Genomic DNA, 70747 nt, shown 5'->3' with positions numbered 1-70747 from the left:
GGAAAAAATAAAGAAACTGAGATTCTGACTCTGTGACAAAACACTTAAGCTCGTTTTCAAAGCTGCCATAATGTGCACAGGTTTATTTTTTTCAAGAAAGACTATTTTTAGACACAGTAAAGGCCCTGACCTGACTGAAGCACTAACTGCAGACCGGTGGAGTGTGCTGCAGAATCCTGCCTGCAGTGACAGATGGTGACAGGGTTGGTAGTTTTGGATTGGCTCCATGGTTTCTACTGGCAAGATCAACCGAACATAGTTTTTTCCCCCTTTTCTTTCTCTTTTTTATAAGTAGCTGATCCAGGTTTGATAACAACGCAGATGGTTAAAGGAGGAAACAACACAGGCTTTCCAGTCCAGACTGCTTGTGATGCTGACATGACGCAGTTGAGATTATAAGAAACTGACCTTTAACTTTTCCTCATCTAAAACCTCAAATTGTAGAAAAATATATGTCTTTTTAGGAGCGTTGAAGATGGATGGCATTGAAAGGCTGATATGTGAGAAAAAAGTGTAATCAAAATATTGGTTATACTACAGGTTGCAGTGTGCTTAAATGACCATGGCAGCTATTCTGGGCCATGATTAGTTATTCACAAGACTCAGGCAGTTCTGCTTAATGATATTAATAAGTAAGACAATATAAATCTTTTAGCTGAGCTTATGCTTTCAGAAGAGCTAAAATGCTTTAGCATTGATCTTTTCCAATATTAAAGAAGATACTATGCCATATATAGTTCAGAGGTACTCAGCGGGGATGGTGCATTTGACCAGACTTGTGCTGTCAAAGCAACAGACAGACTATAAATGAGCAGGTGAAGATAAAGCCTCTGCTGCCACGTTTTCTTTCATAATATGGCGCTTGCTGATTTCTCAATGAAGCTTCAAATGTTATATTTTATAGATTTTTTCTAGTTTCATGTAATGACCATTTCATAAAATGGTAAATTTAAGACACCACAGAAGGGTTCAAATGTGATGAAAAAGATGCCTAAAATGATTCATAATTGATCTTTTAATTAGCTGTAAACTGTTCACTGAGCATACATATGCTTTCTGAAAAACTAGTTCAAATTCTCACTGTTTCATTCACTGACAAATGGCAGTCATCCAGCACACAGCAACCACACACAGGCTCCAGTCCATGGATGAAACATTACACAATAGTAGTAGAGAGGGGTTTTTTTTCTGAATAAACTTTCTTTACTCAGATTTTATCAGCTAACAACCTTCCTGTCATCCAGTTGTTTCTGGATCTTTTAGGTTTTTATGGATTTTTTTTCACATTAGACTTGTGTTTTTACTGGTCCTTTATCATCATCATCATCACCACTGAGTATCCACTCCCATACTCATCTCAAACATCATCACCTTCATAAACTCGCTTTGGTTTTGCTTGTTACCACTGAATCACTTCTTTGTCCTGTTTCAGCAGAGAGACATGTTCTTATGCAACTGAACCGTGGCCATTCAAGAGAGACAGACAGGCAGGCAGACAGGCAGGACACTCCCCCTACATGTCCACTTTTCCTCCAATGCTTTAATGCAGTCTGCATCTCTAACTACTCTCAACCACACACTTTAAAGCTTACTCACAGGATTTACTGCCATACATCTCTGCTCTCCTCTCCATCTCTCTCTCCCTCTCTCTCTCACACACACATACAATCATGACTGGCAGTGTTAAACTCATACAGGAAGTTCACATATATGCGTGCGAGCACGCACACACGCGCCGGCGCACGGGGGACCTAAATGATTCACAGCTCCTTTACATTTCACGGTGGATCTCCTTTCCAGTCTTGAAACCCACAACTAAGATCACAGATCCAGGGGGGAGCACAAATGCAGATGGAGGATTAACTGTAGCATTTGCCACAAAAATCGAGCTTTATTCGTCACGCTGGCGTCATTAGTGTATGTGCATTAATGTTGACGTGCATTCTCCGCCTCGATTGTAGTCAGGAAGCGGTGGCGGGAGAGGGCTTGCCGTGGTTCCGCAGATTTGTGCGCAACGCCATTACAGACCACCCTACTCTGCGTGGTTCATTCATAAATACCGGAGGATCGCCATCTCGCAGTGCTGCCATCATTTCGCAGTCGCAGCGAGCCCCCTCCTCCCAACCCTCTCCCTCTCACCTCCCTTACTCCTCAAAGCAATATGACAACCCCAATACCTTCATATATTTGCCCTCCCTCTCCATCTCCCTCTCCTGCTTACTGCCAATATGGCTGTACGAGGATACAGGCAGTAGTTTGCAACTGACACGACCGAGGTTAGCGAGCAGAAATGTAACTTGTGATACAACAGCGGCGAGATGGATGCAGAAAGTGAGATTTGCTGTCCCGGGTTGGCCGTGAGCAGCAGGAATCGTGTGCGCATAACAGCCAGCCAGCCAGAAGGACCGCGGTTACGCCACTGAATACCAACATCTGATCTCTATGTAAGATGTGGAGGCTGAGGAGCATCTCGATACCTGATCGTGAAGAACGGCTCCGCTTCTGGCTCGTCCTTGGTTCGGAAGGATGAAAGACAAACGCCGAAAGCGTCTTAGAGCATTTTACTCGTTTCATGTAGAGCTCATGTCGTCCGATTCCCAACACCACCACCACAGCAGACTCTCTCTCTCCCTCTCTCTATTTCTTTCTCTGTCAGTCTCTCCCTCTCTCTTTCTCGCACATAGGACGTGGGAGGTGCTATGCTCTCTCCCTTTTCTATCCACACTTGATTTTCTTTCGGTTCATACACTTCCTAGTGGTTGGATGCCAGCAAAATAAGTTATTTTAAAACGTCTTCCTCTTAAAAATATTCTGTGAAGGCTGGATGTGTGGGAATCTGATTAAATGTAATCAACCACCTGCCCCCCAAAATGGAAAGAAATTGCACTGAAATATATGAATAAAGAATATATCACTGCATAGAGATACATATGGATCAATGCATATAATATATTTTTAATAGCTGGAGTGGTCACCAATAGACTCATTGGTGACCACTAAGCAACAAATCATATTTAAGTTAATGGGTGAAATGCAATTTATGGTCAAAAATATAAACCAACAAGGGCCCCATTTCTTTCAAAACGTCTCAGCCAGAGACAAATATATTGTAGCCTTCAGACATCCCCAGGGCCATGGCAGACTTGTGGCATTTCCCGTTGACTTGGGGCCGCATAAATGAAAAACTGCAGACTGCTGAAGTCCTGAGATGGAAATTACAAGATGAAAAATGTCAGACTCGTTGGATTTATTAGGCCAGGGTTTTCATTTAATATTCGGCTGGCATCGACACAAAGAATCCTTAACATAAGCTAACATTTAACATAAGCTATGCAAAGATTACATCCAAATCAGTCCTGTATCACTTAGAGCAAAGGTATGTGAAGCTGGCATATTAAGTCAGTGATGTTATAGAGCTAGCTGTAATGGAATCAAATATATTTAAAGTGACACAGAAAGATTTTAATGAAAAAGAAAATCCTGCGTTCGATGCCGTTTCAGCACCACGGACAGAGACCCCTTTGTGTTTCAGCACCGTGGAGAGCGCCGTGAACGTATGAATGCAGTAGACTGGTGTGTATAATACAAAGCTAACCAGAGCGTGGAGAATGGAAAAATGAATGACGTGATGACAAACACGCATCGATATAACAGTAAGTCTAAATAAATCATCAACCCATGTCAATATCCGCTTGACAGTGTCAGGTAACATCACAGCTAAGTGTGAATAAGCATCTACTTCACGGTAATATAGGTCCAAGGCCAAGTCAGACCAAGCCTTGTTTTGAGCTGTGGTGTCTGTACGTGACGGTCTCGCTGTATGACTCACCAACTCCATCTGCAAGGTCTTGTCTTTGTCCCCCTCTGTCGGTAAGAAGGGGAACTACAGATGCTTTGGGAGAGCGGGGAGAAGCAGATCCATACGTGCGTGGTTCTTTCAAGCAGCATCGATTGGGGAGAGGAGATAATGAGGAAAACACCAGGGAGGAGGAGGAGGTGGTTTAAACAGAAGACAAGACCAAACCAAAAAACTAAAACAAGACTTCAAAACAATCAGACCTGCCTACAAGTGTGTGAAGATGTTGACATTTATGGCACATTTTCATTAGTACTTTCTACCTGTATGCAGCAATGCAAACAGGAGTAAGTTAGTATAGCAGTAAGCGAAAGCTTTAACCTTCTAGTGGAGCTACGTGACAAATAATTCACATTTATGATTTTTTTGCGAAAACACAAAGGTGGTTGAGAAAGATTCGTGAATGTACAACACGTGCTTTGTCTCCTTCCGTTTAGCTCTTCTTCCACTGTCCTAAGCCATTACAGCCCTCACACTCAATAAAAAGCCTTTTCTCAAACCACACAGCAACAAAGTGCAATAACCGGTGTCTGGGTCCCATTTCTGTTAAATCAATAACCCATCGGCTGAGGGACTACACAACAACAAAACACCCAACAGGCACATCTTCACAGGAGCCATTTCCAGATGGGTTCCTTCCTTTCTCCCTGAGGTGGAGTGTGGCCACCGCACTGGCTCCATCCACCATTTCCAAAGAATTATATCCAGCGCACAATCACAAAGGAACTCCCATTCAGAGCTCCTCAAGCGTGAATAAAAAGGAAAACACAAATTATTGCATGGGTGGTTTGGCTATCTGAAAGCTGGTAAATGTACTACAGGGGACAGGTCAAAAGATCAAGTAATAAAAAGACTGTGACAGTGGTATTTTCCCTGCAACAAACCCTAAAATAAAAACATTAAATAACATTTTATGTGACCTCTGATCTGAAATTACACTATAAGTTATTATACACAAATGAGAAACTGGTAAACATGTGTAAATCTTAGGTAGGTATACGCCAGTTTTAAAATTACTGCAGATAAAATTCTATATTAAAAAAAGATATATACTGCTGTAAAGACCAAAATCCTCACCGGGTACAGATCCAGTGGCACAATTTCCTCGATTCACTACCTCTGCTAAAAAAATAAAATAAAATAAAATTCACTGTTGCGTGAATGTTGCAATCCAGAACAAATAAAATCCCATTTGGCACTATGTGAAGTGATTGGAAAAGGGATTCTCAAAGAAACAGATAGTAAAGACAGACGCAGGGGTCCAGTTTTATTGCTTCATCATTACAAGGTGATAAATTAAGACATCAAAAAACATAGAAGTCAAGTTAAAGACTGAGAACCTTCATAACAAGCTTTAAATTCTGCTTTGCACAAACAAAAATAAAGCTTGTAAAAGCAAGAAGACATCAATAACCCAAGTGTTCCAGTTTTGATTGTGAATTTTTAAAAAAAAGAGAGAAAAAAAAGAACACATCTTAGGGTAACCTGCTTTTATAACTATACTGTTATTCAACCTTGGTTTTCTGTCACTAGTGGCTCAGTTAGACAACACTGCCGACATGCCCACAGAGTACTTGAAGGTATAAAACTGTATTTTTCTTTTATGTTAACATATTTTGTCACACTAAAACAAACAAAAAGAAAAGCTCACAAAACAGGTCACAGTTTCACCGATTGCCTTAGCAGTACCAACAGGAGTAAACTGATGTAGAAGTAAAAACGGCTTTATTTATTTTAGAAGTGTGACACTTCCATGATGTGAAGAGAGGATGGAAACCAGTCACCAGAGTGTCATAGAAGGAGGAGTAGGACAATCCAATAGTGAAATCACATATTTCCTGTCACTCAGCTTTCCCATGTTTCTTACTGGTCCTTTTCGTGGTTGAGGGCCCGGTTAACAGCTGATGAAAAATACAGGGAAGGACAAAACAGAACAGAAAAAAAAAACCAATAATATTTTATAGAAAATACATGAAAAATATAAGACTGCTGTATATGAGGATATATTCTGACAGTGTGAAACTGTGTGGTCATGCACAAGTTTGTCTGGTGTATTAATGTGTTGCTGCGATACATGCAGAGTATAAACGTGGCTGTACTTGCATGTACACTGTGAAGGGCTCACCCTCCTTTGTGACGGTCTCAGTTATGTTCTTAGCCTTGGCACTCAGATCGCTGACCATACTCTCCATGGTGGCCTGGTGTTTCAGAAAAAATGGTCTGATCACGCGCTTGTACAGGATTTCGGAGCCGTTCCACGTTACTGGAGCCATACACCATATGAGGAACAAACACTGTAAAAAGAGCAAATTTTCTGTTATAATAAAAGGGAGAGCTATACATTTTATGAATATAATATAATGAAATGATAATGAAGGGTTATACATTTGTTGATTGAAGTTCAATCAACAAATGTATACTGGGATTAAGGTTTTCAATATAAACATAGTGTTTTAATGAAGGTGAGCCAAAATCGTCATAACAATAAGACCACAGTGTTTCATCAGTATGGTGGCTTTTTGTTTCCATGATGTCATATTATTATTGTTATTATTTTTTTTGGTAAAAGCATTTCTGCATAGTGCAGTCTTTATTTAGCAGTTACACAAAATATCCACAAGAGGGTGGTGTTGGCTACTGTAAAAGAAAAGCCATCTGCCCTTATGTAATTCAAGACAGTATGACTATCTATGGCATGACAGTGTGAGCAGACTTGGGCCAGTGTCAGCTGCATACAGTGATAATGTCCAATATAACCACAAAAACCATATTAAAATGTCAGCCTACCTTGCCAGCATAGTAAAAGGGGAACCAGAAGAGGAAGATGTCAGAGAAGAACTCAACAACGCTGAAGAGTCCGTAAACAACCCAGTAGGTGAGCCACTGTGTGTCATCCTCCTTAATATTGCTCTCGATGGCCTTAATACTGAATGGAGAGGAGAACAAGAGACTGATGAGGTCATGACATCCATGGTACATTAACATTAAAAGTCTAAACTCTAAACCTGATAAGATGATATTATGCGAATGTGACAATTAGCAGCACTGTACAACAAGAAATTCACGAAAGGAGAGGGTCAATATTCTGCAAAGCTACATGAACTATAGGGGAAAAAACCCCAAAACATTTAGAGACACTGTCTCAAGTTGCCCTTTCCCAAACACAGAGCTGGAGATGAATTCACTACTGGAAGCAGCTTCATTTAGTCCAGAATGCTGCCAGAAGCAGAAGGTACATACGATGACCACTTGAAAACCACAAATTCAACTATTATCTGTGCTTCTCTCCCATCAGTGCAAATCACTGCACATCACTTTGTATTAGAGAGCTGATAAAGACTGTTTAACTCAAATCAAATCAAATCAAATCACTTTTATTGTCACATCACATGTGCAGGTACATTGGTACAGCACATGTGAGTGAACTCCATCAGACATTTACGTTCTTACATGCAGCTCTGTTAGTTTCTACAAACATTTGTGGCTGTAGTACAGGTGGTCTCATGGGGACATGCATGATGTGATTTGGTAAGCTGAAAGTTGGTCAACAGTATGAATATCAGAATTTATGCCAATATGTACACTGAATGAGTTACTGCCCACCGTATCATCCCACACCAAAATTCTTCTATGTAAAAATAAATTCTTTAGCAAAGTTAGACAAACCTATTTTCCAATGTAGCCTTTTTTAGTAAAGCTTTTTCTTTTCCCGCATTATTGTCTTATTGAGCTTCAGTTACACAAAGAAACAATCCTGTAGGAAAGAAAATCAGATAGAAAAACCTAATTTTACAGCCAGTAAGAAGTAAAGAAATTACAATGCCCCATACATGCTTCAACATAGACACAAGGATGCAAGCAATGCATGTTTACACTGATTTAATCTAACCCAGCCATCAGCGTCGCCTGCAGAACAGCAACCGGTGCCTTATGCGCTGGTCATGAATCAAACATTTCATTTGGGGTTTAAATGTTTGATTTTTGGGTGGGGGGAAATGTTACGATTCGATGTTGTCAGTGTTTTGTTGTAGGCGTGACTGTTATGTGTTTCCTGTTTTACTTTGAAGGTCTGTCTTATCTCAGTGTGTTCAGTTTACGCTTCCTTGTCTCGTCAGTTCTGATTTGCCCCAGCTGTGTTTCCCTCCTGTTGTCCATTCCCTGATTGCTCCCTCTATGTATTTAAGTAAAAAGTAAGTAAGTAAAATTTATTTATATAGCGCTTTTCACAGATAAAAATCACAAAGTGCTTTACGACACAGAAAATGGGAATATAAAAACAATATAACAGTAAATAAAACAATGTAAAACAATAAAACTATAAAAACAGCATAAGAAGAAATTAATCAAATGCTTTTCTAAATAAAAATTTAAGCCCTGTGTTTCAGTTTGTCAAGGTCGCGATCTCCCCCGTGTTGTAAATAGTTGTCGTATATAGATGTAAATAGTTGTCGATACTTTTTCTCACTGCAGCAGCTTAGTAGGCGTGAGAAGCCATTTTTCCTTGAGAGCAGGGAGTGTGGGGGCATTTCTCCTTATTTTTCTTTTTCTTATGTTGCATGCCAGTTTTCCCTGGGCTGGGGTGTAACACTTTTCATAATAACACTGAAAGAATAGGAAATGGTCAGCAATCTCTAAAAGTCTGTTAAATACAAGAGGCAAAATAGACTTTTGTCATGTTCTTTTTTTCATGTAACGGCAGGTAAAGCACTAGTCTTATCAAGGATATTTAATGATTAACAATGCAGCATGCCACTAAAACACATCAGTAACACAGATATAAACTGGTATTATCAGACTGACTACCTTGAAAAAGCCATAATTAGTATTAGTAATAGCAGTCTTGGGTTGGGCTGACATTGAACTTTGGATTCTAAAAGAAGTGTTCATATATTAGAGTGGACATTTTTTTGAACAGATGTCATACATACGAGAAATATGCTGGATAGACAAATCCAATCAGGTTGCAGAGTAGTGAGGCTCCATATCCAAACAGAAGATATATCGCAACAAAACTCAGGAATCCTGCAGAGAGAGAAACACGAGAGGCGGCAGTGAGCTGAGAGCAGACGGCGCGACAGGGAGGGGAGTGTGAGGTTATCCAGTTACTTTACAAACACTTCTAATGTCAAGCTACATTACTGTGTGTCTCACAGCAGGATATGAGGAAAACACAGTACCAGGATCAGGAGGAGCACTGAACACACACCAAACACTGATATTAATGCAGCCAAAACAAGAGTGGATTTTTTTAAAATACATTTCAAAGCTCATTAAGCCACATGAAAGTATAAACTTCAAGCCTACACACCTCAGGCATGATAGACTCCACAACACCACAGGTTTTATGCAACTTAAAATAATATGTTTATGATAGTGTGTAGTATGTGAAACTACAATTCAATCACTATCTTAAAAACATGACTTCCCAATTCAGTGTGTATACTTTGTGTCTAAGGAAACAGACTGACTTTGAGTGGAAATGACTCAAGTTCCTTATTTATTGACTGGCACGAAATTACTCTCTGCCATGCTAAAAAGTAAATACGGTATATGGATAATATAATATGGTCTAGAACACAGCATTAAGGCATGATATAGCCATGAATAAAGATAATAAACATGTAACTGAAAAACCAGAAATACTACAGAACTGCCAACTGGTAACTTTGAATTCAATTAACAAACAGCAGATACACACTACAGTTTAGCATGCAAAGGTTTACCTACCAATTTCTGTCACATACTCAAGATTTTCCCAATAATATTTCTTCAGCTTTTTTAACACTGAGTTTTAAATAACATCTTATCAAAATTTCGTAGGAACTCTATTCATGTAAACCTGAAAAAACAAGCCAAGTGGGGTCACCTCTCATCCCTGTAACATATTTATATGTGCACTTGCAATATTTTTAATCATAAAAATATTTGCTACCACAAAATTGTCAAGAAAACAAACGAGGAATATTGGGACACTGCTTGTAGCCCAGTTACTGCTTACTAAATACATTAATAATACTATATCCCTGCTACGGATCTCTGCGGGGATGAACGGGTGGTAGCTTTCAGAGGCAGGTGGAGTTTCCAGCAATGCAGAGTTGATTAACACACAGAGAGTCAGTATAAAATGTAACTAAGGTGACTCCGTTGCGAGTTGATGTAAAACAGAACAAAAACAAATATTGTGTAATCTCCAAGGTACTGTAGATGTCAGTACTTCAATATACTATTAAAATTTATGCAAAACTCAACTGTTCATTTAAATTCAGCTAATATAAAAGGTCATACATTATCAAAAGCACTAAAAGCATATGATCCTGTTGTAACCATTGCCTGCTCTTTACATCTCATTTGTTTGTCACAGCTCATATACAAATATCTGTGCTGATCCCAGCCTATCCAGCTCACGCCCTGTCTCTCTCTCTCTCCCTAATGAAGACCAAACTGGAAGAACCGGTTGACAGCGAAGACCCCAGGCTAGGTTACAGACAATGGCCAGTGTAAATAAACACACCAGCTGCAGCACAAAGCACTAACAGCATATGGTAATTTTCAAACCAATGTGCCATCAATAAAGAAAATGCTTTTTTTCCCCACTAGATTTTGACAGCTTACATAGAGTCATTACTTCATAACCCTGAAATGTAGTAGTTAAGAAACTGGATAAATAATGAAACCACAACTGTTTGATTTTTATTATAGCAGTAAATAATAGGACAAAGAAACTCATGGATTTCTCTTAGACCATGATTGTGTATCTATATTCATTAACATCTTTGTTGTGGAACAACTGAAAATGTGCACAGAAGTCATTACATAGATGTGTGATCTTGTGATGAATGACTCAAAAGTCTTTTTTACATAATTTTTGAAGGTCAGCTAAAAATCCAGTTTGACTTAATTTCAAATGATGACAAAGACCCATTGTTATGAGTACAGTGGGTGAGGGGTGGAAGTTGACTTTAAAAATGTGACGTTTATGCACAACTACTAACACCCAGTCAACTGGCTGCACACAGCTGACTTGAGGCATCTCTACTCCAGTCAGCACATTAGTATTCACACTTCAGAGTGTTGCAGGAGTCAGCATGAACTTGAGATGTCTCTCAGCTAAACAGCACACAGTTGCAAAGCTTGGTTCTTGAACTAGCTCAGATCAAAGTGAAGTCCAGTACATTAAAGTGAGCAATCAGAAAAGAATTTATTGTACTCAAGTGTTTTTCAGTGTACAACACATTTTTACCCCAAAATGTGGACGTAATATCAAGTAAGCATTATAACGGCACTTACAAATTGGCCAGATGCTAAGCAGATATTTCTGCAAACAGGACAGGGCATGGTATAATTTGGCTGCTCTGTACGGTTCTATTAATTAATTATAGGGTAGAGACAGGTAGAAGTGTTTACATACAGTCCAGAGTATTTGTTTTGCAATTCAGTCTGCTGGAGGGTGTGGGAAAACAAAACAAAACATGGATGTACTTGCATGTAGATCTAAAACAGAAAGACTGACTGACAGCAACTGTCTGTGCAAGCGGTTGTTTTATCAATCTTTTGAGAGCAACTGTGTAACTGGAATCATTCTGAAGTACTTGAGATAGACGGTGTTCAACATCAAGTTGAGTACAAAATCGCCTTACTTATACTACTGGCTTTTTGCACACACACACATATATGTATATATATATATGAAAATATAAGCCCATACAACAACAGCAGGCATGCCCAACATGGTTCTTACTAAGGCTTACTGGCACGTGTTTAATGCTTAACCACTTCCAGTAGAACCCAAAAAAGTCTACAAAAAAAGCTTGTGCTTAATATCTCATTTGATTGCAACGTTTGGCTTTTCTATGCTACACGTGTGTATAGATCTGAAATGTTGCGTCTAATTTTTTTTTTTTTTTACATTAATGAAAAAGTATGACATGTTTTGTTTTGTGTATACACATATATAAAAGCCATAGTTCTTTTGAAGGATCCTTCCCAAAATATGTAGTATTTGTTACATAAAAATAAATCTGCTGATGAAATATTGGTGATAGAGATTTTTAAACCTTCAATTATCAACATTAGTCACCAAATGTACTTTTTTAAAGTCATCTTTGTATTTTTACTTATGTTGGAGTACTGTTTGTTAGAACTTCTTATCTTTGCCTGTATTCAGGTTTTAGTATGTAGTATTCAAACAACGCACTTCACATACAGTACTAAAGATTCTCATCCTTTGCGACCTTGAAATTGGTTATCCTGAAGGCATGCCATTGTTCTGCCATGAACAGACAACCGTTTTTGATCAATTGAGAGTAAAGACAGTGAGTTTGAATGTAGGTCACCCTGGTGTTTCCTGTAGCTGAGTGGCATCCTAAGCACAACCTTGCCTGAGGTGTCTGACATTTATTGACTTTAACTGTGCAAACTGACTACAAAGTAGCGTCAAAACAAAACTGCTAAGGAGTATGGGGCGCTGTTTGCAATAAAGGAGTGGATCTGTTTGCAGCTGTATAACCAGTCACCCTAGAATCTCCCTCCATTTCTGACCCTGGATATTTCAGGACATGATAAAAATACCCCTGAGATCAGCTGGTGGTGGATCTCAAATATTAGAAGCAGTTCATTCAGCAGCAACGCTTCGAAATAGATTTGTGTGTGTACATATAGGTGTGTGTGTGTTTGTACTTTTAAACCAGGTCAAACGCAGTAGTGAAGCATTAGGGCCTGAGCTGGATGAACTTTGGTATTCTTGCATGAGAGAGAAATAAAATGAGCAAGCTAACAGAGAGAGGGAGGATATGAAACATCTACTACTCACGAACACTGCAACCACAACTGTGTGCCAGTTTCCGTTTGAGTGACAGCTTACCAGCTAAAAAGCTAACGTTGGCATACTTGTTTAACACGAATATTGTGCCAAGTATTGGAGGAGAGGGGTAACTCCTAAGCAAAAGTTAATAAACACCTCCAGTGTTTTAAAGTACATTTGTGTAGCTAGCTGTTCGTTTATTCTCGTGAGCTGTTAACATACCCAAGGCGATATACTCTCTCTTCACTCCCGTTTTTTGCTCCAGTGTTGCCAACTGATCAGTCACAAAGTTCTTCTCATGGAGCAGAGTCACGAAGCGCTCCTTAAAGTGACTCATTTTCGGGCCTTCCCGAGCCTGCGACCGAAACAAAACCGTACAGAAGACAAAACAAATGTTACATGACCCCAAATTCGAGGAGTTTACAAGAAAACGGGCGGTTTACTTACTAACCTTTGCTTGATAACTTGCCCAAAAACTTGCCGCTGTGAGGGTGTCCGATGACTCCACCGGGCTGTGGTGGCAGAGGGGAGGGGCCTGGATGTGTCTGACCAATCACAAAGCTCGACTGACAAAAGCTGGCCGCTACAGTTGATGAAATAAACGGTTTGTGCTGCCCACGTTTGAAGAAGCTCAGTCATTTGGAGGTCCAGGAAACATTGCTAGTCTGTTGGGCCGTTAGTGAGTTAATAATCTGTTAAATTATGTGACCCCATCTTTATATTTTCTTTTTCCTATGTATGAAAGTTGCTAATATGTAAGGAATGTTTATTCTCTGAATGTGTAATATATGGTGCATTTTGTTTAAATGTTAATTTTACTAATAAAAAAAAGAAGTCTGTTGAGCCGCTATCATCCTTAAAATGCTTTAATTTCCCCACACATCCACTTCTGCAGTTACACCGGATGAATTTAATATTTGACTTACAAGGCTTGACTGTTTACTAAGTTTTATCAGTGTGTATCTATGCACACTAATAAACAGTGTTGGGAAGGTTACTTTTAAAATGTATTCCACTACAGATTACAAAATACATGCCCCAAAATGTATTTTGTAACGTATTCCGTTACGTTACTCAATGAGAGAAACGTATTCTGAATACTTTGGATTACTTAATATATTATCATGCTTTTTACAACTACATGACTGTACTATTGCTGTGTGATTTATTACTATTACTTAAGGTCCGCGGCTCCGAACCGTAGTAAAGGGACCTCTGGCTAATATGTCAGGTTTGTGTCCGGCTCATAGCTGAAAACTAGCTTTACCTTGTTGTCTGGGTCAACTTTGCTAGCGAGAGACAGAGAGAGGCGTTGAAAGGCTGCTCCAACGGAACTTATTGTTTCGGAGGAAAACACAAACACGGTGTACAGTCGAGTCTTAATAGCTTACTTACAACTGGGCTCGTCAGGCACTCTTTTTGGCTGCAGTGGTTATTATTATATTTACATGGTTCCAGCTCCCGTTTCTGCTCAATGACAGCTCTACTTTTCCACTCTCCTTTTTCTCACAGACACATAACGGGTATGGCAGTCCATTCTCCCTGCAGCACGGACTACACTGCCCACATTCTTTAGGGCTATGCCTGTAGCATTCTGCCTATTAGCTTAGCACAACAACAACAACAACAACAACAACAACAACAACAACAAAAAGGCCTCTCTCACCCAGGAAACACACAGTCGCAGAGAGGGCAAGCGTCACCCTGTAACCATGGTAACCGTAACGCTGCCTCCTGGAACAACAGAACATCACAGCTGTCAAACAAAACCCAAACAGTCCTGACCCGCCACAACATGAAACAGGAAAAATACCGCTGTGTAATCCATTTATTTCAACAAAGTAACTGTATTCTAAATACCACCTTTTTAAACGGTAACTGTAACGGAGTACAGTTACTCATATTTTGTATTTTAAATACGTAACGGCGATACATGTATTCCGTTACTCCCCAACACTGCTAATAAACGTACTAATTCTCGATCGTAGCGGCCTATGACTTTAACTGTTGTTTGGACAGTACACTTGTCCAGGCAGGTAAGAATTTTTAAGAAAAACCTGGGAAATCTGCATGAGGTGTTTACATTTCTATCAGAAAACGTCTCTCTGTTGCTAACCAGAATATACTAAAAAGCTGTATGTATAAAAAGTTCTTGCAATGTAAGAAAGAGTAAGGCCAGTCACTGTCAGTGGTAGCAGTGAAGTTGCCCTTCAACTGAAAGCAAATACAAACACATTTTCTCAGAAGAGGTTTTATTGAAACAAAAAGAAACACATACTCTTGTGTCACCAGTGCACATTAAAGGAATGTTAATTACACATAAGCATATATTACATAGATGTGCACTCTTCAAACAATTTATTAGGTACATCTTGGTAATGCTGGGCTGGACCGCTTTTTGCCTTCAGCATTGCCTTAATTCTTTGTGAATTAGATTCAAAAAGGTGCTGGAAACATTCCTTAGAGATTTTTCTTCATATTGGCATGATAACATCACACAGTTGCGCTCACGTTTTCATTCAAACTTTGACCACGTGGCAAAGGTGCTCTTCTGGACTGAGATCTGGTGATTGGGGAGGTCATTTGAATACAGCCCCCCGCCCAGTCTCCTACTGCGCAATTTCTGTGAAAAATGTAGCCTCAGTTTAAAGTTCTTAGCTGAGAGGAGTGACACCCAGTGTGGTCATCTGACGCTGTAGCCCATCTGCATCAAGGTCTGATGTGTTTTTAGTTCAGAGATGCTCTTTTGCATACCTTGTTTATAACAAGTGGTCACTGTTTCCCTCTCAGCTCGAAGTACTCTGTTGTACCTAATAAAGTGGTTGCTGAATCTTGCTAGCATGACTTTACTGGACTACACAGTAATTGGTGCTATGTTCTCAGTTTGTATATTTTTTTTGTGTGTTTTCTGATGCATATAGTTGCATAATTGTGTCATTTCAAGGTTTTTATTCAGTAATCACAGAGATGAAGTGATGTACTAGCCTTTTGCAAGGATGAGTCAGTTAAAATGCCTTAACGGTTTTTAAAACTGCATTAAGAACAGTAAGAGTGATGCTCCTGATGTGAGAATTACACCAAAGTGATTGAGAACAACTTTAATATCTCAGTGTTGACTCTTGATTCCAGTAGCTTATGACAATAAAAGTTGTATGTAGAGTGTACTTGTCTAGGCAGGTCTTGATTCTTAGGAAAAAGGGTGTTTATGCAACATTGAAATCTTGTGATTTCAATGTTGGCAACCAAGATATATTAAAAACCTGCAATAAGCTGTTGAAGTGAAAGAAAACTTTTAAAAAGCGTTTGAAACTTTTATATAATAAAAACCAGTCGTGTTTTTTATAAAAGAAAATAATTATTGTAACAGTGGAAGTAGCCACTGCCTGCAGCCTCGCAGCTTTACATTTGTGTAACAAAAACCACCTCACCCATGGATTTCTGTGTGTTTACAAGGTGAGTCACAGCAATCTGAGTAGACAAAACCTTACAGCAAACAACCAAAGTACAAAACAAATATTGTTCAGGACATATAACTCAGATCTTTCTAAACTGCTCGTTAATCCAATACAGAGAATGGTCTGAAAAACAGAAAGTGTCAGTGAGCGGTAACGGGTGAAAATACCTTGTTCATCTCATGGTCATTGGAGAATGAGTACCTTGACCTGATAGGAAGGCAACAGCACCTCAAATAGGCATTTGTTACAAACAAGGTATGCAAAAGAAGACCTATGAACGCACATGGCACAGATGGGCTACAGCAGCAGAAGACCTAGCTCTTTATTAAGTCTGCCATTTGCCAGCTAATAAAGTCTGTCGGGCGAGTCCTGCATTTGGGTCCACTGCCTGGCACACAGTACTTCATGATACCTTCAGTCATCACATCTCAGTCGAGTAGAGCAACTTTGGGATGTGACTGAAGAGGAAATTTGAATGAGGAGCTTAAAAATCTGCATTACACTTTTGAGAACTGCTTTAAGTGAGAAACTGTAAAACAGTCATTAGATAATACAAATAACCAGCCAAAAATAATAACAGATTCATTACACACCATTTCAAATACTTCACAAAATGTAAATAAAAGAACAGTTTTCACAAATTGTAACACAGGTCTTTCCGAACTCTGCTTGTTTCAGTTCTACAAAAATAATAAAGATGTGGGGACCAACATATGCCAAGAAAATATCACTCGTATCATTATTGTACATCACTGGCACTGGTTGAACTGTTGATACAAGCCAGTGTGGAACTGTGCTTTCATGTGTGTATGTCAAATTCTGACCAAACTATCCGAATATCACAGGAGAAATCGAGACTTATTATACCAGCAAACATTTTCCAATCCTATTTTGTTTAGTTTTGGTGAATTATAGTTTGTTTCCTGTTCTTACCTGACAGGAGATGCATCCTGTGTGGCCTTCCACTGCTGCAGTCTATCTGGTTCAAGGTTTGAAGGTTCGCTTCCGCATTACTTAGTTGTAATGAATGATTATTTGAATTATTGTTGCTTTCCTATCCTATTCTCCTTTGAACTCTGGTATCAAAAAAACTCCCAAAAAAACATGCAAATAAAGAAAACAAACACATTGATACTGCCTTCCTTGGGCATTTTCTCTTTTTCAGATCATAAGATGATTGTCTGTAAACCCTAGAAATTTCTTTGTGGGAAACAGAACAAACAGCTGGCACAAACAACTGTGTCAAATTCAAAGTCACTTAAATCACCTGATTTAACTGCTGCTCAGTTTGAAGTTCAGCAGATCATCTTGAACATGACTACGTGCCTAAATACAGTGAGTAGCTGCCATCATTGTGTCTTGAGAGATTTGTGTTATGCTGTGGCATCCAGTGTACTTAATAAAATGGCCAGTGCTTTTTTGAATTCTGTTCATATGGGTTTTCATTGCATGTGCAAAAATATAGTCCAACATGGTTACAAAAATTTCATTTGAAATTGCTGTTCCTGATCTTTGTCTCCGTCTTCATCTTCATCATTTCTTTCAAATGGTTTCCATCTATTTCTGGATCCACCTTCAGCTCAGATTTGCCTTTACTCTGAACTCACTCACATTAGTTTCATCACATCAGTAGCAACAAAATGCAACAATTTTAGAGATGTTTGTTCAAGAAATAATGGTTATCAATAATGATTGATAAGCTGTGTTGAAATTCTGCCTTCAGTGGTTATCATTATACATCACAATGGGAAAACTACAAAAAATGTGTTTGGCTGCAAGAGAAGATGTTCAGAGTTTTGCAGAAAAGTTTTACCAACCAGTTTCTTGACTCATTAAATTTGGTTTATAGAATGAGATGTAATACTGGGATTTTGACATGATATTAATGACTAATGGTAATCTAGGAGCCACTGAAAACTCATACATGAACATTTAAAGCTTGGAACACTGTTGTTGCGATACAATCTTGGTCTCTGCAGTGTTTCTAACGTCACAGATGAAGCACCAAGATTAACTGATACACATGATCATGGACATTTACCAAGAGTTGTTGTGAATTTGGATTGTCAGCAGAGGGCAGTCTGCGACTATCTATGGTTGAAAAGACCTTCCTTGGCTTCCTTGGGTAATCTTGCAAAGATAAGAAAGCCACAGGCATGGAAGTGGGAAGTCACATTTCTGCATATTCAGTCCACAGGGATATGCAGAGTTATCTTACACCCCCCTCTCTCAGTTTCACAGGGACAGATGTGCCCAAATGCATTTTGCATGATTTTATGCATCACTGATCTTTGGAGTTTAAGTTCTCCTTTCAATGAGAGTCTGAACTGTTTTCATGCACTCACACTGAAAACTGCATCAAGATGATGTTGATAGCAACTCTGACTCTCGTGTTGGGTTTTCTAATGCAAGGTGAGAATTTCTAAACATTTATTAACTTTTTCATTTAAATTAAATGACCATCAGCGCCACAGGAAGTTCAGATATTGGTGCTGATCTCAGTTGGTACCTTCAGAAACCTGGACAGCCTCCCAAACTTCTTATATATCAAGCATCAACTCGCTCCTCAGGAACTCCGTCTCGATTCAGTGGCAGTAGATCTGGTTCTCAGTACACTTTAACCATCAGTGGGTTTCAGGCTGAAGATGCTGGAGATTATTACTGTATGGGTGTGCATACTGGTGGAGTATGCGCACAGTGATTTAGAGCTGCACAAAAACCTCCTTCAGTCTGAGTGAAGGCTGCAGGTGCAGAGTGCAGTGAAGAGACTGTGATGAGAATAACCGGTCCACTGAACACAACAATAGAGTCATCAAACACATACACAAAATAAAAGTTTATAATAAGAAGTTTTAACATAAAAATGTATATCATTTAATCAAGCCCCGGCTTGGACAGTCTCGGTCGTTGTGTCCTTGGGCAAGACACTTCACCCGTTGCCTACTGGTGGTGGTCAGAGGGCCCGGTGGCGCCAGTGTCCGGCAGCCTCGCCTCTGTCAGTGCGCCCCAGGGTGGCTGTGGCTACATTGTAGCTTGCCATCACCAGTGTGTGAATGTGTGTGTGAATGGGTGGATGACAGGTTGTGTAAAGCGCTTTGGGGTCCTTAGGGACTAGAAAAGCGCTATACAAATACAGGCCATTTACCATTTACCATTTATCTTTTCTAAAACATGGCTGCTGCGATGGATGCATTGATAGAAAAAAATATTACATCCCCATAATTTTCCCCTACCGCTATTGTAAGTATAATATAATGAACATGTTAATCTTTATCTTTAACTCTGTTGCGCAAAAGTATGAGATTCACAATGCAGCATAAGGTTTAATAATTAAACATAAAAGCTCTATTGCAAAACTAACTAAATACAAACACAGTGTTTTATTGTACTTTTATTTCATGCTGTAAGTTACATTCCTTATTATCAGAGATGGGCAGTAACGCGTTACAAGTAACGCGTTACTATAATCCGATTACTTTTTTCAAGTAGCAAGTAAAGTAAGGGATTACTATTGCAAAAACCGTAATTAGATTACCGTTACTTTCCCGTAGGAACGCTGCGTTACTGCAACCGTGATTTTTTGCGAGAATGTCTCATGACAGTGAGTAAGCAAGTGCGACGTTCGTGACAACAGCTGTGTGCAGATCAACAATGGATCATATATGGAATGCAGGAGAGAGTATGAGCATGCAGCGTTTAAAGCGTGGAAGTACTGACCTTACTTTGAGTTTGATTCCATAAAAAGTGACAAAAACATTAGTGTCCGTTGTGTGTGGGAAGAAAACTTCTTTTTACAGCGAAAAAAACCCCTAAACTTCCAAGCAAGCACGTAATGGGAAACTCAGAGAAACTCGCGGATTCTTCCACTGACCGCTGCGGCACACCTGCACCAGGGTAAACCTCCGCCTACCGCAGTCCTGCTTTACAGGTGAAAATAGAGCAAAATGACCGCTGAGTATTTGACTTTATTTATTTTCTGCTGTGTTTTACTTGCATCTATTTGAAAGACTGAGTGTAAACACAAAAAAATATTTTATTTTATGTGCTGGAATGTGCAGAAAATAGGTTTAAATAGGTTTAAAACAAATTTCTTCCAGTCAGAGAATGTTGCATATAATTAAATTTTTGCTTGATGCATAAAGTTAAAAGATTAAAACTGATAAAACAAGTTTTAAAAAGAGACTTTTCCATTTGATTACATTTTGTATGATGGATTATGCAGAAAAAGTAGAATTGGGCTGAAAGATCTATCGCTTTATCACCTCTTCAGGTTGTAAATCGTGTTTTTAAAAAGTAACTAAGTAATTAATTACTTTTGAAAATAAGTAATCAGTAAAGTAACGGGATTACTTTTTGGGGGAGGTAATCAGTAATTAGTTACTGATTACTTTTTTCAAGTAACTTGACCAACACTGCTTATTATAGTGGGCAAGAAGCAGAACATGAATATGAACATTTCTCGAAAGATCAAACATAGTTTTACAGACACACTGGAACAGAGATCTGTAGATTCGAAAACATCATTTGTAGACAGGAAGTGTTGCTGAAGCTCTACTCTGAGCAGTGGTCAGGGTCCAGGGTTTGAGTGACGGGGCTCTGTCCACTCAGACTGGCCTCACAGCTAACTGAGCCCGCCTTCCTCCACTGGTCTGCAGAGAGGCTCAGGGTGCTGCTCCAGCTGTAACGACCATCTGTCCCCAAGACCTCCAGGCTGTTTGACAGCCCTGAAGATGGGCTACAGCTCCCCACCTTCCAGCCCAGCTTCCAACCTGAGGGGAACCCTCCAGTGGCCAGACACACCAGAGTGGCACTGCTTTTCTTCTCCTCCTCTTTAGAAGGAGGGAGGACAGTCAGGGTGGGCCTCAACACACCCACTGGAGGAGACAGCGCAGAGAGAGGAGAGAGTCAAAAAGGTGAAGAAACTTTGAAAGGCAGTTATATGGTAATCTATTCCTATATCTATTGAATAATACTTCAAAGTGAATAACTCATCTCTGTGATAATGTTCCTACATATAAATGAACCAAGCTGAAACACTCATGTGAACAGTCAAATCTTTGTCATCTGTTTCATTCACTTCCTTTAAACTACATTTAAAGTTAATGAGCCATGAACACCAAGATGATCTGCAGTTACTCTAAAAAAATCACTTTTTTAATTTGGCAAAACTACGGATCACATTTTAAATCTAAAAATAAGCAGATATTGAAATAATGAGCTAAAATATTACAGCTGCTCTTCTGCAGTGTTACATTTTTAATTTATTAGTTTATTTTGACTTTTCTAAATATTTTTAAAAAATATAAAGTATGATGAAAATAGATAATTGTTCATTGATTCAATGAATTTAACTGCAGCTTGGAAAGAATACGTTTTTTTCTCATTTTGTGACATCAGCATTTTTTCAATTTAACCTTAATTATTAGCAACATACAAAAATCTAAAGTTCATTAATTAGTATTATTATTAGTATATGTAGTATTATTAATACTACATGTTTTGCAAAGTAAAAGTTTTTGGTACTTACAGTTAACGATGAGTTTGGTTCCTCTGCCAAAAGTGTACCACAGTGATACAAACTCACTAAGTGGCCACACAAAAACCGCCTGCACTCAGAACAAGTATCTAAGCACTTAGAAAATGTCTGCTACCCCAATACTTAATCTAAACGGCTACATTTATGCTAGTTTTAATCTAAAATGCTTTAAAAAGAACAAAATAATTTTCCTACAAATAAAGATAATATCTTGACAATCTACAAACTGGAAATAGAAACAATTACTGTCTTTGTAACAGAGCATCTAACAAAATGCTTCTCAATACTGACTACTAACAAAGCAAATTTAAAGTAAAGTAAAAAAAAAATCACAATTTTCTATACTTTAGATTTCATACTAATCACACTCAAAATAAAACGTATCAATTGCAGCCATGGACACCTTAGTTGCAATCCCAATGTAAATATTTTCTTCAGTTGTTTCACGTTGCCTTCAGTGTGTTGAGAGCAGAGAAATCATTTCCATAGAGAGGAGGCTTTGCATCATCAGCTGATCCTCCAGAGAACTGAGAAGGTTTATAGTCCTGTGACTTCAACACTGCAGGACTCACATCTGTCAGTCAACACAGCAGAAAGCACAACCACCATGACTCTCATCACCATCCTCATCTGGACGCTGACCTGCTGCTGTTTTACAGGTTCATTCACTCAGCAACATTTCAAACATGATGTGCTGCTTTTTCTCTCATTGATTTCTGCTGATAAATGAATGATTTGTTTCTGTCTGCAGGATGCAGCGGTCAGGTGACTGTGACTCAACCTCCAGTACTGACATCTACTCCTGGATCCACTGTCACTCTGACCTGTAGGACCAGCCAAGCTGTTGCTAGCTGTCGTGATGGTCTGTGTATGTACTGGTATCAACAGAAATCTGGACAGACCACAAAGCTCCTAATTCGACATGTGAGCATAAGACATTCAGAAACACCAACTCGATTTAGTGGCAGTGGAAGCAGCTCTGACTTCTCTATGACCATCAGTGGAGTTCAGGCTGAAGATGCAGCAGTTTACTACTGTAAGAGTATCCATGTAATAAACAGTGCTGATGTGTTCACACAGTGATTTGTAGCTGTACAAAAACCTCCCTCAGTCAGACTGCAGAGACACTGAGCTGTTACAGCAGGAACTGACTGCAGCTGCTGAAGAGGAAGAAACTCTGACACAGACCCCTGAACACAGAGCTGGCAGTAACCTCACTAAGTATACATTTCTTATTTAAAGATACATTAAATTAAATATTTGATTCTGATCATCTGAAATATATATATAAATATATATATATATAAAATAAAATTGTTTCTAGATGATACAGTGGTGACAGCTAACAAAGCAACAAATTCATACACAAACACTAGGGGTGGTTTGCTATTCGCTTCACTTATAAGAGGTTTTACACCCACGCTGAGGTTTTAGCACTGATGGTTCTGTAAATATTTAAATAAAATTATATTTTTAATAAGAATAATAGTTATTGTTTGTTAATGTTAGTGTATGATGCATTTGAAAGTAATTTGGGGCTTTTGGCTGGAGGATTAAGATTTAAAAGCAGAGATAAATAGATAAGTAGTAAGTATTTGTTTGCTGTTTGTTCCATCCACTAATCTTACTGCGTGCATTGTCCAAGGATTAAATGCTATTGGACTGGTTAAAGGTAATGTAGGAAGACATTGTTAGAATGCTCAGTGTCAAATTTGGATCTCTTTCCAGGTCAGTGTGGACTAAAAGGATTAGCAGACATCAACAAAAAGCATTAAAACAGCATGCAAACAGCACACTACAACAGACAGCTGGTAGCTCAGAGTACTCAGCTGTATTGATCACTAGTTTCCCGCTGCATAAGACAATACTTTATATTTTTCCTTTAAATTCTTTATATGATCAATCTGGTGTCACTAGCTATAAATTTAATTCTGCTTGAATAACAGTGTAGATTGTAGTGTGTAAACCATGCTAGTGTGAGAGTGGTCATCTTTTCCTTCACAGCCTGCAGGGTTAAAGTTCATGCCTTCAACTACAAACTAATTTGAGCTTCTTTTTGTACCAAGATGGTATTATTTACTAGTTTAAGTGACAAATCATGACATTAAAGCTACCCAGTGTATGTCCAGACCTCATAACTCATAATGAGCTTACCTTTAGCCTCTTTAATAAGCCTGAGTGTCTCTAAAGGAGACTTTGTTCGCATGGGATAGGGATAATCCTTTTAGACACTGCTTTACCAGGAACAAGTCAGCCAACGTTTCCTCCTTCAGACTGGATGAGCTCCTCAGAGTTAAACAGGACCCACATTTCTTCAGGTACACCTGCTCTCCTCTGCCGTGGATCTCGAGAGATACATACCGACAATTCTCACTCATCAAGAGATTCGGATATCTGCTGCCAGCGACGGGGGTGGGGGGGATTTGCTGGGATACAGACTGAGCCTGAATCAGGATGGAATGTCTGCAGAAGTTATTAGAAAATATAGTGTCTCTGAAAGTCAGGGCGTACGTGAAGGACTACTGCAAGAGGAATGGTCTGCTGACACTCTCGGTCTTTGCGGTAGTGACCGGCTGTGTGCTTGGATTTATACTCCGGTCATTCAACCTCTCCACACAGGTATGAATTAATGGATGAATGTATGAATAGAGAGAAAATCAAACTAAGACAAAGTGACTCACTTAGGGTCTAACAGACATTCGTTACATTAGAATGTTGTCCAGAATATGTACAAATTAGTTAGGATAACTCCAGTTAGGATAAAAGGAATAGGCAATGAGTACTCCTGACATGTTGACATGTCTGCACTGAGGCTGTAGATAAGGTCCGTTATGCAATAATGAGAAAGAACACAGACACAGACAATCAGTTCAGAGGTAAGAGGAGAAGATAAGCATAAACAACTGAACAACTGTAAAAATTTTAAATATCAATACTGGATTATATGCAACTTTGTGTATGTGAAATAACCCAGGATTCAATCAGTTTTATGGAGTTTATGAAATGTTATTGGTTTGATTCACCAAAAGAAAGAAAAATTTATCTGTTTCCTTTCAAATACAGTGGTATAAAGAAATAACTTGTCCATTATTTGAGCCTCATAATATAAAATAAACAATAAACACAATTTCCAGATTCAATAAGTTTAGTTTGTTTCCCAGGAGTAGTTGAAAATGAATGAATTAGTCTGTCATTCCATACTGAATTTCTCTCAATGTTTTGTTTTTTTCCAGCCTGTATTTATGATTTTATTTCCATGTGTAGCAATGTCTCATTCAAGGTTACAGACTACAACCATGAAGTCACTGTGATGTAAGACGCTTTTAAACTGAGAAGCTTATGTGTCCAGTGTGGATCCTCAATGTAATCTTGTCTAGTAGCAGGAATGCTCTAAAAGTACATTTTTATTTCCATCCAATGATCAGTGAAAGAATCTGTGAAACACAAGCATAATACTAACTTTCTTTATTATTAAGAATTTAATATTAATCAAAATTACTACATGTGACTTATGCAAGAGCAGAGTTTGGATGTTCTCTCTGCTCAGAGAGTTACTCTGACCTCCTCCCACAGTCCAAAGCCATCCACGTTAGATTAACTAAATTAATTTTAAAACCTAAATGTAATTTATTGGTGATTCTAAGATTGGGTTAAGTCTGGATACGATAGTGTGTGGTTTCCTTTTTTCTGTGTGTTGACCATCTAATGAGGTAGCAACCTGTCCAGTGTCTACCCCTAACCTGACTACACTACACTACAACAGGTGACATATTCTGTACATACTTCTTGTAAATAATGATTTTTTTTAACTGTATTGAGCTCATTGCAGCCCCCCCCCAAAAAAAAAAAAAAAAAAAACAAGTCCAAAGCTTAACTGTTCCTGTCTTTAACAGGCCAAGATGTACTTCTCATTCCCTGGAGAACTGCTGATGAGGATGTTGAAGATGTTGATTCTCCCACTTATCACCTCCAGGTAAACGATAGCTTTGATTTTTAAATCAAATATATATTTGAAGGAAATATTTTTACAGAATTTAGAGGTGTGGAATGTCCTGGTCACAAAGATTAATGGTACAGTCATTCAAGAGCTGAGATGCTGGCTTTGAATTTGGTCTGGGACATGTGTTGGATGTCATATTTCCTATTGCTCCACTTCAGTTTGAACACCACCAGTTAAATGTCACTACATCTATTGAAAATCTGCAGCCTTAGAAAAACAAACAACTAATTCAAATCTACTTCAGTTCCAGTCTTTCGTAAAGCCAACATCCATAATCACACCTCTTCTACTTTCCTATCCAGTCTTATGTCTGGCCTGTCAGCCATGGACACCAAGGCAAGCGGTCGTCTGGGAGTCCTGACCATCACTTATTACCTGTGGACGACCTTCATTGCTGTCATCGTTGGTATCGTGCTGGTTATCATCGTTCACCCAGGGACCGGCTCTGAAAAAGACAGTCACCATTCACATTCAGGGCCTGTTATGACCTCCGCTGATGCTCTGCTGGACCTCATCAGGTTAACATTCACACAGAAACAAAAGATTTCAGTCTTTCATCTATTCACACTACTATTCATAGCAAACCATGCCATATCTGGCGTTCAAACATATCATCTCTACAATGGCACCAGAGATTATCTAACGAATTATAAGATTTTTCACTGAATCAGGACATTTTAAAATGCTGATGCTGCTGGATGAAAGCTAGCAGTTGTGTCAGCAGGATGTGCTTGGCAAAAAAAATAAATAAAAATAAATAAAAATAAAAAATGGCAAATTACTCAGCAGCAATCTGAATCTAAATTGTATATTGTTGCAGTGAACATTAACAGAGATGCAAACTCTGTATATAATTACTTTTTCAGCAAGCTTTCTCTCTTATATATACATATATATATATATATATATATATATATATATATATATATATATATATATATATATATATATATATATATATATATATATATAATTACTTTTTCAGCAAGCTTTCTCTCTTATATATACATATATATATATATATATATATATATATATATATGTGTGTGTGTGTGTGTGTGTTTTAATAGAGCATTTCACAAGATCAGCTCTTAGAGCTCCCGGTAAAGTGATCTCTCTTATATCTGTTTCATATTCCTTAATTAATCTCAAACTAAAATAAATAAATACACAAATAAGTAGAAAACGACTTAATTTGGTATTATTTGGAAAATCATATTTCTCACAAGCAGTACTTTATTAATATGCAGAAAAACCCTCATTCAGGTTTGGTCAATCACAAAATCTCCTCAGATAGGTTAGATTTCCAGAAAGACATGAGAGCTTTGCAGAAATCTGTATTCATCAAAACATTAATTTACATTTGATATTAAACTGTTTCTGGCAACAGTGGAGGGATTTTTAACACAGAATTTAAATGATAAGCTTTAACATCATCCTTTAAAATCCTTGTAGCATTGTTGCAATGTCACTACCCTTGCAGCAGCTTGACTAAGAATAGGGAAAGAGTTAATTGTGACTCTTTAAGCTGACACTTTCTCAGAAGATCCTACTGCAGAGTCACTTTGTTAGATTGAACCTGTACTCCTGTACAGGCTCAGGCTTATTGAAGGGCCATTCATGTCAAAGATCCGCTTATTCTTAAATGAGATTAAACTGGAGAGCTGTGGTGAGGTGCGCATTTCAGTCGTCTTATGTGTTTGGTGCCAGTGTCACTGACGCAGGTTGAATAAAAACAGTCTGATGATGCTGGCTCTACCTGTTCAGCTTCCATCAACCTTAACATGTGAAACTCTCTGTGCTGTTATACTGTGTGAAAACGTAACCTGTGTTTTTCTCACTATTCTTATAAAAACTCATTAAATCTAGGAAACTATTTTACTTTAATGAGTTCGGCCACTGGAGACATTTACGGTATATGATGACATATGAGTACAAGTAGTGGGCTAAATAAATATCCGCTATGTAAAACTTATTATTGTAAGAATAAATGGAAGTATCAAAAGTTAACATACTCCAGAAGCAAGAGAATTGAGAAATGGCAGTACTGTTCAAGCCACTCGAGGTGCTTTTTATATTCTACTGGCTCATTTTAAAGTTGATCTATTTTACAAAATGATGCAAAATATGCAATTTCATTTTTAGTACTAGCAGTTAGATTCACCATCTACAAGAACTTCCTACTGTAAACAAAAGTGAGACTGTGTTTTATTTATAAGGTTTACAGTATAATTGCTGGTTAATCATTGATGTTATTATAACAAAGTCTAAATGTTCAATAACTGAACACCATGACACTTTTTAATTGATGATTTGAGCCTAATTATTTACATACCCATTGCATATTTTTACATTTTAAGCTTCTGAAGATTTCTACTGTGAAAAACTGTATTTGTGCATCCCAATAGTTATACTGAAAAAATACTAACAATTTGTTTTTAATATGTTTTTCACCCTCAAAACCATCACAAACAGTACATACTTTCTTCAAACATAAGATTAAAATATTTAAAAACTCAAAAAAGCTGTCTCACCACACACATTTAGTATCTAGCTTTTCATGCTATTTACCAGTAGATGCATAAATGAGGCCAGTTGTAAAAGAATTATAGAAAATCACCTGCGGCAAGCTTTTTTCTTTTACCCGAGCAATCCAAGCACTTCTCATCCGTGCTTATTTGGTGTCTAACACAACCCATTATTGTTTTTAAGGTCAACAATAAGTGCTGACCATCATTTCAGAATCTGTCACACACAAGTAAATGATCTAGCTGCCATCAGTTGAACTGTATATCATCCTACACATGTGATCATATGGCTTCTTTCTTTTTATTGTACATTGCAGGAACATGATCCCATCAAACCTGATTGAAGCAACTTTTCAGCAGGTGAGTCGACAACATGGAGTTACTGATTGAGAACTGCGCAATATTATTCAAATTTCAAATATTCAAATTTCAAGATGCCCGTAGTAAAAGATCTATATGGTTGTTCTTTCATTTCGTGCCAGTACCGGACAGATTTGGTACCCATTGTACAGAACAATGACGCAAAAGTGTCTCAGGCCAACTATGTATACGTCATGCCCGATTACCACGACCCTCGCCTGGGTCATCCAGTCTTCCTGGAGATCACCCCTGCACCTGACATCAAGTATAAGATTGTCCCAAGTACAAGCAAAGGCATGAATGTATTGGGGATTGTCATCTTCTCAGCTACAATGGGTAAGACAATCACCATTCAACTTTAATGTTTTATATAACAATAACCATGGGATTTTAAAATAAGCCAGCCTATTCAAGCTCATAAATAAGTTACATGCTGACCATGCAAATGCATAGATACATTATTGCATTGGTTATATTACAGGACATAACAACTTTTGCACTGGCAGGCTGTCTCATGCCATCTCTCCACATGTCTCCATTTCAAAAGTGATAAACTAATGACTTTTGATATCAGAAGCAATGTCTCTATTATCAGCATAATGTGCTTAAAGTTTCAAAAGTAAATGTGATGATGCATTGGCCGATGTCATATATGCAGAGAAAGTAAAATTACTTTACACAGTTCAGTTGTATAGTTCTCTCTATAAAGGAAAATAAGTTATGGGAAGTTTAATACAACAGTAAAAAAGAAATAAAAAAGGATGTGTTGAACAAGTAAATTATATCCACTAAGTGCATAATATTGGATCTGAACATCTGAAAGGGCACAAGAAGGTGTGGTTTTAAAAAAATTCTTTATTTTGCAATGTGGCACAAGCAAAAGATTTTGTAGACTAGTTTTAATTTGCAGCAATGCATTGTGGTATTTATGTTTTTTACAACTTTGTCTGAAAAGTACTGAAGTTCTGATCATAATATTGAATACCTGAAGTGGAATTCAAAAGTACAGTATTTTCTAATTGAAATACTGTACTCTCACAGATCATGGAGACTCACTAAAAGGAGCTAAAAATTTGAGATTTATTAGCAATGTCAGCAAAGCAAGAGCTGCTCTGCCTTATAGCTTATTTATATGACTAACCAACTAACTACTATGCAGTTAGTTAAATTTTGTAAAGTCTTTTTTTCTTTATCGGGATAAGAAGGTTGCACCACAACTATTAACAAACAACTGTGCGACTGTGTTATCTGTTCTCAGGTCTGCTGCTGGGGAAAATGGGGGAACGTGGCACACCACTCGTCAATGTGTGCCAGTGCATCAACGAGTGTGTCATGAAGATCATCAATGCTGCTATGTGGTATGGCTGCACTCTCTCTGTCTCCCTGTTTCTTTTTCTGTCACACACACAGATACACGCTACTGTATCACGCACATGCATCCAATAAAAGACAGACTACACAAAGTTCACACAGCAGAGCCAGATTAGATCCAAAAATAGATCTCATGGCGATTCGAGGAAAACTCAGTGGTGTATCTAAAGTGACCTCAAAGCTTCTCATTGGACATGAGTTGACACTTGAAATACAGTTATATGAATGGAGCAAAGAGGACTCTTTCTATGAGGGCCCGGTGGCGCCAGTGTCCGGCAGCCTCGCCTCTGTCAGTGCGCCCCAGGGTGGCTGTGGCTACGATGTAGCTTGCCATCACCAGTGTGTGAATGTGTGTGTGAATGGGTGGATGACTGGATGTGTAAAGCGCTTTGGGGTCCTTAGGGACTAGAAAAGCGCTATACAAATACAGGCCATTTACCATTTACCATTCTATATAAAATTAGTGCTACAAACTCATAGGTAAATACATCAGGCAACTCACAGGCACCATGCATGTACGTCAGAAAAAAACTTGGAGCTTCAAAGACTGATTGTATCCATGTGTACAATATGTGATTTTGAACATGTAAAGTCACGTCTATGAGCTTCAGCCTGCTGCTATAACAGCTGGCACTCTTCTGATGCCTGGCAGCATACAACATGGGATTTACTCCCATTCAGACAGAAGAGCATTAGTGAGGTCAGCAAACTGATGCTGGATCACAGTTGATGTCTCAAATAATCCCAGTGGAGTTGTTTGGGGTTAAGGTCAGGATGGAAATCCTTTCCTGTAGGGACACACACTCAGAAAGAAACAAAAAAACTTTCATATATTTTCAGGAGTCAACGTGGTAAGAAAATGAATGTAATTCATGTTCTATCTTCTCTTCTTTGAAGGTATTTTCCCTTCGGCATTGTGTTCCTGGTGGCAGGAAAGATCCTGGACATGCACGACCCAGCCCATCTGGGGGAGAAGCTGGGCATGTACTTCATCACTGTCCTGTGTGGTCTCTTCGTGCATGGCCTCATCCTGCTGCCTCTCTTTTATTTCTTATTTACCCGCAAAAATCCATTCACCTTCATCAGAGGGCTGCTGCAGGCTCTTGTCATTGCACTAGCTACATCTTCAAGGTAAGAGAAAACAGACATTTTTATGTGTTATATCCAGTGTTGGTCAAGTTACTTGAAAAAAGTAATCAGTAACTAATTACTGATTACTCCCCCAAAAAAGTAATCCCGTTACTTTACTGATTACTTATTTTCAAAAGTAATTAATTACTTAGTTACTTAGTTACTTAGTTACTTTTTAAAAACACGATTTACAACCTGAAGAGGTGATAAAGTGATAGATCTTTCAGCCCAATTCTACTTTTTCTACATAATCCATCATACAAAATGTAATCAAATGGAAAAGTCTTTTTAAAACTTGTTTTATCAGTTTTAATCTTTTAACTTTATGCATCAAGCAAAACATTTAATTATATGCAACATTCTCTGACTTGAATAAATTAGTTTAACATTTAAACCTATTTTCTGCACATTCCAGCACATAAAATAAAATATTTTTTGTGTTTTCACTCACTCTTTCAAACAGATGCAAGTAAAACACAGCAGAAAATAAATAAAGTCAAAGACTCAGCGGTCCTTTTGCTCTATTTTCACCTGTAAAGCAGGAGCAGGGTAGGCGGAGGGTTACCCTGGTGCAGGTGTGCTGCGGTCAGTTGAAGAATCCGCGCGAGTGTCTCTGTGAGTTTCCCATCACGTCGTAGCTACTCGGTGCTTGCTCGGAAGTTTAGGGGTTTTTTTCGCTGTAAAAAGAAGTTTTCTTCCCACGCACGATGGACGCTAATGTTTTTGTCACTTTTTATGGAATCAAACTCAAAGTAAGGTCAGTACTTCCACGCTTTAAACGCTGCACGCTCATACTCTCTCCCGCACTCGATATATGATCCATTGTTGATCTGCACACAGCTGCTGTCACCAACGTCGCACTTGCTTACGTCACTGTCATGAGACATTCTCGCAAAAAAAATCACGGTTTTAGTAACGCAGTAACGCAGCGTTCCTACGGGAAAGTAACGGTAATCTAATTACCGATTTTGCAATAGTAATCCCTTACTTTACTCGTTACTAGAAAAAGTAATCAGATTACAGTAACGCGTTACAAGTAACGCGTTACTGCCCATCTCTGGTTATATCCCACCAATGTAGATCTTTCTACATTTCTAACTAGGACATTTTACCAGTCCTTGGTTCAGATTGAAGTCTGCTGACTAACCTGACATCCTTTTATATCCTCTGATTTCTTTCGTTGCAGCTCAGCCACGCTGCCAATCACTATGAAGTGTCTCCTGGAGAACTGTGGAGTTGACCGGCAAATTGCTCGATTTGTGCTTCCAGTGGGAGCCACTATCAACATGGATGGAACAGCCCTGTATGAAGCAGTGGCAGCCATCTTCATAGCTCAAGTCAACGAGTATGACTTGGACTTTGGCCAGCTGGTCACTATCAGGTGAGAATAAATACTGAGAACAGATGCTCCCCTGAGAAGTTCCTTGTGTTGAAAATCTGTTTCCCTTTTTTTTTTTTTTTCTTTTCTGTTTCCCTAACATCTTTTCCTCTGTCTCATCAGTATAACAGCAACCGCAGCCAGCATTGGAGCAGCTGGGATACCTCAAGCGGGTTTGGTTACAATGGTGATTGTCCTGACCTCTGTGGGTTTACCACCTGCTGACATCTCCTTGATTGTAGCCATTGACTGGGTGCTGTAAGTCCCACAAAAGTTATTATCTTTAAGTAAGTCTTAGTATTTAGCTAAATTGGTCAATTTGTGATGAACTTTTCCCCTCTCATTTCATCAGTGATCGATTCAGGACAATGATCAATGTTCTGGGTGATGCCTTAGCTGCTGGGATTATGGCTCATATATGCAAGAAGGACTTTGATAAATCAGCAACCGCTGCTTCTGCTGCTGTAGCCAATAAAGAACGGGTAAGGACCGTTTCTGTTAGTATATATCAAAGTTCACATAAATGAAAGATTTCAAAAATTCTCCCAAAATCCAATCCTGTATATAGTTAATGAACTAGAAACAAGAGTCTGCAACCTCAGTTTGCAGGTATTTATCCTTAAATAATAACAACAACAATTTGTATAGCACTTTTAAAAACACAGAGTTACAAAGTGCAGTTTAAATAAAGCCACATATTGATGATACGTGTACATGTTTAAACATACATACAGACACATAATCAGCCATACTGACATACATTCATTCCAACATACACACATACATGCAAATAGTTGCAAACTATGGCCAACAATGAAGGGGGAAAGATTAAGCAAACAAAAAAATCGAGTTTTCAGCAATCGTTTGAAAGAAATAACAGAGTCAGCTGATCTGATTGACTGAGAAATCTGGTTCAGTTTGGACGGAATAAACAATGATCACCTCTGGTTTTAAAATCAGAGCCTGGAACAGTTAGGAGACCCCGTTAGACAATTGGAGAGGCCGGCCACATGATAAGGTCTTAGAAGCTCTGGTATATAAGCAGTTCTGCTGAGGACAGAAGGCCCACCCACCTGCTGTTCATCCCTTTGTTTATGAGAGGCAGCCAATTAAGAGAAAGTGAGCTTTAAAGAGCTGGAGAAGCGGCTGGTGCTAAACCACCTGCCCTTCAGTAGAGAAACCTTGGTCCATAAGTACCTAGGTAAGGTACATGCTGTAATTATTTTGAACTACAAATCAAATATAATGTCAAACTTGGCAATGGGAAATGAAAACACATCAGTCCTCCCCAACACCTCCTACCTTTGAACTAACTGTAGACCTACCGCTGTCATCTTCCCTACAGAGAGACACAGTAATCTCCTTTGGCAATCAGAGCGTGGCACTGTCTGATGCTCCGCTGATCACACATCGCTGCGATTATGTGTTTGAAGTGGATGGAGACAACGTGCTGGAGAAACCCGTGCCCTGCTACAACCTCTGTCAAGTCTGAGACACTTTTACACGATGCCTTCTACAGCACGTAGATGCACCTACAAAGGCACTAACGGAGGCTCTAAAAGTTCACTCAAAGCCTGTGCCATGCAGAAACCTGTACTACTTGATACAATGTACAAAACAGCATGTCTCTATTCAGCTTTGCATGTAGAGAGATGTGAGGAGATGCATTTTATTAAATCTTGAATGCCACATTGTCTGAATGCACTTGCAGACAGGAACATACGTCACGATGACATGCATTGGATGGAGATCAGTGTTTATCAGTTCCAGGGGGACAATTAAAATCCACAGTAGACCCGTCATAATGAAACATGACTGCAGTTTTAACTTAAGTCTAGGTTTTGAAATGCCTTAACGTTGCCTCATTTTTGACAATAATGCTGAGACCTTGAAAGACTTGAATGTTATAAGGAGCTAATAGACAAAGAGCAACAGAACAGGGGCTTTCTCTCTGTTAGACAAGGTGTTTATGCATAAATATTAAAGCAAAATTAAGAAATATACCAACATATCCCTAGCAAATGAAAATTATAGCATAATCTGTGTTTTTATACCACTGCTTTTAATTTTGTGTTCATTTCTAATAAAAACCTGCTACATACCAGTGCTGTGAAAGTTTTTATTTTAATAATTAACCTCAGAGACTATTGAGCTTAAGTATATGCAGTGCTCATGATACATGCTGGATTATACTTGGCAAGGTAAAAAGAAAGTATAGCATCTGTCAGTTATAAGGTTTTTACATAATCTGGTCCTTCAGGAGATCTTAAAATTCTTTGAATACAACCTCTGATGAACAACAACATGGCATATTACAGTGTTATTAAACAAAAATTAAACCAAAATGCAGAAGCAGTGTGTGAAAAACTAAGTGCACCCAGTGATTCAACAGCTTGCATAACCACCTTAAGTAGCAATGACTTAAAAAAATTGTTATGTATGAATTTATGTGCTCAACTTTCCTTTTTTCCCCTTTTTCCTAAGACAAATAAATAAATTCTGTACACTTAGCTTGAAATTTAGTTGGATTTTATAGAATATTTCATGCAAGAAAGTTGACAAGCACAAAATAATTGATCAAAGCTGTCATGATATTTAAGGCAAGATTTAGTAAGTTTCTAGAAAACCTCTGTTGTCTACAAAAAGGCCAATTGTTAGTTTTGTGACTGAAAGCTCCCTCTGGGGTAATTAGCATTGAATGATCCAACAGTGCACTGATTTATGTACAAAGATGCAGTCACTTGAAAAAATTACTGGTACAGGGCAGCAAAAATTAGTGGCTCAGGAGCACAACTTAGGTCTTAAAAATAAAAAAGTATAATCAAAGGCCAGGGATTAATCCCACACTCTAAACACATTAACAGTTGGATTTTGACAGACATCCCCACATTGATGGGCAGCAACAATTGCTTCTAAGATCATTGTAAGATCATTGCTGAGGTCTTTCCTCTGTGGCAACATGAATACCCCAAGACCAGCAATTTGTCAAAACTTTGTACAGAGCTGCTTACCGTCTTAGTTCCTGTGGAAGCAGTAAGGATGCGCTTTCAATTTTCCACAAACACCATTTCAGCATTTTGGTTTAATTTTTATTATTTAAATAACAAAAAGACAAAGACAATGCTTTACGTTTTGGTAATTCGAATTCAAAATGGACCATATCCATCCAAACCAAGGCCTGGGGAGTAAAAACGTAAAATAAAACCACCATTTCTGGCATTCTTCTAGCTGGTTGTTGTTCAGGATGAGCCCATGCACTGTCTTGTATGCTGGTCATCCTGTACCATATTTCACTGCCAAGAAAAGTTTTCACTTCAAGCTTTCAAACATCATCGCTCACAAGTGCGAGTTCTTCTGAAAAGGATGCGAGTCTCAAAACAGAAAAAGGGTCCTGCTTGAAATGACAATTTGCTACAACTTAGCTATTTATATCTGAATAAAAGAGTTTTTAGCATTCCAAAGTCACTAAAAACAGAATAGCCAGACTGGTTTCAATTTTCTCTTTCCTTTCCAAGCCATTTTGAAGAAGCTGGTCTTTTTTTTTTTTGTTTTAAATATGTGTAGGTGTCTGAAATTGTATATTCATATTCTACTTTAGAAAACTCAATTTTTGGCTTTAATTTTAAAGTTGAAGGAAAACTGAGACAAAGAGCTGCAGAAAAAATAAGCTTCAGGATAGACTCTGCTCACTGTCCCCACCATCTGGTTGCAGAAGGTTCCAACTCCGATCTACATGTCAAGTCTACTATTAAATCACATCTCCAGATTTCCAACAACAATACTGTCATATCACAGCAACACTAACTTCAGTAACATGTACATAAAAGTGCAAGTGCACATCTACTCATCTTTTTTCAAGAGAATCACGTAGATCAAATCCACAACAAGCTTCTAAATACACATTTAATTTTCCTTTAATTTTTTTTTAAAGCCACCATGTTTTTATTGAAATGTTAGAAGACATTTAACGGACTTCAGCTTAGTGTCAAAAGTGTTCAAAACCAAGAAAACAAAACAATCCATTAAAAACACTGCAATAAGTATCAAGTATGACCACAAACACTGTCAAATAAATAAATGCGCCTCCTCTGATGTAAAATACACTATTTCCTCTTATAAATTAAGGCGGAATGCAGTTTATTTTCACTGCCCCTTAAACGCACTTGCACCTTTCATGCAAACCAAACTAGACTGCCAACATAACTACACAGTAACGTCAATAGAAAATTTTATATATTTTTAAAAAAAAAACCCAAAATGACAGTCGATGACTATAACAAATGTCTATTACCTGCACTGAGCAAGTCATGAAATATTGCACAAAGTTAAGGATCCTGACACAATAATAACAACATGGAGATACTAAATCAAGATGCACAATAAGACCAAAGTTTCAAGCTCACAATGTGAGCATTCCTTTATGATGGGCCAGACAATTTTAACTATATTCTCAAGTGTCAGCTTAATTATTGCTGGGGAGGGAGAAAAACAGTTTTAAAACAGAATCTGAAAAATTTTGAACAAGTTTTGTAGCCAAGTATATTCTTAGAAATACATCTCCAAGTGTTATGCTTTTTAACTCCTGCTGAGCTTGAATCAGAACAACTGCAGCACCGATGCTAACGGCATTTTTAAAGAAACATACACAAAGGTGGACATAGTTCTTTTCTAACTGGGTGAGTCTTTTACTAATAGGTGAACAAAGCCATGTGGTAAAAAGTAATCTCCATTAAAGATCAAAGCAGTGCGTTTGGTTTTAAAAGCCTAAATCTTTGACACTTCTAGTTAAAATATGGAAACTAGCTTGTGTACAATCACTAGTTTCATTAGATACCTACACTGACAAGTGGACAATTTAGTGTGAATACAAAACTAACAGCCAGATATTAAAAGCAGCTTCATACAGCCAGATGTCTATTGATGATACTGAAATCGGATTAACTACAGGCAGCAAAACTATCAGCAGTGCCAACAGACTGATTCAGTTTGCTGTTCTTCTGCAGTTAAACTTGTGTCATGTTTCAAAAATCATTGTGGAAAACATCTAACAGATGCTTACTTGCCTTAAAATATCGGTTTTGTTTAAGTAGCATCAAATCCTCTCAACCTACATTGGTCCATAAGTTGTTAACATCTCAAAAGTGTAAAAGCTTCCAGTGAAGAAACTTTTGCTTGATAAGTGTTAGGAGCGCTCTAAATTTGCTACCGAGGGAAATAAAACAAAACTGAAAAACAATTCTAAAAGGGTAAATAAAATAAAAAAATCAAACAAACAAACCAAACAAAACTTGCAGCAAAACAAAACAAAATTTAATGGTTTATGTTCAAAGGGAAACAAGCAAAACAAAAGAAAGGAAGAAAATTAAATCTAAACTGAAATCCATAACAAAGGCCATTCGAGATAAGCACTCGTTAAAACAAGTTTGTAACTTAATACGGTAACAAAACTGTATGAATCTACAAAGAAATATAATCAAAAGAAAATAAACTCAAAAGGAAAAGGAAAAAAACAAAACAAAAATCAACAGATCAGCAAACAGCTAGTGGCATTGCTCTCAGTAAGAATCAGTATTATGTGTAAATAATTAGTACCTCATCAAAAGAACAAAAGAAAAAAATTAATAACTAGAGCTCAGCTGATACCTGTAAATCTCAGCTTAATCACAGAGGTTTTAAGTATCTGCAGATTATGGTGAACAAAAAAAAAAAAAAACCAAACATTGGCCAATGAGAATCCAGTATCAGTTGGGCTCCAAAATATTTATCTTGAACATCTGCTTAGAAAAACTCTTGCGAGGTTATCAGTATCTCTCCCTGCCTTTGGTCCATTTTAATTTGTGACTCACTGACTGGGGTTCATTTGCAACTCGCATCAAACAACTTATAATTAAAGACACTTTACATATGGATAACAAAACAAACATTTCCCTTCTAGGGCTCACTGTTTCTTTTAAGAACTCTTAAACCTGCCTGGAAGGTATACAGAAGTAATAGATTACCATCAAAAGGACTGATATACAGAGCAACCTAAAGCTGGCTGGCTAAAAGTGCTATGCTCTTAGACTGACTTGTAGTAGTGAGTAGTTAAAAGGTCTACTGGATGTCCACTGTATGATCGTTTAAGGCATCTATTTCTACTTGTGATGAGGAACCAGGACAGAGCACTGCTCTTCCGCAGTAAAACTGTCTCATTAAAAGGGGGAGGGCAGTCTTTAACCCTATCTTTACACCAAATCATTCATTGAAAAGTTCACACTTGGGATCTTTTACAATGTTCTGATTTGTTTGTTTTTAGTGCACTGCTAAGAATCATTGGTTTGCCTCCTTTATGCAGTTCCTACAGCTTTACATGCAACACATATAGACAGGATTTTAGTTTTTGAGATAAGTTTCACAAAAAAATGTTGGTGGTAATTTGGGATTTTAGCCTCTCCATCCACTCCAAATTAAAATTGAGTGTCCTTGAACCCCAAACAAACAACAATGGAGAAAAGAAAAGAAAACCTTAGACACTTTTGAGACAATTACAAAGGTGCAGAAGAGTGAACATGTCACTTAACTCTGAATATGATGAAACTGAAACTGGTGTGTCTAACATTGAAAACTTAAGCTTTCTGCAATAAAAGCCTGACATGGGTTACTTCCCGCTTTCTTCTACACCTGATTGTCCGGCTTATTCTACTTGTGGCCCTTGCTGGTCTTAAAGGACACTTGCAGTATCTTGTCTCCAAGCCGGTAGCCATTCAGGCTGGCGATGGCCATGGCGGCCTCCTCGTAGTTTGTCATGGTAACGAAGCCGAAGCCTTTGCACTTGTTGGTGTTGAAATCTCGGATGACCTTGACATTCGTCACGGCACCAAAGGGACCGAACATCTGCCACAGGATGCTCTCGTCTGCGTCCTGGCCTAGGTTGTATATAAAGATGCACCAGCCAGAGGTGGAGTTTCCAGGGACACTGACGCCTCCCATGCTGCTCATGTGATCGACACCCATGGGAGAAAACCTGAAAGTGAGAGTATTTAGCATACTTGCTGTTACTAAGAATGATAACGTGACTGATTATTGTTTTTTTTTCTTAGATAATCAATGAAATATAAAAATGGTAGCATTTCAAGCATCAGCACCATTCAGTTTATATGTATGTAGCTCTTCCCTCACCTAAACCGCTGTGCCTGGTGGTGTAAGGGTCCTCCAAAGCGTCGGGATTGGTTGTGGTAGAGCTGAGAGAGGAGCTGTGTGTTCTTCACCTGGTTTGGGTTGGCTGCAAATTTTACTGTGATTGGCTCCGAGGCTCCTGGTGGCTTTTGACCATTTAGGTTTTTGACAGCCTCCTCCGCTTCTGCACGCTTGTCAAAACGGATAAAAGCCACTCCACGGGATGAACCTAGGTTTGAGAGAGCAGCTGTAACCACCTACTCCGATACAAGCCGCATGAACTGCATTTAGCTACTTAGCAGTAACTGATATCACTTTGTAAAAACAAACTGTTTATTTAATTTCAACAAAATTTTTGGAAAAAAAAAGCAAGGAAGCCATTCACCTTGCGTACCTGTACCTTGATCAACAAGTACCCGGGAATTTATGATATGCCCGTAACGTGAGAACATGTCCTCCACGTCCTTCTGGGTCATGTTCTTGGGAAGTCCGCTGATGTACAGGTTAGCATCCTTTATTGTGTCCGAGCTGGGCCGTGCATATGACACCTGGCGACAGGAAGCAACAAACGCCTGATTAAAACTCTGATATGCATGCAGAAATTGAAAAAGAATTGCCAAAGTAAAACATCTAAACAGTAGTTTGATTGAACAGAGATTAATATAGCAGTGGTTTGGTCATATTTATACATCTTTTTATTCAGCTGAACACTGCTGTGTCTGTCCATCAGAAAGCAACATTTTGGATTAAAAAACTACAAAATAATCTGGTTGTTTTAGACATCAAGTTTTTGGTCTGAGTAAAAAAAATAAATAAAACAAAAATGGGTGAGGGGGAGGATCAGAAGCAACAGAACATTACAGTGATAAAAAAAGAAATCAAATTGATCATTTTGAAAATTAAATACATTTAATACACTTACTGTGACAGAATGTGTCAAATAAAATAAGTTGAATTAAAGTCAAACACCAGAGACTTATAAGATAGGGCAGTAAGTGAGCGTTAAAAGCAGTATTTCTTTCCTCGGGCTGACATGTACTAGCTAGATAGCGGACAGCACAAGAGCCACAGCAAAGTTAAATGACATAACATCTTTGCTTTGAGAATTGTAGAACACCTTATTGCACGTTACCTTGATAGTTTTGGACTGTAGCCTTAGTCCATTCAGTGTACTGATAGCTCTTTCTGCATCACTAGGGTTAAGATAGTTAACAAATCCGTACCCTAAACTGTGGCCTAGAGAAAAAAAAGGAAAACAATAAAATAAAACAAAAAAACGTTTTATAGTTCAAAAAAATCTGCAAACAAATAAATATTAAAAATAAAAACAAATCTCAAACATTGCATGCTAGAATAAACAATTAAACAGGGCTGGGCTGGTTGGAATCAATAAAACAAGGCTATGATAATCAAAAATGTTCAGGAAACTACTTCCCAGCGTGGGCAGGAAATAAATTTGGGAGATCTCTCAAATAAAAGTTACAGAATCACTGAGGGCAGAAAACAGGCCATTAATAAACAGCGTCCAAATAAATAAAATTATTATAAGACAAATCTCCACCTCGACATGGTCTGGCAATGCCACAGCATGTATTTTTGGCCAAGTCTAACAGGAATCCTTTTCTATTTAATCCAAGATCTTGTTTGGATCTGATCTGACATGATTTATTGCTTCAAAACTTTGCATACCTGCAACTTTGTCTCTTATTAGCTTGGCAGACTCCACCTCCCCAATGCTGCTGAAGAGGCTCCGCAGCTCATCCTGCGTCATGTTCTGAGGGAGGTAGTTCACGATCAGGTTGGTCTTGGCATCCTTCCCCTCATCCCCTCCCATGTGGTCTTCATAACCGTTCGACATGTCATACACCTCCTGCAAGTCAGCCAGGTGGGCCGAAAACACAAAACAAGGTAAGCACGTTGGGTAGAACAGAACTGCTGCTGAAACCGATTTAATTACTTACAGAAGACGGTCATTTGGAAGTTTACCCCAGGCCGTTAACTGCAAGTACGTGACCTGTAGTAACCTTTAGATTTTGAACTATTTATTAAACAAAATGATGCAGTAAAAATTAGTAATAATAGTGGGCATACTGGACAGTTTTGATAGTTACTAGAATTAAAGAAAAAAAAATGGTTTGCACCAAATGAACAAAAAGCTCCTGTACAAGATCCAGATGCCTCCTTTTCAACTATACGGTTAATAAGAAAAGGAGGTCACGCCAAGTAAAATCTGATTATTGTAGTCAACACGGTAATCTTAGTTATCCATCACTTATCCATCTACCGGACTTAAAACATGTGTCTTTTTCAGAAGATTTATTTGAAGTTTAATTATCCATCATTCAAAGTCCATGACTCTTATAACGTGGCAATTTTTGACCATAAAGCCTGTCACCTAAAGAGAAATAGTGGTCCCTGTTTGCCTAAAGCAAACTTGTCTCAGGTGATCTGCATGGCAGCCACAGGCTGAGTGACAGCACACAGCAGACCAGGTTCCCACAAGAGAGTATGAAAAGAAATGTGATTTTTCTTGTTTGTTTCTGTAATCATCGGAAGCCGAAACTGTAATAGAAAGCAAATGCCAAATACCTACCAAACAAATTTTCAACTTTCCTGTGTGTGATTCACTTTATATCCCAGTCTGTCAAGTACAGTAGAGACACCAATTATTAGGTGCAAAAGAGACTTTGAATTCACACTTTAGTTCCCTTAACTTCATTAATCCTGGGACTTTCTGGTCAAAAAGGCCAAGACCATTCATACTGCTTGTAAGTGTCTAGAAAGGATAGTAAATACTGGAATACAATTAAGTCATAATCCCAAATATATTAGACAAAGATGTGAATGGATGTAAACTTTACCTATGTCAAAGCAGTGATTTACACTAAGCTAACATGAATATGCACATTTTAAAAACATAACAAAGCTGGTACCTAACGTTAATCCTCATGATTATGTCTAACACGAATTATCTGCAATGTGGTCTTATGACACATTTGATAGGACTAACATTATTTTAGATGACTAGAAAATGTCTTAAAATTATTTTTTTAAAATACCAATTCAATTGTTGTTTTCACAGCCCGCACTACAGAATACACTAGTTGAAGACTGAAATGCGATTGGGCCAAGAGTCAATATTTCAGCTACATAATATTGTTTGTGTGTCTGGCTGATAACTTTTGATTATTTGCTTGAATTGCAGTGTGCCTTTTGGATTTTTATTATCTTTTACAAACTTGTTACGCTGTTACTATATAACAGCCAACTTGCTTTAAGTTGTAATTGATGCCATTAATATGTTGTACACTGACCATACTGCCAAACAATATGGTCAGATACTACAGTACTCACTGAAATGAAAGCTGGCATTCGTACTCACTTTCATATACTTAATGTGTCCTCGACGAACTGCCATGAAGACACTTCACTGCTCCTGAAGCTACGCGGAGAAAAAACAAATATCAAACAACGTCAGGGCAACTCAACAAGCAAATAACATGCAATAATAATACTAAGTGCAATAATCCTTTCTGTCATCGTTGTATTTTTACTCAGTTGTATATAGTATTTGTATTCTATTTTTATCTTATTGTATATTTATTTTATTTTATTCTACTGTATATAGTATTTTATTTTATTCTATTCTGTACAGTTGTGTACTGTATTTATTCTTATTGTATTCTAATTTTTGCCTCATAACTTTTGCACTGTCCACTTCCTGCTGTGACAAAACAAATTTCCCACGTGTGGGACTAATAAAGGTTATCTTATCTTATCTTAAACCTACAATCTGATCAAGATGACATTAAGATGCAGCACATCTTATAATACAGAACCTTGTATTGGACATTAAAGCTCTACAAATTCCTTGAAAAATCATGCTACCAGATTGTCTATAATGCTTTAAAGGAGGCAGCTCTCCCAGCTTAAATGCTCTCCTGTTTACTTTGTTTCTCACATGGGGCGCCTATGAATGAAGTCACAAACTGGACTGGTATGCACATTGTGTAAAGAGACCATAAAAAGTGCAATTAATTTTACATTAAATGCATCTCTCTCTCTCTCATATCTATCTATCTATATGATAGATATAGTTTAGCAGTAAAGTTATTCTTAGTTAGTGTATTGTCTGTCTTGTCTTAATGTTGGTTTAAAATGGAGCACTGTAACAAAAAATAATTTCCCCCAGGGATCAATAAAGTATTCTGATTCTGATTCTGATTGATTAAACATTGGGTCTCACAAAATGGGCATACATGGAGGTCACCAGCCAATCCCACTCTTATCTCCTGTGAAACACATCTTTTATAGGAAACGGATAGATAACTTTTGGATCAAATTTTATTTTCCTAACATAACCTCCAAATAAAACCAAACTATTGTGAGAACAGAAATGGTTTGTTGACTCTGCAAAGACAGGGGTAAGGGAATACAAAAAAAACCAACAAAAAAACAACAACAACTATTCACCACATAACAACTTAAAGAGTCCAGACAAGCCGAACTGCCGTGCAAGATAAATCGTTTTAGAGCAGTTGCTGAATATTAACTGTTAAAGCATGGAAAGTTTCAATTAAATACGCTCTTACATCTTTTCAATGAACACAAGTAATCCTGATGAAAAACTGGGCTAGCGCACTAGTATTTTTTTTCCCATATTATCCAGTCGGATATGGAGCGGAGCTGATGTAGCAGCAGCGTTAGATCAGAATTTGAATGTGCAATATTTGAATGAACAGCTTCCAAGAACAAGGGAACTGCGAGCTACTGTGCTCACTATTTAACGCGGCTAAAATAAAATAAAAAAAAAGCACTATTGAGAAATCTTAGATTAATTTCTACAGTGACTCCGCTTTAATACTGCACTTTTGTTTTAAACACACGGGTGAACAACACATCGACTCGCGAGCTCAAAATCTAAATCGGAAACGTGCACGGGCCCGGCTAGCAAAATTTTATAGCATTAGCAAACTAGTGAGCTGCATACTCCACGCTTTTCTGTGCTTACAATGATTACGATGACAAATGTGTACATCGGGATTAGCAAACAGAAGGTAAATTTCTTATTCTAACTTAAATGTTATAAGGGTCCGTAATAGGTCGCAATGTGAAAAGTAAAGTGACACCGACGCCGGATAGCTAACACAAAGCACCGCTGCCCCATTTTTGAGAGCGTCACATGAATGCTTTTCTGTCCCTGTGCCGAAACCCCAGCGGCCTGCTAACAGGCCACAGAGGCTAACGCTAGCCAACAGCTATACAGGCCGCGAAAGTGGCATGGCAGTCATTTGCCTTTGACAAACCTTTGCACGTCGAAATATCGAAGCAAAGGCTAGACGACTCCGTGGAAGCATTTGTTACCATGAAAGCTCTTACCAGCTTTTAAGTGGTGCTTTTTGCTGTTTCTGCTCCCTTCGCCTATTTCTTTTCTTCTTGGCAACGTCCACTTCCCTCCAAGTCGGCCTCACGTAACGAAGGAACCCAGAACGAAGCTAAGTGACGGAAACAGCCACGCCCCCTCACGGATCTGAAAGACGAGCTGTTAAATCGGCACGCCTCTGCAGGAGACGACGGTGGGATCCGCATCCAGTATGGCTAGTTCGATCAAAGCTAAAAATATTTCCTCTGTAGATATGATTAATTTGAATAAACTCCGGACCCCATGAAAGGCATGCTGCAACACATAAAAACACAAATACTCTAGAGATGAAGAGATTACCGAGGAGTATGCGAAAAAAGAAATATTATATTACTATTTTGAAAATAAACTAAAATAATTTAGATTTTTTTCCTATACTATTTGAGATTTAATCTCAAAATAATATTTCACGATTTATCTCGAAATTTCGACTTAATTCTAAATTCAGCAATAATTATAACAACAACAACATCAACAATGATAATAAACATCAATCCTTCCAATTTTGTAATTATATTTATCTATGTTTTTTATTATTTATTATATTTTTATTAATAATATTATCATTAAAACATCTTTGTAAGGAGGTAACGTGTATTTTTATTTTCCGTTTTTAACCCTTTAAAATAAATACTTGACATTAGGGAGTCTTATTGGCTTATAAACCTTATAACCTTCCCACAAAAACTGACCCCAAGCCGTAATGAAAAATTGCCACAGGCAGATATTTTCTTGGGCCCTAAAACACAGCATCTCATATTCTCTCTCTCTCTCTCTCTCTCTCTCTCTCTCTCACACACACACACACACACACACACACACACACACACACACACACACACACACACACACACACACAAACTATTACAGTATGAGTACAAAAACACAAGCTACTCATCCATCAGAACTTCATGTTTTGTGCTAATTTCCAGCGCTGCTCACATCCAAAGTCCTAGCACTACACTCACACTGCCCTCTCCTCCCCTTCTTTTTTTGAGCATTTTGAGCATTTTTCTTTGCTTGCTTAACATAATTTAAAATGACTCTCACCTGGCTTACTATACTGGAAAACCAAATTGTTTATTTTGACAGGTTCGGACATTTCAGACAAATGACTGGGAGTATAGGATTAAGAAGTACAAGTAACTAAATTCCCAGCATGCAAATCCAACATAAAAACTTTTCAGAAAAGTTGCCCTTTTTTACTTAGTGGAGTTTGAAATAGCTAATCATTTGCAGCAAAAAGTAAATTAGTAAGGAAAATCTATACAGTATTAAAAAAAAAATACATGACATTACATTCCTGTGTCAGGTGACCTCAATAGATCACATGATAGGATCTCACAGTGGTTCAGCCGAAACATCTGGTGGTAATGATCCACACCTTTTTTCACACCTTGGCTCACATGATGAGGCACTTGATAAATAAGGGATAACCAAGCTTCTTTGATCAGAGGGCATTATTGTTAAAGGCACATCTATATAAAATAGAAAATAAAATAACAATAATTTGGCTTTCCAACAATGGCATCATTAGGTTTATTTTTCATCTACATCAAATGGACAAACCCCAGGTTTTGGCAAAGGGTGAATATTTCTCTGGGTCTTAAGGAAAACGAAAAATAGTTTGTTGGTTGACTTGTTGAAAAATATTATTATATCTTAAAAGTCCATGTCACAATTTAGTGACCATAGGGATAGGGATCACATGTGAATATCAGTGCAGAGAAGCTTAAATTGCTAAATGCAATGTAAAGTATACAATTAGTTTCCACTTCATTTATATTTCTTTTATAAAGTAATTCTGTATGCACCACTTTCAGTCTAATAACAAAACATTATTACACAGGCAGTGATGGAATTCTCCACATACAGTAATGCACTGACAATCAAGATACAAACTTACCACAATTCAACCACACACACTCAACACAAATATTGCTTGAGAGAGCTATAGCAGAAATGTGCCAGCCCTCTGTAGGCCAAAAAAAGTCTGACAGTAACTCATATTGATCAAACCTAATTTAGGATATATCTCTAAGCCCTTTGCCCCATCTTTGCCTACATTTTGTCAGGCCAGAAGTCCACACAGGCCAGTTCTGCAGTATGTTTACATAATTACATAAGTTCTTTAGGGATTATTAAAGTATTCTGATTCTAATGTTTATTGCAAAAAACTGTCAGTCTTTTGGTGACAGACAATCCAGTGATAACAATAGACATCTGTACATGTATTACACAAAACGACTTTCTCCAGTTTTACATGTTTCATAGTGTACCGGCAAATGACTCAATAGTTTTGACATTTGAACTATATCTATTCAAAGTGTAGTGATCTTCCATCCATTAGAGCATCTTTAGTTTTTCTCCAGTACTTGGTACCTCGTAGATCTATTTGTTCTCATGAGCTGTTTCACCATCACAAACAACCCAATCTGCAGGAGAAGAAAGAAAAAGAGCAGGATTTTGGTTATTGGCAAATAATCACCTTGTGCAGCCTGTGTTAAACATGTGTAAGAATTTATGATTAAAAGCTCAATCTAACACCACTAAATGAAGTAAAACCATTTATAAATTGCATAATGCAGAAGATGTTTAGGTGGATTCATCATTGTAACAGATGAGCTTTTATGTTGTTAACCACCTTAGTTAACATGTGTGATGTAGAGAAAATGGAGTGTGAAAAGTTTAAATATTCATTAAAATGTGACACATTTTAAAGATTTTAATAAAAAACTATCAAATTATTGTTCATGTTTTTAACGACTGCTTTAAACAACATTTTTATTTTGCCAATGGAATAAATAACACTATATGTCAAATGGACTTCCACACAGGCAGTGATAATGGTGCGCAGTGAAATGTTATTTCCAATGTCACAAGCTTAGGACCTGAAAGTTGTTGAGCTTTACTCGGCATCCAGCTGGCAGCACATCTTTGTAAACAGTCCTTAATGTTAAAAGGTTGCTACTAATTGAGTTGGATTTTAGATTTTTTTGTTTGACAAAATAGGTCAATTCAATATGTCAGTCCAGGCTTTGGAAATTTTGTTGTGCATTTGTCTATTTTCTGACATCATACTGGTTATTAATCTCTTTTTCTCTTCCAAGGCATGTGGAAGAAAGATGGCCACCCTTCCCTGAGCCTGGCCTGCTGGAGGTTTCTTCCTGTTAAAAGGGAGTCTTTCCTTCCCACTGTCGCCAAAGTACTTGCTCATAGGGGGTCATATGATTGTTCGGTTTTTCTCTGTATGTATTATTATAGTGTCTCCCTTACAATATAAACCACCTTGAGGTGACTGTTGTTGTGATTTGGCGCTGTATAAATAAAATTGAATTTACATATTAGATATTGTGCTAAATATTTGGCCAAACTAAAATTAAAGATAAGATTAAAGCTTGCTCTCATGATAACAGTCTCCCAGTGTTTCATTTTTCTTTCAGGTGTGCATTTTATATGCAATGTATACACAATATGCAGTTCAGAAATGTTTAAAGTCTTTCAAACCTCCACCACATAAACTAATAGGGAGCTCCACATGTCCATTTTCAGCGCAAACTGTATGACCTTCGACAGCTCCTCTTGGCAGCCCTGAAAGATTGAGTCAATGAACAAGAAAATCAGAGAATCATATGGGTCTAATCAAACCTTCATGAAGAAGCTTGATGAATTTATCAGGATGCACATATCTACCTGTGTGTAAATTTGCCATGGCTGGTAAACAGTGCCATTACAAGTGGGGAAAGTAACGTTGCAGCAACTGTAAGGAAACCTGAGCCCTCCACTTTTATTAAACCAGGTGGTTTCCAGCCAGTCCGTGTAGTTCTTCACACCACAACATTTGAGCTAACGGAGACCAAAAAAAATCACCACAAGTTAGTAAAAGACAGTGGAAACTGTCAAAATGTACATATATTATATTTGATTGACATGAGTATGAACAGGATTTGTTTTTTATTAGAATTTCTTAATATATCATGTATTATATCTGACCATAATACATTTGTCCATGTATTATGGACAACTTACTTTAAGCCTGATTTTTCTGGATGAGGTAAAGCAGATCAGGGCTGAAAATTATAGCACTTTATAGGCATCTTATGGGACGCTTTCAGTCAATACCTAAATATCCTCTTGAGTGAAAATTTCCATTAAGGAAAGATTATATATTTTGATTTTTAAAACATCATCTATTTAGAAGATATAGCTGTTGTTTTAGTATTACTGCTGCACAAGCTACACAAGTTTTACAACAACAACAACAACAAAAAAAAGCTTTTGTAGGGATTCATAGTCATGTCCATTTGACATATTAAAGTACAAACCTCCTCTTGCATAGCATCCACAGATCGAGAATTGGAGTCCTCGCTGCTGCCGGTGTAGTTCTCAAACACTCCACTGAAGGGAGCCATCTCTGTATCCAGCTAAAGAAAAAGTTGGAAGAGACAAGGAGCAAAAACACATATGCCTCTTTATCCCAAGAATAATCTTCTTTTATCATGAAAGCACAATTGTCCAATGCTTATTAATTTTTAAGTAATCTTACATACCGTCACTGAGTGGAAATAAGCCAGTGCTGAAGCCGTACTTTTCACACAAAAGACCACAACTAGGAGGTAAACAAACTGGAGAAGAAAACACTTTTTTATGTAAACTCCAAACACTACATACACATAGAGATAATCACAGTCACAAACAGACTGACAGCCTCACCAGTCCCTGTAGACAGATGGAATCCTTGAGGCTCACCCAGGAGCCGAGGCATCCGGTGACCAATAGCAACGCAGCACTAGTGACTATGACCAAAACTGTCAGGGTCATGTAGGACTCTGAAAAAAAGCGGCTATTCTCTCCATACTTTATCAGCAGGTAAACTCCATTCAGCCACACCAGTATCCCCACTGCCTGATAAATTAGAATAAGAAATTATAAAAGTTATATTTACACATGCTATATACAGCTTCATGGGTTATCACCACAGATAACCACACATCTTTTCTTTATGACAATAACTTAGTAAGAGGTCTCCTGTTTTGCCAAGCCATCTTTGCTAAGCTCAATATCTGCCAACTCTTCTGGTTTCATCGTACACACAACAACGTGTCCAAAGAGAATAACTCTTTCTTTTACAAGATACTTTGTTCAAACCTATTTTCACCTGGAAGCTTTCTAACCTAGCAGCTACAGAAGTGTTACTACACCAGTTGGGCTACATGCCTCACATCATAGTTCTTGGAATTCAGCTGGCAACCTTCCACCCACTGATGCATTGCTGTTGGCTTACCCTAGCTGTTATAACTGTGCGTTAATTTAATTCAACACTGTTTCAAGAAAATCACAGAGGTATGATCAAATTTAAAAAATAACTCACAGCAGTTATACATGTTCCTTATTCTTTTGTCCAGGAAATTCAGAGGAAAATTCAAATATGAATGGCTTAAAATGAATTATTTGAAGAACGAGGAGAGCATTGGTTCTTTCTTCACTGAAAAAATCCAAAAAATTAGACAAGCAATTGGTACATCAACAGCAGATCCAGGATATGTACTGTGTCCACCAAAAAACTGTTTAAACACCATGAAACAGTTTCAACCTATTAACAGCAAAGACCTGGAGGACATCTTAGGTCAACTGAACTCCTCCTCCTGCTGTTTAGATGTCCTGCCAACAAGTTTTTTCAAAAAGGTCTCAAAGACTTTAGAGTCAGACCTGTTACAGATCGTCAACTTTTCTTTATTATCAGGTGTGTTTCCAGAATCACTAAAAACTGCTGTAATCAAACCTATACTGAAAAAGGACAATCTTGACAAGACACAAATGAACAACTACAGGCCGATCTCAAATCTCCCGTTTTTAAGTAAGATCATTGAAAAAGCAGTTTCTCAACAGCTCAGTTACTTCTTAAAACAGAATAATTGCTACGATGCCTTCCAGTCAGGTTTTAGACAGAATCACAGCACTGAAACCGCTCTGACCAAAGTGTTCAATGACATATGTCTGAATACAGACAGTGGAAAAATATCAGTCTTAGTTTTACTGGATCTCAGTGCAGCATTTGATACAGTTGACCACAACATATTACTCAAACGACTGGAGAACTGGACAGGTCTTTCAGGAACTGTACTAAACTGGTTCAAAACATACATAGAAAACAGGAAATACTTTGTATCAATAGGTAACTTCACATCTGAGCAGACAAGTATCACATGTGGAGTTCCCCAAGGTTCCATCTTGGGACCCCTTCTGTTTAACATCTACATGCTCCCACTGGCACAGATTATAAACAACAACAAAATAAACTATCACAGCTATGCAGATGACACACAAATATATATCACAATGTCACCAGGAGACCGAGGCCCTGTACAGGCTCTTGGTAAATGCATTGAGGAAATCAATGACTGGTTGTGCCACAATTTTCTCCAGCTAAACAAAAACAAAACTGAGGTAATAGTCTTTGGCGCCAAAGAAAAACGATTACAGGTCACCAGAGAACTTCAATCTATACATCTAAAAACCACAAACCAGGCGAGAAATTTGGGTGTAGTGATGGATGCAGACCTAAACTTAGAAAAACACATTAAGACAATAACAAAGTCAGCTTACTATCACCTCAAGAATATATCAAGGATAAAAGATCTGATGTCTCAACAGGACCTGGAAAAACTAGTCCATGCATTCATCTTTAGTAGGCTTGATTACTGTAACAGCATCTTTACAGGTCTACCTAAAAAATCAGTCAGACAACTACAGCTCATTCAGAACTCTGCTGCTCGAGTCCTCACTAAGACCAAAAAAGTGGACCACATCAGTCCAGCTCTGAGGTCCTTACACTGGCTGCCTGTCCGTCAGAGGATAGACTTTAAAGTTCTGATGCTGGCCTATAAAGCTCTGAATGGTTTAGGACCAAAATACATCAATGACCTCCTGACCCAGTATGAACCATCCAGATCCCTCAGGTCATCTGGATCCGGTCTTTTATCAGTTCCCAGAGTCAGAACCAGACACGGAGAAGCTGCATTCAGCTTTTATGCTCCTTATATCTGGAACAAACTCCCAGAAAGCCTCAGATCAGCTGAAACACTCAGTTTATTTAAATCCAGGTTGAAGACTCACCTGTTCTCAGCTGCATTTGAATAAAGCACCAAATCCACACTTTAAGCTTAAATTTCAAAACTTACATTTAACTACTGATTTTATCTACTGTTCTGATTTTATCTGTTTTGATTTTATATACTGTTGTTTGTTTGTTTGTTTGTTTGTTAATTAGTTAGTTAGTTTATTTGCTTGTTTTAATCAATTTTAAATCATGCTTTTTATTTGTTCTTGTTTCTAATGTCTCTGTAAAGCACTTTGAATCACCTTGTTGTTGAATTGTGCTATACAAATAAACTTGCCTTGCCTTGCCTTGCCTTGCCTTGCCTTGCCTTCTACTGTTCTCAGGTGTGTAGCTTGTTTTTTATGTTACTAACTTTGTTAAAAAAACTCATACAGTTACTAATCATAGGTTTGCACTGTGTAACAATAAAATAAAATAAAGGGAAGTAAACATGGACTGTTAAAATGTACAAATACGTTTTTTAACAGGCATGATTATAAAAAGAAATATAATAATAAATCTTCCACTCTCCCTTACTCTGATTTTTCTGTAGTTCCTGTTTCTCACATGACCTTCTCTGTCGCGTGACATGTGACTCCGCACTAAGGTTTACATGTAAAATCGCAAACAACATCTTTTATATCAGTAGCTTTTTTAAAAAAAAAAAATACTGTATTTACTATTTTAAACAGAAGTAAGAATCAACACTTGGCAAAAGTAAAAACCCCATTAATCACCCTAATAAAGTTAATTTTGGTAATATGATTGGAAGGAGAATACAAGATAATACAGTAAAAACTGTAGCAAAGCTGAAAAAGTCTCACCTACCAACATTAGTTGAGAAGTCAACTGAAGTGCTGTTTTTAAACAGTTTGTTCTCGGATCACTCATTTTCAGAGTAGCCTATATAAGCCGAGAGAAGAGAGTGCGCAATAATCGATGCCAAGTGCGGATGCGTTAAAGCAAAGATGACATAATGATAAATGAATCGCGAAGCCTCTGTGGGTCTATGCAAAGTAAGGACAATCTATCTGATAAAACGACGTGCGCCTGGAAGCACCTTAGTTAGAACGTAGACTAGTTAAACTTCCCTTCCGCACTGACCAAAGATCAACTTCCCGTAAGAACGCGGAAACCTCTTTATTGTAAAAACGTAATAGAAGCTCCACTAAGCCTCCAGCAAATATTTTGTGGTTGTTTAACTTCTGGTGGAATCACCAGTTCAGTCACACACTCCAAGTAAGAAATCCTGCACAAGACCTCACACGCTGTGCATTTGCTTTTGTAACGCTTGGTGTATTTCACCTCCGTATATCTGCACTCACCTGTGTCGCAAATGGAAAACGTTACTTTTTCGAGCAGACCCCTACCTTCCCTTTGCAATCCTATCTTACGTCAACACTGCCCTCTTGTGAATTTAAGCGAAATTACGACAAAGTGAGAGTTAATTTTTGATTGTGCCACAGTGCACGATCAGTGATTGGTGAGTAGGTCTAACTCAAACAACTAGTAAAAATTGTAAAAGTATTTTTTACAGCTACAAATGCAGGCATATTCTGCAAACATTTCCTCGAGTTTAAAAAGTAAAAGCAATATTGTGTTTTCTGTCAACAGCACCCTGGATTGGAAAAGAAAATAGATGCACTTGTATCTGCATACAATTTCATTTTATGCACTTACATTTTTGCCTCAAATTTGTAAAATAAAATTTTGACTGAACATTGTGATGAATGATAATGCACTATGTCTTTATTTAACGCCAAAAATATGCTTATATCTGCAAGACTAACATAGTGCCTGCAAATTTATGAATTTATATGAGCGCTAATCTGGGTTTTTGGTGATGAAATTATTTTCTGTGTTTAAAGTATTTCTGATCTATTAAACAGTTGTAAGTCAGAGTGTGAATGAGGATGGTGATGGGAGTCATGGTGGAACTGCTGGAACATGTTGGACATGCTTTTAGCATGATCAGCAATCTTACAGGTCATGTTACATTATAAACGTAACATGACCTTTAATATTATTATTACTATTATCATTATTATATTTAAACAGCCACCTTTGTCAGGAAATGTGAACAGAACATAACTTGGTGTAAGAATTTTTAAAATCCCTATTTCAAAATTCAGACAAAATTCATGTAATACAATCAATCAACCTAAATCTGTAATTTGTACTTAGTGAGGTTAGAGTCAGCAAAACACTCTCCAGTATCTACAGCCTGTATATCACTGATGATTAAAGATGAACTTTTCTTAAACTGGTAAAACTGGCAATCATTCAAAACAAAACCCATACAGTCAAACCAATATCGTGTTTGCACGAGAGAAAATTTGTGTGTGAAATGCAAAGTGAAATAATTATTCAGCTTTGTTACATTAGTGACTTGATGAACCTGTTAAAAACCAAAATCACAGAAAACTCTTATAACATCAGACTGTTCACACCCTACATAAGATCAGTGATACTTGAGTTTTTGTTGCATCTTAATAAGAAATAACTTTGAATTGAAAGCACACAAGCATTATGCTTTGAAATGGGTCAAATATTATTAGATCATCCAAGTTATTCCAAGGATTTTTACTGTATTTCCTAACATAGAAAATTAATTTGTTATTGTAATTTTTTTCTTAAATTTTTAGAAACCTCACAGAAAAAGATTTATCAGATTCACTAAGTCTAGATTTTGATGGTTATAACTGTATTGCTTGTAAATCTTTCACAAGCATTAAAAAGAAATGTCTGAGTCTTCTGTGTGAGGCTGTGGAGTTTTATTTATTTATTTTTATTATTTTATTGGGAATCCTAAACCAATCAGTGAAAAGAAATAGTGTGACATTTAGATTGCCACATCTTTTATATCTGTTGATATTTGATAGTGGAAAATGTTTTTGTTTTCAGTTATAATAACTGAAATGTGTACTCGAGTAAGAATTGTTTAATTTTGTACTGATTAAATGGGAACATAAAATTAGTTATGTGGTGTCTTTAATTCTTCAAAATATCTTTCTATAAATTACACTTCAGAAATATAGTAAATAATGATTATTATTGCTTGCTTAAAGTCTTTGAGCACTCATCAGCTCTGTGTTCAGTGGTCTGTGTCAGAGTTTCTTTCAGCAGCTGCAGTCAGTTCCTGCTGCAACAGCTTAGTATATTTGCAGTTTAACTGAAGGAGGTTTTTGTATGACTACAAATCACTGTGTGAACACCCATGCACTGTTTATTTGATGAGCACTCTGACAGTAGTAAACTGCTGCATCTTCAGCCTGAACTTCGCTGATGGTCAGAGCAGCATCAATACCATTCCCTTTTCCGCTGAATCGAGCTGGAACTCCACCACTGGATGGTTTGTTTATACCATTGTAAATAAGAAGTTTTGGTGCTTGTCCAGGTTTTTGTTGATACCAGTGTACTCTGCTACCTCCATCTGTCCAGGTATGAACTTTTGGATTGGTGTTGCAGGTCAGAGTGACAGTGTTTCCAGGAGTAAATGTTTCTACTGGAGGTTGAGTCACAGTCACCTGACCGCTACATCCTGCAGACAAAAACAAATCATTCATTTATCAGCAGAAATCAATGAGAGAAAAAGCAGCACATCATGGTTGAAATGTTGCTGAGTGAATGAACCTGTAAAACAGCAGCAGGTCAGCGTCCAGATGAGGATGGTGATGAGAGTCATGGTGGTTGTGCTTTCTGCTGTGTTGACTGACAGATGTGAGTCCTGCAGTGTTGAAGTCACAGGACTATAAACCTTCTCAGTTCTCTGGAGGATCAGCTGATGATGCAAAGCCTCCTCTCTATGGAAATGATTTCTCTGCTCTCAACACACTGAGGGCAACGTAGGCACAAAGTCAGAAGAATAATTGATTGAATTAATACCATTAATAATTTTATGCCATAGAGAAAAACATATTTGGAAACATATTTATGTATTTTTAACACCTGGATTAAAATGGCACTCTGGTCTGTATGCTTATTTTTGATTTTGATATCATAAATACAATATACCTGTATAACGTTCTTAAGTATATTGTCATAGTTTCACAATTCATGCTTTTTGAGGCATTTCTCGTTGCTGTTTTAAACAGTGTTTTGTGTGTTTTAAAAAATTTATATGTGTAATGTGAAAATTCCGTTTTGTCATTCAGTTCTTAATACTCAAAATACAGTAATGACAATTATGATTCAAATTCATTAAATAATTTTAAGTCACTTTAGTCAAATCATCTTCTGCATTTAATCAGGTGTACTGTGATGTTTTACTTGAAAAAAAGGTTCATTTTCAGTGGTTAGAGGTTTGTTCAGAGTGCAGGAGGTTTTTGTACGGCCACTTAATGAGTTTGTATCACTGTGATACACTTTTGGTGGAGGAACCAAACTCATCGTTGGCTGTAAGTACCAGAAATTCGTAATTTTTGATAAACATAGTATTTATTACTCCCCAACACTGGAGGCTATAAGCAGATTCTGTTTCTGTGCTGTGATGAGCTCTGAAACATGACTGAAACTCTTCAAATAAGCCATTCCTCTGCAGATGATCTGTTAGCTGTTTGACAACTACTCTTTCAAGAATGTTTGACATGAAAGAAAGCTAAGACTAACTGGCAAAGACTGCTGGGTCAAGAGAAGGCTTTTTAAGTAACTGTTTAACTACTGCCAGCTTGAAGGCCTGTGGCACATAGCCGATTACTAGAGACAGGTTGATCATGTTTAAGATTGAAGCATTAATTAATGGCAGGACTTCTTTGTGCAGTCTTGTAGGAATGGGGTCTAAAAGACACGTTGATGGTTTGAGGAAGCAGTTACTGAAGTTAACTCAGAAAGACCAACTGGAGAAAAAGACTCTATATGAATATTAATGGCACTGAAAGTTGCTGTAGATAATGTTACATCTGTGAGACGATTATGAGTATTTTTTCTCTCTAATGGTTCAAATTTTATTTGTGAAGAAGTTCATGAAGTCATTACTAGTTAACATTAAAGGAACGGTTGAGTCAACAGCGCTCTGATTTTTTGTCAGCCTGGCTACTGTGAGAATACAAAAACCAAACACTACAGTGCTGAAGAGAAACCTTGGGTTGTTCTTATTTTCTTTAATCAGTGATGAATAGAAAGATGTTCTAGCTTTACAGAGGGCTTTCTTATAATGCAGCAAACTAAAGCAAAAAGATGATCTTCTAACTTTGTTTTACGCCATTTCGTCTCCAGCTTATAAGTTATCTGCTTTAAGGTGCGTGTTTGAGAGTTATACCACAGAGTCAAGTACTTTTGATTTGAGGATCTCTTTTTCACATGAGCTACAGTAACCAGAGTCATACTTAGTGAGGAGGCAAAATTGTTAACAAGATGATCAACCTCTGTTGGAGCAGTGTTCAGATAGCTGCTCTGCTCTATGTTGGTACAGGGCATTGAAGATGATAACAGTGAGTGAATTATATTCTTAAATTTAGTTACAGCACTTTCAGAAAGACATCTACTGTGATGAAGTCTACTCTCCACTGCTGTGTAATCAATTATTGTACTTAGAACAGGATTAGACCAGATAAGGTTTTCAGGAAACACTGTTAAATGTTCAGTTTCTATGCCACATGTTAAAACAAGATCTAGAGTGTGATTAAAGTGGTGGGTGGGTTCTTTTACATTTTGAGAGAAGCCAATTGAGTCTAATGACAGATTAAATGCCTTGTTGAGTTTGTCATTTTTAGCTTCTACATGGATGTTAAAATCACCGACAATAATTATTTTATCTGAGCTGAGCACTAAATCAGATAAAAAGTCTGAGAAATCAGACAGAAACTCTGTGTAAGGCCCAGGTGGATGATAGATGTGAACAAATAAGACTGTTTTTGGGGGGTTTTCCAGCCCGGGTGAATCAGAATCAGAAACTTTATTGTCATTGTCACGAGAACAACGAAATGAAGAATGGTCCCCGATCATTGCATCATCCCTAGCAATATCAAAATATAAATAAAACAATAAAATTCAATAAATAAAACATGTTTAAGCATCAGGCTTTGAAATGAATTAAAACTCTGTCTTGGTCTGTGGTTGGTTAATAAGCTGGTGTGATAAATTGCTGGCACACCTCCGCCTTCGAGGTTTCTTGGAGGTGTTGATTCATTTAAACTAACATAATCATCCTGCTGTAACTCAGACTTATTCTTCCTGCCCTTTAATAGAGACCTGGAATTGTCTTCAGCAGGACTACATCAATCAGGAAAAAAACCTATCTGCTATCTGTTGGTCTCATTTTTGCTGCTAAAACAGCCCTGAACAGTTGAAACATGGACTCCATTAGATCTCTGAAAGTTTCCTGCTGTATCATTCAATTCCTGTAAGTTGGGGCATCCATGGATCAGAATTGTTTGTGCAGCGCATCTCACACATGTTTCGATGGGATTGAAATCTGTGAGATTTGGAGACAAAGTCAACACTGCAAACTCATTGTTGTGCTCCTCAAACCATTTCTGAACCACTTTTGCTTGGCAAGAGAACACATTATCCTGCTGAAAGAGGCCACAGCGAATTAATATAATTTCTACGAAAAGCCTGCAACAACGCTTCGGTAGGAGGTAAGTGCCAAAGTAGAATCCACATGGATGGCAGGACCCAAGGTTTCCCAAACAGATCACACTTCCTCCTACAGTGCATCCTGGTACCTGGTGTTCTTCAGTTAAGCAATGCACACACATGTTATTTAAAAGAACATGTGATTAATCAGACAACATTCGCTTGCCCATTGTTGGCGCTTTTAGTGGTGGGCACCCTGACTGGTCTGTGACTATGCAGCCACACACACAACAAACTGTGAGATAAGATAAGGAGAAATAATCAGTGTTATTCACTCGCGGCTCTCCAACGGGAGATTGAGAGACCAGTGTTGGACTGTAGAACTGCTTTGAAATTAATATGAGCTGTTCGCACTAAAGTAAAAACCACCATCACTTATGCGGATACCCCTTTGGCGCCAGCTGCGGTCTCAAGGCTGGAGCTGAACAACAACACCCTGATAACGACTGTTTTTAGTCTGTTTCTTCCCATTCCATGCAAGGCCACCTGGGTTGGCTGGAAGACTGTTTACTTAGCCTACCAGGGCGAAGGACACTGTCTCAGCTGAACTCTGGACACGCACACACATACATATACACTGATATGCACACACTCATCCCCCCTCCCTTTCCAAATGCCTTCGACGCTTATTCCCTTCCGATGCTGACGGTGGATCAAAGACACCAGCGCACGCAGGCCCGGATGTACTGTCTACATTGGCTGTCTCTCACCCTTTACCCACCCCTGTTGCTTGTCTTGTTTCTTTGGTGTATTAAGAGTTTTTTCATGTGCTATGTGCAGAGGTGTTTTTTTCTGTTCTCAAACTGATCTCCCTGTTGGAGCTCAGTCTGGGGGGAGTTATTTTTTTCTCCTTATCTTTCCTCATGTGGTGCATTTTCCATTGTTATACCTCTCTGACCTGTCTTCCCCATGTGATGTTTTGTGTAATGTATGTATGGTCGGAGGGTAAGATGGCGCCGCCATTGCGTGCAATAGTTCGGCAGCCTTATGAAATTTCCCCTTGTGGGACTAATAAAGGTATATCAATCAATCAATCAATCAATCAATCAATCAATCAATCAATCAATCAATCAATCAATCAATCAATCAATCAATCAATCAATCAATCAATCACTTCCCCTGTCATTGGTTATAATGATATGCCTGATTGGTGTATACAGAATACAGAACTTCTTACAGTCCTTTTGCATAGCAAGTAAATAATGTCTGCCTGTGTGTGTGATGGCTGCAAATGCAGTCACACTAAATGAAAAATATATATATATATATATATATGGAAAAGAAAAAAGTGACATTACAGTGTTTTCATCTGCTGAAAATCAAAATTTTTTAGAAAAAAAAACAGGAACATGGCTTTGGTGTGCTGGCAAAACATACTACCTAAACTTGTTATGATCTATTAAACGTCTTTTTTCTTTTTGTCACATGCACATGTTTTATCCACCTGATGTAACCCAAAAAAACCAAAGAAGGAACCTGATGTCCAGTGCAGGAAAGGTTATTAAGTCCAATCTCATCATGATCTGATGATGAGATCATGATTCCTTATATATGACAGACTCACACCCACGATAGTCAACATGAGCTTATTGCGATAACCACAGGTTGTCCTTTTGGTACTTCAGGTTTTGTACTGACAGAACTACTGATACAACAGCACTCCAAGGCTTAGCCAAGAGAATTGGTTGAAAGTAGATCTGTGGTAATGCAAAGATCAGAGAAGCTGGGCATGAACTCGCAGTGGGAAAAGTGAAACGAACAATATGATCAATATGATTTTTGAAGAAAACTTTGTATGAGAGAGAACACTGCTAAAAAGTGCAGACAACAACAAGTTAAACCTTCGATCAAGCTTTAATGATTTTCATGGGACGATATTGGGAATATAAAGCTTAAAAAATATAAACAAACAAACAAACAAACAAACAAACAACAAAGTCTTAATGCAATGTGACTATTAGGGGAATGTAAAAAAGAAACAAGAAAAGTGTGAATCGGTGGAACCAGATGTTTAAAAAAAATCCTTATTTCAAAATTCCCCCGAAGAAGTGTAGATGAGTATTTAGTGCTTGGTGAAGTTACTGTGTTCACTGGTCTGTGTCAGTTTCTTCCTCTTCTTAGCTGCAGTCAGTTCTTGCTGTAACAGCTCAGTGTCTCTGCAGTCTGACTGAGGGAGGTTTTTGTACGAGTACAAATCACTGTGTGAACACATCAGCACTGTTTATTTCATGGTAACTCTGACAGTAATAAACTGCTGCATCTTCAGCCTGAACTCCACTGATGGTCATAGAGAAGTCAGAGCTGCTTCCACTGCCACTAAATCGAGATGGTGTTCCTGACTCAAGTGTTTTTGCCCATTTTATTAAGAGCTTTGGAGTCTGTTCAGACTTCTGCTGATACCAGAATACATAATCATCATCATCAGAATCTCTGTAAACATCTTGGCTGGTCCTACAGGTCAGAGTGACAGTGTTTCCAGGAGTAGATGTCACTACTGGAGGTTGAGTCACAGTCACCTGACCGCTGCATCCTGCAGACAAAAACAAATCATTCATTTATCAGCAGAAATCAATGAGAGAAAAAGCAGCACATCATGTTTGAAATGTTGCTGAGTGAATGAACCTGTAAAACAGCAGCAGGTCAGCGTCCAGATGAGGATGGTGATGAGAGTCATGGTGGTTGTGCTTTCTGCTGTGTTGACTGACAGATGTGAGTCCTGCAGTGTTGAAGTCACAGGACTATAAACCTTCTCAGTTCTCTGGAGGATCAGCTGATGATGCCAAGCCTCCTCTCTATGGAAATGATTTCTCTGCTCTCAACACACTGAGGGCAACGTAGGCACAAAGTCAGAAGAATAATTGATTGAATTAATACCATTAATAATTTTATGCCATAGAGAAAAACATATTTGGAAACATATTTACGTATTTTTAACACCTGGATTAAAATGGCACTCTGGTCTGTATGCTCATTTTTGATTTTGATATCATAAATACAATATACCTGTATAACGTTCTTAAGTATATTGTCATAGTTTCACAATTCATGCTTTTTTGAGGCATTTCTGGTTGCTGTTTTAAACAGTGTTTTGTGTGTTTTAAAAAATTTATATGTGTAATGTGAAAATTCCGTTTTGTCGTTCAGTTCTTAATACTCAAAATACAGTAATGACAATTATGATTTAAATTCATTAAATAATTTTTAGTCACTTTAGTCAAATCATCTTCTGCATTTAATCAGTTGTACTGTGATGTTTTACTTGAAAAAAAGGTTCATTTTCAGTGGTTAGAGGTTTGTTCAGAGTGCAGGAGGTTTTTGTACGGCCACTTAATGAGTTTGTATCACTGTGGAGGACTTTTGGTGGAGGAACCAAACTCATCGTTGGCTGTAAGTACCAGAAATTTGTCATTTTTGATAAACATAGTATTTATTAAGCATTTAAATCAATCTATTAAACAGAACTTCGATTAAATTCAGTGATTATTATTAATGTCATGGCAACATTTTGGAAGAAACTTTTCTTTAATCAATATTCATTCAGTCTTTTAAGGAACTGAACTTACAGAAAACAAATTTTGATGGTTTTTTGGGTTCATTTCACTTTAAATATTATCCGGTTACAATAATAAAATCTGTGATAGTGACGTTTTAGCTGACTTTGATTTAAAATGTATTTTTACTCAGGAATTATAAAATAAAAACAAATATTGAATTATGTTTTGTCGACTTATATTAGAAAAAGGAAATTAACTCAGTATATTTAGATCAATTTTGTGTTCATGGTTGATCAATTTTAAATGAAGTTTAAAGGAAGTGAAAGAAACAGATGTGAAGTTTTAACTGTATTCTCATGAGTGCTTTAGCTTTGTCAGTTTCAAATAAGAAAATTATCACAGGGTCAAGTTATTAACTGTAAAACATCATGAAATAATAAAGGTTTGATCAATAATCACTAAATATATATTTATTCCTATGTTTGTACATTTGTATCTCTTTTTTCGGTTATCTTCAACCTTTTCTCCTCCAGCGGGTGTGGTGAGGCCCACCCTCACTGTCCTCCCTCCATCCAAAGAGGAAGACAAACAGAGTAGTGCCACTGTGGTGTGTTTGGCCACCGGGGGCTTCCCCTCAAACTGGAATTTGGGCTGGAAGGTGGGGAGCACCAGCACATCCTCAGGGGTTTCAACCAGCCTGGAGGTCTTGGGGACAGACGGCCGCTACAGCTGGAGCAGCACCCTGAGCCTCTCCGCAGACCAGTGGAAGAAGGCGGGCTCAGTGAGCTGTGAGGCCAGTCTGAGTGGACAGAGCCCCGTCACTCAAACCCTGGACCCTGACCACTGCTCAGAGTAGAGCTTCAGCAACACTTCCTGTCTGCATATGATGTGTTTTATATGTTTCTGCTGTTGCGATATTTCTGCAAACATTTGACTTTCTAATGATGTGCATGCTAAGTTTATCAGCTAATATTATCCATGTCGACTTTAAAAAAGGGTGTAATAAAAGTAAAAATCACAAAATAAAATCACAGCTTAAGAAAAATCACTTTTGTTTTGTTCTTGGGGAGAAGCTTTTAAAGGCTTATTTGTGTGCAAAGTCAGCGATTGCTGTTGACCTTTGAAACAAAAGATAAAGATACCAACTAAAATCCAGCTTTATACTGGTGAAGAGTTGGAAAATTTTCCATCACGAATGTAATATGGTCTTATATGTTGCAAAATGTAAAGTCGCTGCTGCCCTGCTACAGCTGAACTTTCAACCTCCCAAATCCAACTTTAACACCTGATTCCAACCCTGTGGTAGGAAACTGAAAAAACAAATACAAACAACATGTTCATGTATGGAATGCAATCATTGTTAAGTTCAAATCAAAGTAGCTGATTAAGTTAAAAACTGTGTACAGGGTCTGGGTTCAATATTTGGTTTTGATGACTAGATGAATTTTCTGTGCAAGTTTTTTGACTAAGACTTGAATTTTGAGCCTCTAAGCCCATCCAGTCTGGTTTTCTCAAGGAATTAATACTGCAAAAATCTGACTCAAAGTATCATCAAAGAACAACACATGTTCTCTTGCTTCCCTACGTGGCCTTCTGGCAAACTGTAGAATTAATATTAAAATTTTACTAATCAAATTAATAAAATTAACCAAATACATTTTTCTGCAATTTTTGCTAGTTTTCGTTATCCCGATCATGTGGCGGTTTAATTTTGACCTTTGTTGTCACCAATTAGTTTTAAATATGTATTTATGTATGCTGTGATATAAAAAAGTATTTCTTATAATTTGATTTTATTTAAAATGTGAAACACCTTATAACTTTGTGATTTAAAATGTACTGCATAAACAAAATTATTTTCATATTACCTTATTATCCACAGCAAATTAGAAGTAATACAAAATGTAGTGAGATAAGCATAATATGTTGCAGATTCTAAACAGTGTTACTTAATTTAAAATCTTCTTAATGATGTGATCAGGAATGAATACATATTTTAGTTTCCACCTCTGAAAGTGGACTCAGTGAACCAGTGATGCATGTCAGAGTCTGTATCAGAAGCTCACAGCTGCAACACTGCAAATAGTAACTGAGGGAGGCTTTTGTACGACTCTGTATCACTGTGTGCGCTGTCCTACATATGCTCCCATACAGTAGTAATCTCCTGCATCTGCAGCCTGAACTCCATTGATTGTGAGAGTGAACTCAGGCTCAGATCCACTGCTGCTGAAATGACTTGGAGTACCAGATTGGTGTCTGCTGATTTTGTAAAACAGCAGTTTGGGGGCTGTCCAGGTTTCTGTAGATACCAGCTGAGGTCATTATCAACTCCTTTACTGGCTGTACAGCTCAGAGAGACCGTCTCCCCCAAAGCAGCAGCTTTAAACACAGGAGACTGAGTCACAGATGAACTGGCATCTGATCCTGGAAATTAAAATATGTTACTTTGTTAAAATGACAGTGTGATGTAAAGTACAACATAACAGAGAATATAACAGAACCACATCACTCATCACCTTGAAGTCTGAGCATGATTGTGATGAGCAGTGAAGTCAGTAACATCATCATCATTATGATAAATCTCACTGTCAGAGACTCTGCACAGATGTTTCCCGCTGGTTCTTCTTAAACTGGTTTAGGATCAGTGAAGCGCAGCAAGCATTCAAAACAGAACCTACAAACAAATACCTGTTTGTGTGTGTGTGTTTGTGTGTGTGTGTGCATGTGTGTGTGTGCGTGTGCGTGTGTGCATGTGTGCGTGTGCATGTGTGTGTGTGAGAGAGAGAGAGAGAGAGACTAGTTATTCTCATTGCAGTTAAAAAACTCTACACCTGCAGCCTTCAGCCAAAGTGAAGAAATTTTTTATGCAGCCATGAATCATTGTGTAAACACTTCACTACCATGGTAACCCACAGTAATAATCTGCAGCATCTACTGCCTGAAGATCACTGGTGGATAAAGTGTACTGAGAACCAGATCTACTGCCTTGGAGTCAAGATGGAGTTCCTGAGTTTGGGAGGCTGTCCAGGTTTCTAAAGGTAGTAAGTCCAGCAACTCCCTGTGGTGCTGACGGTCACAGTCCCTTACAGGCTTGGCTTAACAGAGTTAGAAAACTTTTGGCAAATGACTTTGAAATGAGGACTAAAATGATGTGAATCTTGAGGAAAAAACAACAGAAAATGTATCAGGTTAAATCAGAGAAACATGAGCAGCACAAACAGAATTAAAAACAAACAAATAAAAAAACTCTCACCTTGACTCAGAAAGCCAAACATTATAACCTGAGTTACTGGAAACATCACTTGACCCTGACCACTGCTCAGAGTAGCGCTTCAGCAGTTACACTGCGACCCAGTGTTTTCTGTTTTTGTTTTAAGTTTTATTCTGGGAATTGTGGCTTTCTGTCTTGTATTTCCTCTTTTACCTCTTTTAAAACACGCACGTCCAGTGTTCAGTGTTTTGGGTTTTGCATCACTGTTGTCTTGTCTAATTAGGGTCAGCTGTGTCTCCCTCCTGTCTGCCATTTTCTTGTTACTTTTGTGTGTATACAAACCGTAGCTTGCCTCCACCAGTGTGTGAATGCGAGAGTGAATGAATAGTGGCATTGTAAAGCGCTTTGGGTGCCTTGAAAAGCGCTATATAAATCCAATCCATTATCATTATTATTATTATATTTAGTGCGTGGTTACCTCTGTTCTTCGTTGCCGTTACATGTATTCCGTTACTCCCCAACACTGGAGGCTATAAGCAGATTCTGTTTCTGTGCTGTGATGAGCTCTGAAACATGACTGAAACTCTTCAAATAAGCCATTCCTCTGCAGATGATCTGTTAGCTGTTTGACAACTACTCTTTCAAGAATGTTTGACATGAAAGAAAGCTAAGACTAACTGGCAAAGACTGCTGGGTCAAGAGAAGGCTTTTTAAGTAACTGTTTAACTACTGCCAGCTTGAAGGCCTGTGGTACATAGCCGATTACTAGAGACAGGTTGATCATGTTTAAGATTGAAGCATTAATTAATGGCAGGACTTCTTTGCGCAGTCTTGTAGGAATGGGGTCTAAAAGACATGCTGATGATTTGAGGAAGCAGTTACTGAAGTTAACTCAGAAAGACCAACTGGAGAAAAAGACTCTATATGAATATTAATGGCACTGAAAGTTGCTGTAGATAATGTTACATCTGTGAGACGATTATGAGTATTTTTTCTCTAATGGTTCAAATTTTATTTGTGAAGAAGTTCATGAAGTCATTACTAGTTAACATTAAAGGAACGGTTGAGTCAAAAGAGCTCTGATTTTTTGTCAGCCTGGCTACAGTGCTGAAGAGAAACCTTGGGTTGTTCTTATTTTCTTTAATCAGTGATGAATAGAAAGATGTTCTAGCTTTACAGAGGGCTTTCTTATAATGCAGCAAACTAAAGCAAAAAGATGATCTTCTAACTTTGTTTTACGCCATTTTGTTTCCAGCTTATAAGTTATCTGCTTTAAGGTGCGTGTTTGAGAGTTATACCACAGAGTCAAGTACTTTTGATTTGAGGATCTCTTTTTCTCATGAGCTACAGTAACCAGAGTCATACTTAGTGAGGAGGCAAAATTATTAACAAGATGATCGACCTCTGTTGGAGCAGTGTTCAGATAGCTGTCCTGCTCTATGTTGGTAAAGGGCATTGAAGATGATAAAAGGGAGTGAATATTTCAGAATTCCCCAAAAGAAGTGTAGATGAGTATTTAGTGCTTGGTGAGGTTACTGTCAGCTCTGTGTTCACTGGTCTGTGTCAGAGTTTCTTCCTCTTCAGCAGCTGCAGTCAGTTTCTGCTGTAACAGCTCAGTTTCTCTGCAGTCTGACTGAGGGAGGTTTTTGTACGACTACAAATTACTGTGTGAACACATAAGCACTGTTTATTTCATGTGAACTCTGACAGTAGTAAACTGCTGCATCTTCAGTCTGAACTCCACTGATGGTCATAGAGAAGTCAGAGCTGCTTCCACTGCCACTAAATCGAGTTGGTGTTCCTGACTGAAGCTTTTTCGCATATCTTATCAGGAGCTTTGGAGTCTGTCCAGACTTCTGCTGATACCAGAATACATAATCATCATCCTCAAAATCTCTGTAAACAGCTTGGCTGGTCCTACAGGTCAGAGTGACAGTGTTTCCAGGAGTAGATGTCACTACTGGAGGTTGAGTCACAGTCACCTGACCGCTGCATCCTGCAGACAAAAACAAATCATTCATTTATCAGCAGAAATCAATGAGAGAAAAAGCAGCACATCATGTTTGAAATGTTGCTGAGTGAATGAACCTGTAAAACAGCAGCAGGTCAGCGTCCAGATGAGGATGGTGATGAGAGTCATGGTGGTTGTGCTTTCTGCTGTGTTGACTGACAGATGTGAGTCCTGCAGTGTTGAAGTCACAGGACTATAAACCTTCTCAGTTCTCTGGAGGATCAGCTGATGATGCAAAGCCTCCTCTCTATGGAAATCATTTCTCTGCTCTCAACACACTGAGGGCAACGTAGGCACAAAGTCAGAAGAATAATTGATTGAATTAATACCATTAATAATTTTATGCCATAGAGAAAAACATATTTGGAAACATATTTACGTATTTTTAACACCTGGATTAAAATGGCACTCTGGTCTGTATGCTCATTTTTGATTTTGATATCATAAATACAATATACCTGTATAACGTTCTTAAGTATATTGTCATAGTTTCACAATTCATGCTTTTTTGAGGCATTTCTGGTTGCTGTTTTAAACAGTGTTTTGTGTGTTTTAAAAAAATTATATGTGTAATGTGAAAATTCCGTTTTGTCGTTCAGTTCTTAATACTCAAAATACAGTAATGACAATTATGATTTAAATTCATTAAATAATTTTAAGTCACTTTAGTCAAATCATCTTCTGCATTTAATCAGTTGTACTGTGATGTTTTACTTGAAAAAAAGGTTCATTTTCAGTGGTTAGAGGTTTGTTCAGAGTGCAGGAGGTTTTTGTACGGCCACTTAATGAGTTTGTATCACTGTGGAACACTTTTGGTGGAGGAACCAAACTCATCGTTGGCTGTAAGTACCAGAAATTCGTAATTTTTGATAAACATAGTATTTATTAAGCATTTAAATCAATCTATTAAACAGAACTTTGATTAAATTCAATGATTATTATTAATGTCATGGCAACATTTTGAAAGAAACTTTTCTTAAATCAATATTGATTCGGTCTTTTAAGGAACTGAACTTACAGAAAACAAATTTTGATGGTTTTTTGGGTTCATTTCACTTTAAATATTATCCGGTTACAATAATAAAATCTGTGATAGTGACTTTTTAGCTGACTTTGATTTAAAATGTATTTTTACTCAAGAATTATAAAATAAAAACAAATATTGAATTATGTTTTGTCGACTTATATTAGAAAAAGGAAATTAACTCAGTATATTTAGATCAATTTTGTGTTCATGGTTGATCAATTTTAAATGAAGTTTAAAGGAAGTGAAAGAAACAGATGTGAAGTTTTAACTGTATTCTCATGAGTGCTTTAGCTTTGTCAGTTTCAAATAAGAAAATTATCACAGGGTCAAGTTATTAACTGTAAAACATCATGAAATAATAAAGGTTTGATCAATAATCACTAAATATATATTTATTCCTATGTTTGTACATTTGTATCTCTTTTTTCGGTTGTCTTCAACCTTTTCTCCTCCAGCGGGTGTGGTGAGGCCCACCCTTACTGTCCTCCCTCCATCCAAAGAGGAAGACAAACAGAGTAGTGCCACTGTGGTGTGTTTGGCCACCGGGGGCTTCCCCTCAAACTGGAATTTGGGCTGGAAGGTGGGGGGCACCAGCACATCCTCAGGGGTTTCAACCAGCCTGGAGGTCTTGGGGACAAACGGCCGCTACAGCTGGAGCAGCACCCTGAGCCTCTCCGCAGACCAGTGGAAGAAGGCGGGCTCAGTGAGCTGTGAGGCCAGTCTGAGTGGACAGAGCCCCGTCACTCAAACCCTGGACCCTGACCACTGCTCATAGTAGAGCTTCAGCAACACTTCCTGTCTGCATATGATGTGTTTTATATGTTTCTGCTGTTGCGATATTTCTGCAAACATTTGACTTTCTAATGATGTGCATGCTAAGTTTATCAGCTAATATTATCCATGTCGACTTTAAAAAAGGGTGTAATAAAAGTAAAAATCACAAAATAAAATCACAGCTTAAGAAAAATCACTTTTGTTTTGTTCTTGGGGAGAAGCTTTTAAAGGCTTATTTGTGTGCAAAGTCAGCGATTGCTGTTGACCTTTGAAACAAAAGATAAAGATACCAACTAAAATCCAGCTTTATACTGGTGAAGAGTTGGAAAATTTTCCATCACAAATGTAATATGGTCTTATATGTTGCAAAATGTAAAGTCGCTGCTGCCCTGCTACAGCTGAACTTTCAACCTCCCAAATCCAACTTTAACACCTGATTCCAACCCTGTGGTAGGAAACTGAAAAAACAAATACAAACAACATGTTCATGTATGGAATGCAATCATTGTTAAGTTCAAATCAAAGTAGCTGATTAAGTTAAAAACTGTGTACAGGGTCTGGGTTCAATATTTGGTTTTGATGACTAGATGAATTTTCTGTGCAAGTTTTTTGACTAAGACTTGGATTTTGAGCCTCTAAGCCCATCCAGTCTGGTTTTCTCAAGGAATTAATACTGCAAAAATCTGACTCAAAGTATCATCAAAGAACACCAGATCTTCTCTTGCTTCCCTTCGTGGCCTTCTGGCAAACTGTAGAATTAATATTAAAATTTTACTAATCAAATTAATAAAATTAACCAAATACATTTTTCTGCAATTTTTGCTAGTTTTCGTTATCCCGATCATGTGGCGGTTTAATTTTGACCTTGTTGTCACCAATTAGTTTTAAATATGTATTTATGTGTGCTGTGATATGAAAAAGTATTTCTTATAATTTGATTTTATTTAAAATGTGAAGCACCCTATAACTTTGTGATTTAAATGTACTGTATAAACAAAATTAGTTTCATATTACCTTATTATCCACAGCAAATTAGAAGTAATACAAAATGTAGTGAGATAAGCATAATATGTTGCAGATTCTAAACAGTGTTACTTAATTTAAAATCTTCTTAATGATGTGATCAGGAATGAATACATATTTTAGTTTCCACCTCTGAAAGTGGACTCAGTGAACCAATGATGCATGTCAGAGTCTGTATCAGAAGCTCACAGCTGCAACACTGCAAATAGTAACTGAGGGAGGTTTTTGTACGACTCTGTATCACTGTGTGAACTCTGGGCCTGTATATGCTCCCATACAGTAGTAATCTCCTGCATCTGCAGCCTGAACTCCATTGATTGTGAGAGTGAACTCAGGCTCAGATCCACTGCTGCTGAAATGACTCGGAGTATCAGATTCACGGCTGCTGATTTGGTAAAACAGCAGTTTGGGAGGCTGTCCAGGTTTCTGTAGATACCAGCTGAGATAATCATCAACTCCTTCACTGGCTGTACAGCTCAGAGAGACCGTCTCCCCCAAAGCAGCAGCTTTAAACACAGGAGACTGAGTCACAGATGAACT

At 37.8% G+C, this 70747-nt stretch overlaps 6 protein-coding genes and 1 gene segment (V, D, J or C); 2 read left to right on the top strand and 5 right to left on the bottom strand.

Annotated features, from left to right (window-relative positions):
* Positions 1-2653, bottom strand: part of diras1b (DIRAS family, GTP-binding RAS-like 1b) — a 14997-nt gene extending 12344 nt beyond the window's left edge. The window contains exon 1 of the mRNA XM_086274576.1: positions 2478-2653. The gene's annotated coding sequence lies outside the window, so the exon portion shown is untranslated. The remainder of the gene's footprint in view (positions 1-2477) is intronic.
* Positions 2654-5097: 2444 nt separating this feature from the next.
* On the bottom strand, positions 5098-13293 carry LOC147307023 (receptor expression-enhancing protein 5). 2 transcript variants are annotated; one of them, XM_086275296.1, is made up of 6 exons: positions 13108-13293; positions 12879-13011; positions 8785-8878; positions 6644-6782; positions 5960-6150; positions 5098-5757 (listed from the first exon to the last, which is right to left on the bottom strand). In XM_086275296.1, the coding sequence occupies exons 2-6, from the start codon at positions 12991-12993 to the stop codon at positions 5751-5753; spliced, it is 546 nt and encodes a 181-aa protein (XP_086131422.1). In that variant the 5' UTR covers positions 12994-13011; positions 13108-13293; the 3' UTR covers positions 5098-5750. The 2 variants fall into 2 exon arrangements, with proteins under 2 accessions (XP_086131422.1, XP_086131421.1); XM_086275295.1 differs by having other exon boundaries at positions 5982-6150; positions 13108-13278.
* A 7369-nt stretch (positions 13294-20662) lies between these two features.
* On the bottom strand, positions 20663-67642 carry LOC147307018 (immunoglobulin kappa light chain-like). Its single transcript, XM_086273867.1, has 4 exons — positions 67461-67642; positions 67047-67368; positions 21639-21694; positions 20663-20985 (listed from the first exon to the last, which is right to left on the bottom strand). Exons 1-4 carry the CDS (start codon positions 67510-67512, stop codon positions 20663-20665), a joined length of 753 nt encoding a protein of 250 aa, XP_086129993.1. The 5' UTR covers positions 67513-67642.
* Positions 23872-34516, top strand: slc1a8b (solute carrier family 1 member 8b). The gene is made up of 11 exons (XM_086273858.1): positions 23872-24266; positions 25541-25620; positions 25950-26165; positions 28493-28535; positions 28658-28871; positions 29794-29893; positions 30804-31037; positions 32224-32418; positions 32539-32673; positions 32768-32897; positions 33761-34516. Exons 1-11 carry the CDS (start codon positions 24102-24104, stop codon positions 33905-33907), a joined length of 1659 nt encoding a protein of 552 aa, XP_086129984.1. The 5' UTR covers positions 23872-24101; the 3' UTR covers positions 33908-34516.
* On the bottom strand, positions 36305-45103 carry elavl1a (ELAV like RNA binding protein 1a). Of its 5 annotated transcripts, none has more exons than XM_086273861.1 (7): positions 44950-45103; positions 42953-43012; positions 41260-41440; positions 40703-40806; positions 39956-40118; positions 39574-39799; positions 36305-39418 (listed from the first exon to the last, which is right to left on the bottom strand). In XM_086273861.1, exons 2-7 carry the CDS (start codon positions 42986-42988, stop codon positions 39094-39096), a joined length of 1035 nt encoding a protein of 344 aa, XP_086129987.1. In that variant the 5' UTR covers positions 42989-43012; positions 44950-45103; the 3' UTR covers positions 36305-39093. The 5 variants fall into 5 exon arrangements, with proteins under 5 accessions (XP_086129987.1, XP_086129989.1, XP_086129985.1 ...); XM_086273863.1 differs by having other exon boundaries at positions 39965-40118; XM_086273859.1 differs by having other exon boundaries at positions 41260-41452; positions 44950-45102.
* tspan37 (tetraspanin 37) lies at positions 46056-53472 on the bottom strand. 2 transcript variants are annotated; one of them, XM_086273866.1, is made up of 7 exons: positions 53417-53472; positions 49706-49897; positions 49543-49617; positions 49318-49416; positions 48686-48838; positions 48500-48583; positions 46056-47427 (listed from the first exon to the last, which is right to left on the bottom strand). In XM_086273866.1, the coding sequence occupies exons 2-7, from the start codon at positions 49811-49813 to the stop codon at positions 47350-47352; spliced, it is 597 nt and encodes a 198-aa protein (XP_086129992.1). In that variant the 5' UTR covers positions 49814-49897; positions 53417-53472; the 3' UTR covers positions 46056-47349. The 2 variants fall into 2 exon arrangements, with proteins under 2 accessions (XP_086129992.1, XP_086129990.1); XM_086273864.1 differs by lacking the exon at positions 53417-53472 and adding an exon at positions 52920-53327 and having other exon boundaries at positions 46057-47427.
* On the top strand, positions 61340-63189 carry LOC147307019 (immunoglobulin lambda constant 2-like). The segment is given in 3 exon segments: positions 61340-61376; positions 61938-62054; positions 62695-63189. Coding segments are annotated over 3 exon segments (477 nt in total).
* Positions 67643-70747: the final 3105 nt, after the last annotated feature.

Source organism: Aulonocara sp. 'chitande type north' Nkhata Bay, linkage group LG19, assembly GCF_057382095.1.
Source record: "Aulonocara sp. 'chitande type north' Nkhata Bay isolate Kocher_YH1m ecotype deep benthic linkage group LG19, A_spYH_male_GT1.1, whole genome shotgun sequence".
Classification (NCBI taxonomy): Eukaryota; Metazoa; Chordata; class Actinopteri; order Cichliformes; family Cichlidae; genus Aulonocara; species Aulonocara sp. 'chitande type north' Nkhata Bay.
This window is presented reverse-complemented; position numbering and strand designations above follow the sequence as displayed.

What these genes read in the sequence shown, in the direction of transcription:
- LOC147307023 (XM_086275295.1), bottom strand. Translation starts at nt 12,993, where the DNA reads ATGAGTCACTTTAAGGAGCGCTTCGTGACTCTGCTCCATGAGAAGAAC. An exon ending in CCTTTTACTATGCTGGCAAG is followed by an intron (nt 6,151 to 6,643) that starts GTAGGCTGACAT and finishes CTCTTTTTACAG; the next exon opens with TGTTTGTTCCTCATATGGTG. An exon ending in TGAGACCGTCACAAAGGAGG is followed by an intron (nt 5,758 to 5,981) that starts GTGAGCCCTTCA and finishes ATTTTTCATCAG; the next exon opens with CTGTTAACCGGGCCCTCAAC.
- slc1a8b (XM_086273858.1), top strand. Translation starts at nt 24,102, where the DNA reads ATGGAATGTCTGCAGAAGTTATTAGAAAATATAGTGTCTCTGAAAGTC. An exon ending in CTCCCACTTATCACCTCCAG is followed by an intron (nt 25,621 to 25,949) that starts GTAAACGATAGC and finishes TTTCCTATCCAG; the next exon opens with TCTTATGTCTGGCCTGTCAG. An exon ending in GGCCAGCTGGTCACTATCAG is followed by an intron (nt 32,419 to 32,538) that starts GTGAGAATAAAT and finishes CTGTCTCATCAG; the next exon opens with TATAACAGCAACCGCAGCCA.
- elavl1a (XM_086273859.1), bottom strand. Translation starts at nt 42,988, where the DNA reads ATGGCAGTTCGTCGAGGACACATTAAGTATATGAAA. An exon ending in GACACATTAAGTATATGAAA is followed by an intron (nt 41,453 to 42,952) that starts GTGAGTACGAAT and finishes TCGGCCCACCTG; the next exon opens with GCTGACTTGCAGGAGGTGTA. An exon ending in CACCAGGCACAGCGGTTTAG is followed by an intron (nt 39,419 to 39,573) that starts GTGAGGGAAGAG and finishes TCTCACTTTCAG; the next exon opens with GTTTTCTCCCATGGGTGTCG.
- tspan37 (XM_086273864.1), bottom strand. Translation starts at nt 52,982, where the DNA reads ATGAGTGATCCGAGAACAAACTGTTTAAAAACAGCACTTCAGTTGACT. An exon ending in CTTATTTCCACTCAGTGACG is followed by an intron (nt 49,417 to 49,542) that starts GTATGTAAGATT and finishes CTTTTTCTTTAG; the next exon opens with CTGGATACAGAGATGGCTCC. An exon ending in TGGATGCTATGCAAGAGGAG is followed by an intron (nt 48,839 to 49,317) that starts GTTTGTACTTTA and finishes GGTCTCCGTTAG; the next exon opens with CTCAAATGTTGTGGTGTGAA.
- LOC147307018 (XM_086273867.1), bottom strand. Translation starts at nt 67,512, where the DNA reads ATGACTCTCATCACCATCCTCATCTGGACGCTGACCTGCTGCTGTTTT. An exon ending in GAAATAAACAGTGCTTATGT is followed by an intron (nt 21,695 to 67,046) that starts GTTCACACAGTA and finishes GTGGCCACTTAG; the next exon opens with TGAGTTTGTATCACTGTGGT. An exon ending in AACCAAACTCATCGTTAACT is followed by an intron (nt 20,986 to 21,638) that starts GTAAGTACCAAA and finishes TGTCTCCTCCAG; the next exon opens with TGGGTGTGTTGAGGCCCACC.